This window comes from Lampetra planeri, chromosome 1 (assembly GCF_965212315.1).
Source record: "Lampetra planeri chromosome 1, kcLamPlan1.2.h2, whole genome shotgun sequence".
Lineage (NCBI taxonomy): Eukaryota > Metazoa > Chordata > Hyperoartia > Petromyzontiformes > Petromyzontidae > Lampetra > Lampetra planeri.
The window spans coordinates 25,365,942-25,438,030 of record NC_136107.1 but is presented as its reverse complement, the minus strand read 5'-3'; the positions used below and the strand labels follow the sequence as shown (position 1 = coordinate 25,438,030).

The following is a 72,089-nucleotide window of genomic DNA, read 5'->3' as shown; positions in this document are numbered from 1 at the left end:
TGATCGGCCTTTTCTCCGACTCATTGACGACCTCCTGGTCAGATGGGATGTCGTCTTACAAAAATTTTGTATAGTGGTGCCACTGTGTTTACGAGGGAAACTCATTTCCGACACGCACGTGCGGTTGATGCACTTGGGGGAGAAGAAAACCGCTTTGACTTTAAGTAATGATTTCCATTGGCCGGGGTTACAGAATGACGTTCATTTGTACGTTAAAGCTTGTCACGAGTGCGCACGGCGGAAGGCGCCAGCCCAGCCATATCGGGTATCATTGCAATCGATACGTGTTTCGCGGGTTAACAAAATTGTGGCCCTTGATATTTTGGGACCGTTCCCCGTTACCCCGCGGGGTCACAAATACTTGCTCGTGGGGGTCGAATACTTAACTCGGTGGCCTATGGCATGGCCGTTAGTGGACCAATCAGCGGGATCAATTGTGGAGGCCTTTCTGCAGGGTTATGTTTTCGATAAAGGGGCCCCGGAGCACCTGCTTACAGACCAGGAAAAAAATTTTCGTCCCGCCTTTTGAAAGAGGTGTGTGACGCATTGGGTACGAGAAAAATCCGGACATCCCCATACCACCCGCAAACCGACGGGATGGTTGAGCATCTTCATCGAACATTGACATCTATGTTGTGCCAGCAGGTTAATTCGGCTCAGACGGATTGGGATTTACATGTCCCGGCGGCTTTGGCCGCTTATAGATTGGCCCCACACGCTTCTACAGGATATTCGCCCTTTTATCTGATGTATGGGCGTGAACCAGAAGCCCCGGCCTTGGTCAGGCTGGGTGTGAAATCTAAGAGCAAGTCGCCAGTGGTGGCTGTCCCCATGCGCAAGTGATTGGATCGGTTGAACGAGGCCAGGGAGGCCTCGCTGCGGAATATTGAACGAAGGCAGGCAGCTAATGAGCGTCTGCATGGGGGGCAGCCTCTACGGGAACCATGGCAAGTGGGGGACAAGGCTTGGTTACATTGTCCGATGGTGCCGGTGGGCACGTCACCAAAGTCCCACCGGCCCTGGCAGGGGCCCGTTGAGATTGTGGAAGTTCGTCGGGATCAAAGTGTAAGGATTCGCTACGGTCGACGGTTGTGGCACATTCACCCGTCACGGTTGAAAAGATATGTTGTGCCATATGATGCGTCATCTCTAATCCCGGAACGGCCTGTATTGGATGTGTCCGACGAGTGTCCTGGGGGGCGATGGGAAGATGCACCTCAGCGGTTTACCCCCCGTGTGCCTGCAGGAACACCATCTTTGAGGCGACGGACACGCCGGGACGCACAAGGCCGTGGGTGGCTCTCGTCGAGAGATGGACAGGGGGATGGAGATGGACGCACGGTTCGGGCAGCATGCTGCCCTGTGGTCACGGACGGGGATGCCCTAGCCCCTGTTCCATTGAGTCGGGGTGACGGACCGGCCGCGGGAACACGTTCACGACGATTAACTTTTACTTAAATTTCTGGGACTCGGGGTTGTATATATATTGTGCATCTGTTGAACTTTTCGTGTACTGTGGGTTTCGCGTGTCGCGTTGTTTTAGCCTTGAGTATAGCGTGCCACGCATCCCCCACCTCTGTTGCTATGCAAGCAAGCACAGTACAGTGGGGTGATGTGAGGTAATGGTTGTTGTTGTGGCTTTAGGCGAAGTGGGTCGTTAAGGGTTGAAACAGGTGTCAGGGTAGCCGGGAGGACACAGACCAGTGATTGGCTGGAAAGGTAATTGGGCATTAGCTGGCGTCGCTCCAGCGGCGAAAACAAGGCCACGTGACACGGGGGGCCAGGGGGCGAGCGATAAGCGGGGGGTAGAGATAATTAGGGAGATTAATTGATGTGGGGATATAAGCCAGAGCGCAACGGAGAGAAGGGAGTCCTGTACGAGTCGGCGTCGTGGATGGAGCTGCAGCAACGGTGCCCGGGGAGTCGCAGAGCAAGTGATAGTAGAGTAAAGCGTAGAGAGACAGTGTTAGTAGAGTAAAGCACGGAGAGACAGTGGTAGCGAGAACGCAGTGAGCAACCAGGGTAGCCATGCATCGGAAGGATGCAGGTAGGAGAAACCGTAGAGACGACAAGCGTAGCGATAGTGAGGTAGAGAGACGCGAAGCGACGCGGAGCGGAGTGAGGGCACGGAGAGACGCGGAGCGGTGGCGCAGCAGAGAGACGCGGAGCGGAGCGAGGCCGCGCCGAGACGCGGAGCGGTGGCGCGGCGAAGGTGGACTCTAAGAGGAAAATAAAGAGGAGAGAAAGACAACCCTTGTACGAGTCCTACACATTTGTTAAGGAACATGTCCTGTTCCATATGGAATATGTAGCCGAATTTGCGTGATAAGTCTGTTTTACATCTTTCCCCCTTAAGCCCCATAGATCCCGTACCTTCGACGAGTATGGTTGATTACGTTCGGTGTGAAAGAAGTTCATACATAAATCAGTGGCATCATTCTTGCCAATGTAAATGATTATTCCATGTAGAATATTTTTACAACAAATATGTTTATTCTACCCCGAAAGGTCTACTGAAATACATTTTTATTTCTTAACTCCTGTGGGGGTGTTCTCTTAGACATGATAAAGCATGATGTGTAATGTTTAAATTGCATTCAAGTAAGTTTGCATTCACAAACAAGGGTAGATTCGAGTAGTGGGAAATACATTTTGTTTTTAGATGCAGAGTGAGAAAGTTTTTAACTGGATGCTAAGTCAAAGTATTACAAAAAGGGAATAAGATACTCTTGCATCAGGTTTCTGTTCTGAATTTGTACTAATAACTATAATTCAAAATTCCGCATTTAAGGCTCACAATTCACAAGTGCTGCCTGTAGAAGTATATTTAATCTTAAATATGTTGCCCCTATAAATATAGAGGAATATGTATTTGAAGAAATATACATCTAGAATGTATTTGTTTTTATATAAATCTACGTGTTATTTGACGACTTCATTTGATCTATCCTAATCAACACATTTTGTACTCAATGCGTTGTTCATGTTTCCCTTACAAATGTGAATAGTTTTTTAAAAGTAATGGAGCATGAAAGGCATGTGTTAGTAATGTTAATCTCTAGACCAAATTCCAATTTTTATTTACGCAAAACCCCCACTTCAGGGAATTCCCTTAATTTGTGGGTGAAAAGACAACAATGACGCAAACTCCTTAATCCCACTGCAGACCATCACAGAGACTTTTCTGAATTACTACGTTTCATTTATGCTACATTTAAATATGTATGTTGAACTTTTTTGGCACCGTACATAGTCAACCGTGTTAATTGGAGGTGCAGGGGAAGGACAATAAACTAAACACAAAAAGCAGTTTCAAAGAGATATGTTTCCAATCTTGATTTAAGAGTGCATAGCTCCAGTGACTTCCGAATATCGGAATAAGAGCGTTCCAGACGGTCGCAGAAGAACATCCAAATGTTCCCTTGCTAGTAATTCCCTGAAATGTTAAGGGCCCTCACTGTTTGTTAGCACACACATATCAATGGTGGATCCTACCAAGCTGATGTAGACATCAGATACTAATGGCCAAGCATTCATTACTGCTCTTAAATTCTCAAAAATTGCATAGGTACACTGTTATCCTCTTGTAATCACAATGTTTGTGAAGTATTCACCTATAAATCAATATAAATAGTATCCTCCCATTATCTTCACAATGTATAATTTCTGTAATAGTATAAACATGTTTTAACGTTACCTAGCACGTTTTACAATACCAGATTGTGTTCTTCTGTTAAAAATACGATATCATAACTTGCCCTTTTGAGCCTTAATAATGGTGGCTTCTAAAATTTCCTCAATGTCCCAAATTATGATTTATGGTTTAAAATTTCTCTTGACTTACACTTTAAAATTGCCATTGTTATTTATTTGAAGGTGCAATTCGTATCAGAGGGGAATCCCCTAAAAGTAAATACACCACCGCAATCTTATGAACAATCAAGTTTAAATGAGACTTTGTAAACAGCTACTGCTGAGAATTACCCGTGGAACAAAGAACTAAACCCCCGTAGTAATGAGCACACATCATTATTAGATCATCAGACCATCACACTTTCCACCAGATTATGGCTGGCACTGCTTATTGATTGGTTGGCACACTTTCAGAGTCCACCTACTGAGACCTCAGCACGTGGTTGCGACTTATGGAAAGAACGCTTTGCTGCTGGCCCGCTATCGTTGCCGTTGTTGGCAAGCGTACACTGGGTTGCCCCACACATTGGAGCTGTCGGGGGGCGGGCTGGTGGGTTCCGTAAATAGAATGGGCAAGTCACATGGAGGCTGCCCGCCGCCACTTCCTCTTGTTGGGAAATGCCAGGGAGCGGGCAGCCCGATGGATTGAGGGGAAAAGTTGACAAACGCAGTCCGCCCCCTTCTTCCACATTAAGCGGGCCCTACAGGAGTTCCCGCAACACTGGAAAATCTGTATCAAGGAATTCTGTAAATAGCAGTGGCAGTAAAGCTCATTATTTAGGAGCTGTTGCTTTGACATTTATTAAGTACTTGTATTGCATATAACTGTGTCCCTTTGAAGATCAGCCTTGAGAGTGGTTTCATAATCATACATGGATGTATCCAATGAGGCCTAAAAGGCAGCTCTTGAATTACGTTTTTAAATAAGTGTGTGTTCATATGATACGCTATATGTCTTTAAAATACGGGTTTTTACTTGTTTGCCTAAGCGTGTATAATACATTCTTTAAAACGTTACATGCGAAGATGTTTCAATATATAAATTTACTTTGTTCTAGTCATCTAACCGATGTGGGTGTGACTTGAGTAAAGATTGTAAAGTGAATGAGGAATGACCCTGGTACTCATGAAGCAATTTTTTATTCTCCAGTTTCTGCCTCGATATGGCAGACATATCACGTGATCAAAGATGGGGGTAACCTTGCCCAACTGCACATGAGAAGAACAGTGAGCTGTTATTTTTCTCCTCTGCGGGTATACAGGCAAGTGAAATGTATTGATGAATTAAACTGAAATATTTTGAAAATGATATTATTCATAAAAATGGGTAAATTGGCAGTTGTCAGGAAATCACCATCTTTGTAGTTAGGGGCCGTCCATAAATGACGTCACGCGATTTTGGAAGATTTTGACCCCACCCCCCCTCGTCACACGGCGTCACAAAAAGTCAGACCCCCCCCTCAAATATGACGTCACAAAGCTCTGCCCCCCCCCCCCCAAATAAAACATGCTTCAAATCGCTTTAAACTATTGTCATTGTAGTGTGTATTTAATGTGGCGCTGTACTGATGTTGTAGGAGAAAACATTTATTAAAAAGTATATCAAATTAAGTAGAACGTGTTTATATTTATTTAAAGTTGCGCATTTTGATGTGACGTCACATTTTTCACCCCCCCCCCCCCTCCTCGTCACACATCGTCGCAAATGTCTGACCCCCCCCCCCTAGATGCGTGATGTCATTTATGGATGGCCCCTTATGGCATACGTGGTAGTGCAGTTGATGCTTCAACTCCAACCAGCATCACTCGTGTTCAGAGGTTCATTTGGATGATAGGCAAGTGTGAATTTTGCACATGTTAATGGTTGCAGAAGTATTTCTGGATGTAAACATAAATAAATAGGAATGTTATTTAATAAATTTGTATTCGTCCGATTAAGATGTGATGGCAATGCGTTTTGTCCTAAAGCAGCCACACCACCCATCTGTAAATGTTACAATGATTTATGCGGTTATCGGCATGTTGCAGCTTCACGTTTTTAATCTTTTCAATTGTCTTTACACTCTAAGAGGGCAAAACTCGCCGATCTTTTAATGTGAAGTAGTGCTAGTGCGCCATATTTGATCACATGATACATCTGCCATCTATTGAGACAATCTCGACACAATATTGGGCATGATTACCAGGATTTATGCTTCATTCACTTTGGAAAGGTAATGTTAACGATGCAGCTCTGATTACTTGCTCACACCAATGCTGGTGGAAGGCCCTCCACTTGAGGGAACTCTGCAGACCCTCTATAGAGGATGTCACGTTGCATATCCACGGAGGGCTGACGGTTGGGGTGTATCACGTCGAGCTGGTGTTAGACCATTCAGAGACCTGGCTGTTAGGGACGTCAGATTTTATTTCTACCCGAGCTGACACCGACCACCCCAAGCAGAGAAGTTATAGCCTGGGAGCAGGCTACCACAAAGAACATCAAAACGAATAAGAATCAACACAAGATCACTCACACACATCCAATCACACCTAATGTCCCTATCGCTTTCCCGAGACTCACACAGAAGCATTGGGGGAAGGGGGGGTCATTCACCTCCCCTACACAACTCTGCTTCACAGAGTGCCCGTGTTCCTCCTCCGGGGTTTCCACACCTCGTCTACTAACCTCTCTTCAGACAGTGGGAGTTGTCCGTGGGCAGCCAAGCAGCAAAACTGGTAACCAGATGGCTACATACTTCATTCTTGGCCAGTGCCAGGCTGCAGCCAGCTTGGTTCCCCACTCCTGCCACTCCTGGCATGCTCTTGTGATCCCAAACGTCCCACCGGCCCTGGTTCAATCCCCAGGTCGGCCGCTAGAAACAGTGAAGATCCCCTGGTCCTCACTCGTGTTGCTGCTTTAGGCTGGGAGCTCGCCCAGCCACTTCTGCCGCCACCGCCGCCGCCGCCAAGGGATTAAATAAACATTCTCACTGTTTCAACTACTGGACATATGTGAAAAAGAGCTTCTTAGCTCATCGTATTTTTCCAGTATAAATAATGGTCACTGTCTTGCTGAACACTTTTATTTCACCCGGGTAAGAGAATAAATAGCATTTCATCCTTGGCAACCTGCGGTACTCGTAAATTAAAAAGTACAGGATTGTGAGAAATCTGGCATTTGAACATATTTTATAATGTAAAATATTGCTGTTATGCTACCTCAAATGTTAATGGAAAGTTGCACCCATCAGACAATTACATAACAAGCTGGAATTCAAAGGGAAAAAATACATATCCATGAATTGAAGGGTGTTTACATGCAATAATTCACATTTTGGGGCTCACACATACAGGTGTAGTATTTTGGAATCCTGTTCAAAAGCAATGGTCACACGTTTTAAGTAAATTAAAATAACTTCCAATATATTACGTATATCTGTATGGCACCTCAGGCATAGTATTATTTTATATGCTCTACAAATGGAAATATTGTTATGATCATAACATGAAAATTGATACGCACAAACTCCATACCACCTCCAAGGAGAACCATGGGGTGAGACAACCAACTTTATCTTGTCTTGCCAGTACCACTGGCTTCATCTTGATATGAGGCCACATTCCAGGAAAGACCTCCTATCACAGACAGGAACGGCCTCCATGGTCTGTGCCTCTTTCCTCCTCAGCACCGTGGGGGACACAGCATGTTACAAAATCTTCCGCTTGCCTCGACCAATGTGGACCCTAGGCCCACAGTGAAGCTAAGAAAGGAAGTGGCTGTCTCTTTCTCTCACTTTCTCACAAAAAGTGCTAATGCTTGCAATTGAATTTTGCTGTGGAAATGTGTTTTAACTGGCTGTGAGAAACCAATTTTGTTCATATTTTAATATAATTGTAAGATTTCATTAATGAGCAAAATATATCTAAAGTGGCCTTAAAATACAGTGCTGAATGTGATACAAGGCCTGTTGACATGAACATCTAATTTTTGAAAACGCGATTTGCTCAAATGACGTTAGCACAAAATATACCCTTTTCTCCAAAAGTTAGGTCTTTTTTTAATAGTCTGAATTCAGATAATAAATAATTTTCTCAGATGACTTCTTTGACAATCTTATGTGCACGCCAATAAGCACAATATGATAATTATAATTGAGCCTGCTTGGGAGACATATGTGAAGGGCCCTCTTGGTATATTCACAATTTTGTCAGTAATATTTTCACTTATGGAATGTTATAAGCTTTTGGTAGAGCTATATCCTTTCCACACATGGAAAACCCCTGATAACAATGCTCTGCAGTCTTGTATTGTGAAGGATATACTGCACTTTAAAAATAAATAAATTTACAGACGTCCTTGACAACTGAAAATTCAATAATTTATATGTAATGTAGTAACTCGGCGGGAGACGACTTCACGGGTAACACACTCTTTATTTTATCAAACTTGGTTACAGGTGACTAACACCTACTTTGTATCTCGGGTGACAAACACCCACTTAGCTACTTGGCGACTAACGCCCACTGAGCTACTCGGATGACCAACATCCACTTAGTACTCGGGTGACAAACACCCACTTAGCTACTTGGCGACTAACGCCCACTGAGCTACTCGGATGACCAACATCCACTTAGCTACTCGGCGACTAACGCCACTGGGCTACTCGGATGACCAACATCCACTTAGTACTCGGGTGACAACCACCCACTTAGCTACTTGGCGACTAACGCCCACTGAGCTACTCGGATGACCAACATCCACTTAGCTACTCGGCGACTAACGCCACTGAGCTACTCGGATGACCAACATCCACTTAGCTACTCGGCGACTAACGCCACTGAGCTACTCGGATGACCAACATCCACTTAGCTACTCGGCGGCTAAGTCTTCAGCTCCGTCTTCGGGTCTTCAACTGGGTAACTCTCCCCGAGTGCTCTCGCGCGTCCCCCTTTATACCCCACCTGCGGACGTCGCTGCGAGCCCCCACTTATTCGACCAATCGCCGGGCGCTGGCTACGATCCTCTTTTCCCACATCTCATCGTGCCTCACCACTCACGCCGCGCCGCCCCGTCATCTGTCACTCCCGGCGCGCGCGTCCATACCACGCCCACAACGCGTGCCCAACCCCGCACCCCGCGCCGCCCCGTGATCCATCACTGTCACAGTCGGCGCACGTCAATACCACCACTACATATAAACTGAATTGTAGAAATACACAGTGCTATATGTTCAACATCATCTTCATCAGCAGCAGGAGATGCAGCAACAACTCAATAGCCATAATTTTCATTGTCATTATCTTTGTTATTTTAGTAGCATAACTGTTTTCACTGTGAAACAAATGTAATCCTTGACCTCACTATCCTCAGTTGGTTTGGTCATGTCATCAACTATTATGATAAAACCTGCTTAGATAAATAATTGCCAATGCATTAACATTCATTCGTTGATAACCTCTTTGGGAAACAGAGCTTCTACTTTATGCACTGCCTTATAGATATTTTACTATTTTAAAGTCACCCAAAAATTCCCATTGACACATCACATGCAGTGTTCCATGATTTAATGTTTTCCACATCTGACATTCAATTTGGCTGGTCCCCTGAAAATTGTTATATTGAAATTGTATGTGTTAAACTGCATAAAAAAATGGGCTGAGTAAATTATTTGGCACAAATATAATATTGTTTTATCTATTGCAATTGCATGTACGTTTGGACAATGAAATTAGAACAACAACAGCATATGCTTGGGAATTATATCACAATAACTTGTCAAGACAACGCTACCTGATTCACGGTTTCCCCACAAACATATTGAAAATCAAACTTTCAGTTTCGTGGAAAGTTATTGTCAGGTGCTTGATAACTGTTAGACTCTCTCAGCCTGGTTTCATCAATCATGAAATGTCTATATATTTTCAAGAAATCAACAATGTGTAGATATATAACCTTCGTAACTGCAAATAGTATTGAATTAAAATAATAAACTCAAGGTCATTGTTGTCTATAAGGGAATAATCAGAACATTACATTTGTAGAGGAGAGAAATACGCGTTGCGCACAGTTAAGTGCGTGCAACTGAGGTCGAACAGATGTGTGTGTTGCAACATGAGGTTAGCACAGACAAACCGCCAGTAATTAAGGGAAGAAGCGGGTGCAACCGAGGTCAAACAGGTGCTACGCTGTGACCGGAGGTTGGCGCCTAGGAGACGGGAGATGGGGGGTGATGATAAGGGATTAATGGGACAACTGGCGCCGGCCTGGCCGCAGCTTAAGTGGAAGCACGTGAGGACTCTGGATGAGCAGGGGGATATAAGCGGGAGTATGTGTGAGCGAGGATTGTTGTTGCCGGGAACCAAGAGTGATGATATCTCGCCGCTGCCGCTCCAGCTATCAATGGGACCTCAACTCTCACGCAGTCGCCGGGCGGGTGTTGGTTGAACCCCCTGCCCGGGACAGACAGGTGAGCGGGTCTGAGGGAGCGTAGAGGTGAGGGCAGCGGTGGAGATGCGAAGACGCTGTGTAGAGTCGCTGAGTATGGAGCTGCTGTGTGTAGAGTCGCTGAGTGTGAAGACGCTGTGTGCAGAGTCGCTTAGTGTGAAGACGCTGGGTGCAGAGTCGCTGAGTGTAAAAACGGTGTGTGCGGAGTTGATGAGAGCAGAGCTGCTGAGTGCAGGATAAGTGAGTTGCAGAATAGATAAGAGTGGGGAGAAGTTAAATATATGTGACCATACAGATAGTTATAGGAGTGCCTATAACTGGCGCAAGAACAAAGTGTAAGCAGGTGACTTGTTACAACATGTCGGTGTGAGTACATTTTTAAGACACTACACATTTGTAATTGGCCAATTTTTATTTATTTGAATATTGTGTTCATTGCCACGAATGTCATATGAATAAGACTATGATCATTGATTTCTTCACGTGGCCATTTGATGTTGAGATATAGATGCTAAAAATACGAATTAACTATGCAAGAAAATATGACTAATTGGGCCTAAGTCAAGAACATAGCACTGTAATAATTATTGTGACACGTTGTGGTACATGCATGCATTCCACATTTGGTTTGTACAGCTTCCTTGTTTTTGTACTGTTCGCCTGAAGTGTCAGAGGCCAGGGGGTTTGCAGACCATCTGTTCTTTTCTATTCTTCCTCCTCGCCCCCTGGTGCCTCTTTACCACTCACCCCACCGCACTTCACAAATCGGGCCTCTGTCATTTGAGACGCATGTACTATTGTGGAAGGGTGAAAAACAAGCATCACGCCGCTGTAGAAGTGTGGCATATGTCAGGCGAACACAAATGAGCTATGTTCATGGAATTTCGAATTATTTCTAAAATATGTATGATCCCTGATTGTGAAATTATTTTAGTTGTTCTTCCCCCGCTCCTCCGAATTATCATGCTTGGCTACGTATGGTGCGAAAGAAGTTCAACATACATACAGATATCTAAAATAAATACATTTCTATGATTGTATTCCAGGTATGAACTTGACTATTTAAGATATTACATTTATTTTGGTTTCCTTCGCACTCTCCTGGAAATTATTGCACACTTTTACAAGAATAAATTGCAATCGCTCATGTATTATGCTAAATTAAAATAAATTATTTTACCAGGTAAGGGCCACTGAGCTATATATAGCTATTTTTCAGACTTGACCTGGCCACAAATGAAGTGCGTTTTCACGTGGAAATTTATAGCAGCCAAATACTCGAAACTCATGTTTCTAAATGTGGCGGGAAAAATCAGAGGATAGGGACAAAAATCCACTTGAGAACGTGCAAACTCCAAATATCCAGGCGTCAGGATCAGGATCGAACCGTCGACATCTTGTATACCAGGCGAGGCAGTTAACCATAATCTTCAGGGCTCAATGATTTGGACATTAACACAATTCATATTTTCCAAATACCCAACTATTTTAACATCAACCACAGTTCATCTGTTTGCCATTGACCATCAATAATGAAGTTACAAATTTTACTACCAAAAGAAAGAGTACTCCACTTGCCACTCCCATTTTATATATTTAAAAAACCCAGCACAATAGAAGAAAATAAAATGATATGGTCGTATGGTGATCGTGTCGTTCTTATAGCGCTAGGCTATCACAAAAAAGCTTTCTTTAACATATGTTTATAGCCTGCAGTGGTTTCACGGGTGATGTTCCTCCGTGGTTTTACCCAATTAAGTCCTTCGTGAATCATTTTCAAATGTCGCCCGTAACACCGGCACACATTTTTGAAATTATATTTTTGGTGAATTTGACTGCAGTATTAGCCGGGGTGGCCGCTTAACTCGAACCGTGAAGCAATCGGGATGGGACAATCGCATTTTTATTGCAATAAACATTTCTGTCATAAAACATAAATTACAAACGTGTCGAGGTACATTTATTGACGTTTCAACTGTCCGTTGAATGTTATATAATATATTATAGATTTTTAAATATATTATATATATTTTATTCTTAAACAAAATTCTTTCAGTTCTATATAACAATTTCCACATCTGGTAACAAAACAAAGAGCGTGTGACTTGCATATCATCAGAATGGTATTACAGGGTACGATGACGAGTATGTGTCCTCATAAGAAAAAATCCTGGTGATGAAAAGTTGCAGAGTTTGTCTGCTTAGCAAAAAATAGCATTTAAATTAAGCTTAACTATCATCTTACACCCAATCACAATCCTGCTAATTTCCATGCGCATATTCCATCTCACCAGCAACAAGTTGACAAGCAGGTTCTGACTTGATTTGGAGCTTTCGTGACTGCAGGAAATACTCTTTGGTTCTTTCGATAAAGTCACTTAGAAAGAAAAATAAATAATAGCATACAAGCAATCATTATCAGGTGCAACTTAAAGAGAAAACAAACCTAGTAAACATATAAATATAATGCAATACAACATAGAGAGTCGGCTAACATAACAGTCAATACCCTACCTGGTTGATTACGTTCTTCCAAAGATTGCTAAATTTGAGAGAGAGACAAAACACAGAATCTCTCAAATTTCACACTTAACTTATAATTTAGCAATCTTTTGAAGAATGTAATCAACCAGGCTATGCGTTAATTGTGTGTAGACTGACTCTGTGTTGCATTGCATTACATTTCCAAATTTTACTAAGTTTGTTTGATTAAGTGTGTTTTCTCTCTCAGCGTGTGTCCTTGTGGTGTCACTATATTATTTCCTGCAGTCACGAAAGCTCCAAATCTCTCATTGACATGCTAATTTCTCTATCACCCCTCTTTCTCTGCCCCCCTCTCTCTCTATTTAAGGCCTGCCCTACCTGGCTAACAAGCGCCATGACCTCGCCAACTTCGCCTGTGCTCAGGCGTAGATGGCGGTGTACAGAAAGAGGAAAAAGATGCTGGAAGGTGACACTGACGCCTGCTCTGTGCTTCCAGTGTTCAGGGGCCTGCTTAAGGCGCGGCTCCGGCTGGAGCACGCATACTACACACATGTCGGTGATGTGCACGTCTTCTTCGAACGGAAACACCCTCTGTACCAGCGTGGACGGCACCCTCATGTTCACCTTCTGGAGCGCTCGCTCGTCACCGTGGCGTACGCAATGACCACCACCACCACATGACTTTTCTTTTGTGTTGTGCGCGGTGCATTTATCGCCACAGCGCGTGGATTTATAGCATTTATTTGTTTGCTGGTGACTGTGTATTTCATATCGGAATCGCCTCCAGTGTTATTGCTGCTGGCGGAAATAAATGTTGTGTAAAAGTCAAAAGTCTATTCAAGGCCTCGACACAGAGGCGTTGTTTCTCTGTGTGCCTATGTGTGTGTCTCTCTCTGTGTGTCTCTGTGTGCTTTATTGACCTGGTCAAGGCCTATGATACCATCAGTAGGCCTGGGCTTTGGGTTGTTCTTCGTGCTTTCGGAGTCCCTGACCCTCATTAAGGACCTTCATGATGGTGAGCGGGCCCGGGTAAAACTACGCGGCCGGGAGTCAGAGCCTTTCCCTGTACACCTTGGGGTGCGACAGGGATGTCCTTTGGCTCCCACATTATTTTACATCTATTTTGACCACGTAGTTCGTGAAGCCTTCAATAGCTGTACCGGGGGAATTTCCATTTGGTACAGATATAATGGGAGGCTGATCGATGCCCGGGTGCGATCAAGGGATGGCTCCCTATTGGTCAACCACGTTATGTATGCCGATGATTTGGTAATAGCTGTTCATTTGGAGGAGGAGTTGGAGATGCTGCTGCTGAGACTGGTGCGTGCCACTAAGAGGTGGGGCCTTACCATCAGCCCCACCAAAACTAAGCACCTGCCTGGGTATTTTGTACCATCAGACACTCCACCCCCACAACTCCCAATCGGTGATGGGGCAGTAGTGGAGAGAGTGGAGAGTTTCCCATACCTGGGCAGTGTGCTTATGACCGGCTCCAGTTTAACAGCAGAGGTCTCACTCCGAATTAGTCGAGCGGCAATATTTTTTCATCGGTTGCGTAACGCTGTGTGGAAGCTACCAGGTCTGTCGCTCCGCACGAAGCTCCAGGTCTTCTCGGCCACAGTCATTCCCTCCCTTCTTTATGCTTGCGAAACGTGGACCCCCCTAATAGAGCATATTCGCCGGTTGAAAACATTTAGGCTGGCCTGCCTACGATCCACCCTGGGTTTAACCAGGCTGGATTGTGTGTGGAGCTCACAAATCCTTGAAAGATCTGGGCAAAGTCCCATCGGTGAGCTCCTCCGGCAGGCAAGGCTGCGTTGGCTGGGTCATGTAGCCCGCATGCCCAGCCACCGCATGCCTAAACAGCTTTTGTTCGGCCGGAACGGGGGGGATAAACGGGCGCGGCACGGGTTAAAGAAGAGATGGAGTGATGTGGTACAGGAGGACGTGAAGCTGAGTGGACCTGCCGATGACTGGTACCAGCGGTGTCAAGATCGGCCTCAGTGGAGGAGGCTCGTGAAGGACGCTACTGGGCAGTTGGAGGCAGTCGCCCTCCAACAACAACGGAGGGCGGAGGAGCGACGCTCACAACAACGAGCGGAGCGCCGGGTGGCTAAAGCACAGTAAGTTGGCACAGTAGGGGGCACAGGTGGTGCATCAGCCAGTCATCTCGGGCATCTCAGTCAGTCGACCCGTGGCACCTGGGTCTGCCCCGTGACCTCCTGCCAGCGGGCGTTCGACACTTCACGTGGCCTCAAGGTGCACATGGCCTGACACAAGCGTCGTGGTGACGTCACCGCCACTTAGTGGCGAATGGCGATTGTTGGTGTTGTCTCTGTGTTATCTCTCTCTGCTTATGTGTCTGTCTATGTGTCTCCGTGTCTGTGTTTTGTCTCTCTCTCAAATTTAGCAATCTTTGGAAGAACATAATAAACCAGGTAGGGGTATGCTATTATTTATTTTATTTTTCTTTCTACGTGACTTTACCGAAAGAACCAAAGAGTAAGTGGGTTCTGCTATGCAATAGAAGCTGACGATCCTGGAGCTGCCTTTGCTTTCATTCCCAACAACGGGCCACTTTAAAAGGATTTGTCCACGACAAATGTGTATTCTACAGTAATTCGATTGTTTTCGCAACACCTGCTAGTGACACCGCTACAATATGAAAACAATTACACCACGTGTTTTGTTTGATTTTTTTATGGTGTGGTAAATATGGTCCCAATCACCAATAGTGCGTTTGGTGATTACGCCATTCTAATAGCGCAAGGCTGCCTGGATGGAAGAGCTCTTTCACAGTCTGCGGTAGTATTTGCAGTTGGGGGGTGATGACTGTTACGTCTTCTCCAAAACCGAGCAATATACACTTTTACACTATACGCAGGAACAAACAAATTTTTTTATTAAATAATGTTGCCTTGTTGGGAATCAAATGACACACTCAAACGTTCTGTGAAAACCAGTGTTATCGCTGTTTCAACACAGTTAAACTGTTGATATGTTTAAAACTTTGGGCACGCTGTTGTGTATGCATAAGAATCTGTCTCCTTGCTTATTTACAAAATGCAACCGTCAAGGCCATGGTAAATATGTCACAGGGCTGCCTCGTACATTTGAGGCAGTCTAAGGCTTTTTCCAAGCCGAGCGAAAATTATAGATTAATATACTGTATTCAAGCTGCTTAATAACATTAATTTCAAACATTACAGTGTGTCAATCAGATATCTCACCTTAGTTAAATAGAGTTTCAGTTTATTTTATTTGTTAAAGTAAATGTTCAAGATCACATTTGAGTTTGAGTTTATTTGGTTTGTTACACGGATGATCCTATTTAGCCAGTTGCCCGGCTATTCTGCCAGGGAGACCCATGGTGTGCGAGCACAGCAGCAACAAAACAAAGTTACCATTCTTGGATTTTTAATAGAAAGGAGACCAGATGGCTCAATAGGACACTGTCTACAGGAAAGCCACCCATACGGATGCCTACCTAAAACCTGACTCCCACCACCATTAATCCCAGAAGAATTCCCTCATCAAAACTCTACACCATAGAGCTCGATGTATTTCCGACCGTCATCACCTAGCCAGTGAACTGGAACACGTACACCAAGCTCTCAAGATGAATGGATATTTAGACTACACAATCCGTAAAGCTATCACCCCAACCGTTGGGAAAGAACCATCTAAGGACCCAATCAAAACCATCGCCATACATAGCAGAGGTCACTCAAATATTTCCAAAAATCATGAGCAAACTCAAGATCCAGTTTCGATTTAACACAGTACATGAAATTCGTGAACTGATCCCATCTGTGAAGAATGTGATCCCTGACATGCAATACCCTGGCATCTACAAACTAAGCTGTGTCTGCGGCAGTAGCTACATTGGGGAAACTAAGAGACATGTCTCGGACCGTGTTCGTGAACATAAGGCAGATCTGAAACACGATAGGACCAATACCTTGGCCGTGGCTGATCATTGTTTTAATGCGGTGGACTCACGCGAAATTGATTTCTCTAAGACGAAGGTACTTTGCAAGCCCACTGGCTATCAACAATAATTCGTTCATGAACCCATCCATATATATAGACACAGACACAATTTAAACCAAGAAGATGGGTACAAACTGAGCAATCATTGGAAGGACGTTATCAACCAGTTTAAGTCATAATTGGTTATGACGTTCCCATCCTACCACCTTCTGATGTTGGTCGTGCTTTACGCCCATTTCAAACTTGCACTTTCATAGTCACTTCGCACGCCGACCCCTTCGTTGTGGCTCTGCGATCTTCCATTAACATGCTAATTTCTCTTTAACACGCTAATTTTCACCTGGCAGCCCTTTGATTGGTGGAAAACCAACCACCGTCTGGTTGGCTGTCCACCACTTACATTATCATTGGCTGCTGACATTTGGGCTACGCCCATTTAAAACCCTTATAAACAGTTTGCCTTTTTCCTAAAGACGACCGCTTGTGTTGCGATCGAAACGTCACAGTTTTTGGTTATTTTTGTTATTTTCTTTGAACCTATCTACATGACTTTACCGAAAGATCCAAGAATATGAATTCCTGCAGTCACGAAAGCTTTAAGTCAAGATTTAAAGACTAAAACATCAATCTTGTAGAGAACGAGTAGAGGGGTCTTTGAGGAATTCTAGATTTGAAGCTTTCGTGACTGCAAGGAATCATATTCTTAGGTCTTTTCGGTAAAGTCACGTAGGTAAAACATCAAAATTAATGAAAATAAAATAAAATAAAACAAAAATCACGACGTTTCGGAGGCAACACAAGTCTCCGTCATCAGGTGGGACCGTCACAGCCGAATTAGCTGCATCAAGTGAGGCAATGATTCAAGATGTAATCCCTTATAAGCAAGTTGAAGGGGGGAGGAGAGGGGGGGGGAGCTCATCAGAATGTGGTAGCCAATGAATGGAACGTATTGGGAGGGAGGGGGGCGGGGCTCAAAGACAGCACGGAGTGCTAAGTACAACGCATCGGGAGGGGGAGGGGGGGGCCAAAAAAATGGACGACGGCTTGGACGCGGTTGCTGCTGCACACGCCAACACAATGGACAGAGAGGGGGAGGGGAGGTCTGATACACATGATAGACAAAATAACGAAAATGCCCATGTTTATACCAATGCTGGCTGAACAATGAAGAGAGTACTGTTAAAAAATAACTGGGGATGTTAACACTCGGTAAAGTAAAGTAAAATAGTGCCTGTCAGATAAGATGGTCCAAAAAAGTGTAATTAAGTCTTTTTTGCGTGGTTGATAACATCTTTCCAATGATTACTAAGTTTGTACCCATCATCACGGTTGAAATTATGTCTGTGTTTGTATATTTGTATGGCTTCGTGTATTTTTTTGAGGAATATTTCACAACTGACAAATTAGGTATTTAGCAGTCATAAATGAAACAACAGTGAATTAAAAATACTGTGCAAATACAACATGACTGCAAGAGGTGCCAGAAATCGTTCGGTACAGTTCCAAGTGATTATCAATATCTTGTCTAACAGTGACGTAAACACACGCAGCAAAAATAAAGACAGTCAAAATATGTGGGAGCTAGAGATGTCATTCGAAAAGTTAGCTACATGTGCTAGTAAGCTCTGCGTTTTGGTTTAATATGGGATATGAGCAGTAAGGGTATTCCAGAAGCGCAGAGCAGTGACATGGTAAATACTTTTTACGAAACAAGGTTTTGGCAAATTCATTTTTTTAGTAGGAATAACGAGGCACTTTTGGAGGTTACGGCAGGAAGTTGTAGGAACTAAATGGTCCTTTAGATAATTGGAAGATTTGTTTAAGATCACTTTTATGATGAAGACAGCCCAACTGGTGGTCTCTTCAGATATTCGTGGGGGGGGGGGCAGATTTGAGTGAATGTCCAGAGTGCAATGTTCAGGTTTCAATGATGACTTCTACAGGGGGCGTCAAGGGTCAAACGGAGAGTGGGAGTGGTGTCATGGGATGATACGTTTTAAGGTAGATTTAGAAGCTACATTAGAAGACTAAGTTAACACAGTTTAATATTTTGTGTTAATTTATTACACAGAATAAAAAAATACTTGCCAATGTGCATGACAATTCATGAAGTGTAAATATAAAATGATTACTTTTGAATGGTATTGCAATGAACTTGAGAGGATTATGATACAATTCTCACCTGTAAATATGTATAATTGACCAATAATACAAAATGAAATGGATAGAGCTTCACGTGTTAACACATGTGTAGGACTTGAGATAACACACGCCACGTGTTTGGTTGCGATGCGAACATGCAGCGGACAGTGGGGGCAACCGGGGACACGGACAGTAGGCGCACCCATAAAGTTGTTGTTGCGCCAATTAAGGGGTGAGGTCATTAAGAGACGCCACAGGTGTTAAGGGTAACTGAGGACGCAGGCCGGTGATTGGTCGAGAGGGTGAGTGGTCGAGACAGGCGCCGGGGTGTCTACGATAACAACATCACATGAGGCTGGCAGGGGATGACATAATTAATTGGGGCTAATTGGTTTGGGGATAAAGGCAGAGAGCGTATGGAGATACGGAGTCATTGTGAGTGTTGGAGTCGCAGTTGGAGCTGGCGTTGGAGTTGGTGCCTGGGACAAGAGTGTAGCAGTGGACAAGAGTGTATAGTATAGGGTAACAGTGGGCAAGAGTGTATAGTATAAGGTAGCAGTGGACCAAGAGAATACAGTATACGGTAGCAGTGGAGAGAGAGTACGGACGTAGTAGCAAGGATGGAGCGAGTAGAGCGTAAGAGCAGCGGAGTAACGGACCTTGGTTTTAGAGAGAGAGAGCGAGCGAAACGGCGAAGCGGCGAAGCGGAGCGAGCGAACGGAGGGACATTGAGTGGGGTTGATGAGGAATTGTACATTGAAGAGTATGGAGGAACATTGAACTATGCTGTCGGAGATGTGAACTATAAGCGAAATAAAAGGAACGAGAAAGACAAAGAAGTTGTCGCGTCAGTAAGAGTCCTACACATGTAATATAAAGTGTTGAATTAAACCTGCTCTAGCTTCTAATTACGTTCATAATAAAGGTTTTTGGGTTAGATCGCGTTATTTATAAATTACGTGTTGCTATATTGTATTTACCTTTAGGGACCTGTCATTATGAATGATCAAAAACACATTCACTTTAAAATAAACACCTCAATGAAAAAATGTTGTCACCGGTTTCATCATGGAATGCTTAATCATGCAAAACCAGTGACTGCGAATAACGGTGTTGCATGGTGCATACAAACATACCGTGTAAATGAAGTTAATAATATAAAATGGGAGGTTAATATTAAAGCTATAATATTGTGCTCATGAGTTATCATTATATTGTGATGAAGCCATTTTTGGTCTTCGATTTCCATATAAGGTAAGCCAATAGCGCATTAAACTTAATAATTTGATAAGTTGTAACTGTTAATACAAACGTCATATATAAAACAGTTAGATTAATGTTGTATCTATATATACAATACACATTTTAATAAAAGTATGACGTGATTTATTTCATGTTCGTATACAAAAAATGAAATGTATGAAAATATTGAAGACATCATTGCAATCAATGGGAGCATGAGAACAACAAAAAGGTCGATGATTGGAAATTACCTCTTGGGAGGAAAGTTGGAACTTTAACTCACAATACAATCTTAAAATTGGAGAGATTTTCATACAGATCTCTTGCAATACAATGCACGTAGTTCAAGAATCAGACTGCCTCTCAGATGAAGAGGACGTTGCAGATACCATACAAGAAGTGAACTCTGCCCCTTGCAGTGTGAAAAAGGGGCAAAGTTCCCAGACCAGATTTTACTATGGATATGATCAAGGAGCCTCAACCAACTGCTGGAACAATACGAACGTGTGGGTTCGTGAAATGTTTGAACGGAGAGATATACCGCAGTCACCGCTTGATGCCTCAATAAACCCGTTATTAAAAATGCCGTGATAAAACCGACTTGAAGACTAACTAACGTATTATCCTCCTATTCGTGTGAATACATGCTTTCTAAAAGATTAGCGGGAACAGTATAACAACAAGCTTCATTTGAAGCTTTCGTGACTGCAGGAATCCATACTCTTTGGTTCTTTAGGTAAAGTCACGTAGGTAGCAAAATAAAAATAACAATTGAGGCCAGCAAACCATGGACGCAAGTACATACAGTACATACTCTAAATCGGATTCAACTATTTATATTAATACTGTAATGTGCCTAACATTGGAGACTTCATCAATGCAACCCAATTATTTTATTGCATAATCTCCCTATATATAAAAGGCAAAGTTGTGATTATGTGTCTGTTCAAAATGTTTAGCGTACTTCCCGACATGCAACAAACTTGAAATTTGCCATGTGGGTACTTTCCAGACTGTACACCATGCAAACATTTTAAAAAGACACTTAATTTTTTTTGGGGGGGGAGCTCAATAATGCATATATTTTTTGCACGGCAAGTGAGCTGTGACGTCAAATCTGCCACGTGACCCGCGCATGTGGAAGCGTAACGCATTGTAGTGTAATGGTTAGCGCGCTGCGCTGTGAACCCGGCGACCAGAGTTCGATTCCTGCTCACGGCCACCACCGGTGACGATAATTTGAACCAGTCCTGGGCCTCCCCTAGGTCGACTCAGCCTCAAACGAGTAACTGGTGTGGTGTGTGAACATCGCCGATGGGGAGACAAAGGCGGCCGGGTGTGGTAAATCCAAATCCCGGGCGAAGCCGGGGTAGTACAGCTAGTAAGTGTATATGTGTAAAATGATGTGAATACTCTTGTCACGGTTGAGGAATTTATTTCAAAGTATTTTTTGGGAATATAATTTCAAAATTAAAAAAGCTTCGTTGATTTTGGGAAAAAATGTTTTTCAGTAGTTGTATAATGTATAGGATCATGCACATCTTGTTTCCAATGGAAAACATATTGCAGTAACCTGTGAGTTGGAAACATGTTATTGCACTTACAGACTGTACCTACATCAACATGTCCAGTTAGCATAATTATTTTAAGTAACCTTATAATATGACACGTAATTACAAAATACCGCACAACAAAGAACTTGTTAGACACATGTTCCAAAATAATTCAATTGTAAACATTTATTTCATTCAATTCATATAGCAACAATAATGGGCTCCGAGACAAGTGTTTCCCAAACTGCACGTTGATCAATAAATGTGTCTTAAACGCGAGTGTGTACACAGGCTCCCAGGCATCAGATGCACAGCGATAACTCGCCGCCACCACAGCCAGCAGCAGAAAGCTACGGAAGCAGCAACTTCCTTTAACAAACCCCCCTTAATTTCCTTTTGGAGCATGAATCAAACACCCTTAAAGGACAAGTAAAAATCTGCGTGTATATTTTTTTTGTTCCCCATTCAGTGTGTATACAACGGCCTCTCGTATCAAATCTTGTTAAATGCAGATATTTCTGCAGCTTCCGATCGACGGGCTCAAATATTCACGGAGTGAAATCCTATGCAATCTTGCTGCATATAACAGCGAGACGATGTGAACTCCAGACCTTTTCAAACAATGTAGAGCCTATAACTAGTTTGTAGGTCATCCCATTGAGGCTACTTCAACATTCACTTGTGGAAATGTGAATTTGAAAGCACAGGGCACTGATACTTTACCACCATTTGTCGGAGCAGAGGATTCTGAAGCAAACATTGCTCTCACACAGTTGATGCACATATTGCTAGAGAACTGCTTTATTCCTGCTTATCTTGATAGTGGTCACCCTTTCACATGAACCATTATGGCAAATCTCCTTCACAGATTACATGTATTCTTAAATATGTTGCTAAAGTTCATTTAAACAGGAAGCCTGCATTTAGTTCATAGAACAGTTTTTTTACAATATATTTCGGGTAAAACCCCGGAAGTTACGTGAATGTTTTTATGTTTCACATGATTATTATTGATCCTTTAAACATAAACTATTATACGTATTCCATTCCTGTGAAAATTAACGTTAAGAGCGTTATTTCTATTTTCAGCTGCTGCGTTTAATGGCAAATTGACGAATAATAAACTGTTTATAACCTTTTGCATAAAATGGTGGCTTTAAAAGGAAAACTGTCATGAGCACGATTAAAACTTACTGTGCAAAATCCCCTCAATACTATAATGAAATCAGACAATGTAAATGTAAGTCTTGAATTTGTTTCTAAATGCATCAGCCATGAGTTTAGTGTGGCATACAAAATTAGATAAATGTTGCACACAATCCTAGAAAATATAATTTTTTGATCCTGTCAAAATATTGAAGTCAACAACCTCCATACCACGTAATGCACCTCAGAGGTAATAAAGTGTTTTTCATGGTCTGATGAAACGTTGTTAATTTTATCTCCTGCTCTAAGAACTGATATATCCAATGTTGCAAGTGTGTTTTATCTAGATATCAATGGTGGTGTGGTATTTTTAATTTACTTTTCATTAATAATTATTTTCCTATGAATCGTTCCTGTATCTGTAATATCGGCATACCAACGCAACAAACTGCATATGTGGAACCCTGAAAACGTTATGCAAACATACACTTTTAATTTCCTAGCTTTGAACTGCCTAAAGCGTTACTTTACAGACATTGGTTAGGTACAGTGGAAGAAAGTGTGAACGGTGGTTACTGTTTTGGTTTGGCATTTGAAGTTATTGAGAAATTGAGGGCTTGGTCTTGGCTATGGTTAAGGGGCAGCTTGTGCTTTATATCAAACTCAGTCATGAATACCGGATGTGCTGCATACAATACACGAAACCACATTTTAGACCACCTTGTAAGAGGCAGCAACACGTTAAAAACGACAGAATAATTTTGATACAGAAGTATACATTTCATATGCATTGGCTACAATCTTAGGTTTCACAATAATAATTGTACCAGGGAATTAATGGATGGTCTTTTAGTGATGGCAATGAGAGTTCGCTCATAAAAGAGAAAACAACACATTTGTAAAATTTGGTTATAATTAGGCAAGTCAAAAACTTTAGTAAAAATGTTAGCCCCTAATAACATATCAATACTGAATATGGATATGATGAATAAAGCCAATGTGCATATTCCACGGCTTTATGAAAATACACCTCAGTTTTCATGCTTTATATGTCAACCTGATTCTCATTCTAACTCATAAGTATTTTTATACACACACCAGAATGCCAGTCTTGATAAATGGTCATCACAAGAGGTTTTCAAAACATTAGTTTCACTGTATACATATATAAATACGTACATCCATGTACCTCACTATATATAGTAGTATCATTACTAGAATATGGATTCCTGCAGTCACGAAAACTTCAAATCAAGATAGTATCATTACTGTATTGTATATATACATATAAATTCGAACAGTTCTGAGCAAGTTATTTAGCAAAAAGTCCACTGGTGAGGCAAACTTTATTCCTGTGTTGTCAGCCATAACCAGTTTAAATTATATAAAAGAAAATGCATGCAACATTGCCATCGATAATGGAACACATTTATATTCTTTGGTTCTTTCGGGAAAGCCACGTCGATAGAACAAATAATACAAATAATAGCAAATAATATTTCTTATTCTATTTGCTCTATCTACGGGGCTTTACCAAAAGACCCAAAGAATATGAATTCCTGCAGTCACGAAAGCTTTAAGTCAAGATGGAACACATTTACAAAAGTGATAATACAACCGAACAATGAGGACCAAAATATCACATCTGAGTTCCATGTTCTAACATGAAAAGTATGGAAACAATACAAAGTCATGCAATAACATATTAATGCTCAAACAAAAGCAGTTTCAGAAACCTTTAAAAAAAACAGGCTGTGAATTATAAATGGATCAATGATGGCTCTCTTACTGTTAGGTATCCAGAAAGAAAACTAAATAACTGTCCATTAAATGTAACTCCTATGAATTAATATAATAGTTTAATATGTACACTGAATAAAATTCCTGTTTTAAAATTATGATTACGTGCTATTTTACATTGACAGTTATGTTTATGTGACAAGCAGTGTTATGATCAAATTTGCATGAAAGAGCCGCATACAATATGTTTAACATTACTTTAAAAGGTATGTTTTACCTCAATCCTCATTACGTACAGAAGAAGATGGGTGTCAAAGATATGATGCAAAATGATCCATAACCACTGTGAAAAGAGTCTTGCGTTGCAACAACCATTGGTTTAATACAAAGGTAATGTACACATTTCCCTACTCATTCACCAGCTGGCTACATAGACACACACCTCAAAGGTGGGAAGCACTGCAGGCATGCACATACAGTATAACCATTCTTGTGCAAAATAATTTGTGCATTGAAAAAAAACCCTTTTTCTTCTTCTATAAAACAGAATGCTCCCCTCGCACAATGTGAGAAGAAAACTCATAGCGGTCCTGGCTGTGATAGCCACACATATTACACTCAAATGGGTCTCGAAAGCCGTGACATCCCATGTGAATTGTGTACATGACGTGGTCTAGGAAAAGCACACGGCAGTGCTGACACTTGTAGGCCCGGATTTTCTCCCCGTCACTGTTGACTACGCTGAATGTGTCTTGATCTGCCAGCCCATTTAGCACCCTTCCATCATCCAGGGGCTTTCCGTCCTCACTGCCCTTCTCATCGTCCATTGCCTCCTTGAAGTCTGTTTTGCTGGCTTCCTCCGCGCCCCTCTCACGCGATGCCAACGAGTAGTCTGTCGGGTGTCCTGTCGAGTTGTGTTCCTCTGGAATGCTCTCGGCGTCTGCGCTGTCCTCCAAGCTGTGGCTCGGCGAAGTGGCACGGTCTGGCGCCGGACGTTTTTCCCTGACCTGGAGGCTAGGTGGGCGACCTGCACCCGCATAGCTGTTGAGAGCTCTATCGTTGGCGGGGTTCATGTCTGCTGTGGGAAGTGTGTAGAAGTTGGGGTAGACCCCACCGACAGCATGGGGCAGGTCTGACACCGCACCCATCGGAGGCTGCACAAAGGGGCGCAGGGTCTTGGCGCCGAGGTAGGAAATGGCGTTGTTGATGGCTTGGTCCATGACGCGCGTTTGTATCAGCAGCGAGTCCTTGTCAAAGGCGGCGCTCATGTCGTACTGCAGGTGTGGCATCGAAAGAGGAAGCTGTCTGTCACCTGAAGGTTGGGTCGCAGGTATAGAGAATAATGAGCAAGAGGTTCTTGTGGTTCTCTCTGAGACAATCTAAGGCTCGTAGCAGAGGCATTGTACATGTGAGGATTCATAGGGGACACAATGCTTTGCCCAGTGCATTCTGTGCACAGTCAAATTAAATGTCGAACTGTCACACCCTGAATTTTATAATTCTACATTTGTTGTAACGTGCAATATAAACCCATTAAAAATGGTTACACGATGAACGTGAGTGAATAAGCAGGCTTGTCACTATATAGTCATGTCAGCAATACAGCCACTAACACTGGGGTTTCAGCAACATGTGTTTGAAGTGTGCTTTTTGATGCTCGGCAAATTAGGAAATAGCACTAACGTATCATCACGCACAATAAAATGCAACTAAATCATCGATATAAAAACAGTGGTAAAGCACTTACAAATACATTTGTTTCAGCTCCTGTGGCTATCATGCAAAAATAACAAATTGCGCTATATATTGCATATAATTTCCACTACAGCGGCACGAACAAGATGATTCTTACCGATAAATTTCTGTGGCACGCTGCTCTTTCTCTTGGCAACATTGTACGCCAGCTGGTTTAACAGCACTGACCTGTCCAGGTTCTTATCAGTTGTATACACAGGCTCTTTGATTTCTCCACCGCCTGAGAGAGCTACATGAAAGAAAAAAAAATTAGTATACAGGCATAGCTACATACAATACTGGAGGCATACTTTTCAGCTTAAAAATACTTTCATGTTTAAAATAGATAAGCAGACAATATGTCTCCTTCATATATGTCTCTCCACGTAATATTTTGTATGCAACACGTGAACCCTCCAGCCTTCTGGCAGGGCATAATTTCAACAGCATTGATTCAGTATAAGCAAACTCTGTTTTTTTATATTCACGGGTCTCACCAGTCAGGCTTTCCTCAATCAATATTGGCGAATTGTCAGATGTTATAGGCAAGATATGGGTCCTAGTTGGACACAACATTTTATAATACATAAAACACAATCATCATCTTTGTAAATATGCATAACAAAATAAATAACAACTGTCATTCACTAAGTGGTGATGACATCATCACGATGCGTATGCTATGCTTGGTGCACTTTGAGGTCATGTAAAGTGTTGACCCACTGGCAGGAGGTCATTGAACAGACCCAGGTGTCGTGGGTTAACTGACTGAGATGACTTTCAGATGCACCAACTGTGCTCTCCACTGTGCCAACTTTCTGGGTTTTAGCCACCTGGCGCTCTGCTCATTGTTATGAGCGCCGCTCATCTGCCCTCCGTTGTTACTGTAGGGCGACTGCCTCCGACTCCCCAATAGCATTATTCACGAATCTCTTTCACAGAGGCCAATCTCGACACTGCTAGTACTATTTATCGGCAAGTCCAACCAGCTCCACATCAGCCAATCTCTTCACTAGCCAGTGCCACGCCTGTTTAGCCCCATCTATCTGGCCTACCAGAGGCTGCGTGGGCATGTGGTGGCTGGGCATGGGGACTACATGACTCAGCCAATACAGCCTTGCTTGCCGGAGGAGCTTAGTAATGGGACTGTGTCCAGATCTTTCAAGGATCTGTGAGTTCCTCACACAATACAGTTTGGTTAAACCCAGGATGGATCATATGTAGGCTAGGCTGGATGTTTCAAACCAGCGCATAGATGGGAGAGCATAACTATGGTTGAGAACTCCGGAGCTTCGTATAGAGTGATAGACCATGTAGTTTCTACACAGCGTTACAGTCGGTGATGTAAATATAATGCCGCTCGACTGATTCAGAGTGAGACATTGGTTGCCAAATATATAAGTAGACAATGTTTCCTTCGTATATATCTGTCTCTCCAAGCAAGGCCGTAGCCAAGGAGTCAACATTGGGGGGGACCAATTCTTCCAGGGGGTCTGGGGGTCCTCCCCCCCAAAAAAAAAAAATCAAAATTTGAAAACTAATTTCCTGCCATTTCCTGCCTAAAATATAAAAAAATTCACTAACACATAGGATAGACTTTTAATTTATGTTTTACAATAATGTCTAATAGTGTATTGTATTACATTGCTCTGTTTTTTTCTTTTTTACATTTTCTTGTTTCATTGTATGTAATGGCAGAGATTAGGGATTAATAAAGTACAACCATAACCACAATCATATAAAAATAAAATCTATACTCTTTGGCAGACTGTTTGCCTCAGCAGCAGACCATGCTTTCCCACCTGATGATGGACGCTTGTGTTGCGCCCGAAACGTCGTGATTTATTTTATTTTATACCTACGTGACATTACCGAAAGAACCAAAGTGTATGGATTCCTGCAGTCACGAAAGCTTCAAATCAAGATAAAAAATTAATATATTTTATAGCAATATATTGGGGAGGACATTTTGAGCATATTTGAATATTGGGGGGGATGTGTCCCCCCAATATATATTATAATTACGGCCTTGTCTCCAAGTAAAACATATTATTTTTAATGAGTGCATAAATTCAGCAGCAATTACTCTGTCTACAGCTGAGATCCAGAAAGCCATGTTAGAACCACGGCACAAATGCTGCATGACACAACCAGACTACCGGCTTCCATCATTCACGAAATAAATGGGCAGTGCTTAACTAAATCCACACAAACCACAGAAGACGGGAAGGTGCGGATACCTAATGGACAAGTAGAATATTAAAGACTATCTCCTGTGTGCGACTCCAGCTGCGAACTCCAAACCACAGACCATGTAACTTTTCACTGCCCAAAACATAAACTTAAATGCAGTATCCTGTGTCTGAAATTAACGAACTCTCCAGCAAAGCAACTGAATGGCTAAATCACTTCTAACTGAATCTCTAAAAGTAGATCTTCATAGGCCATACTACAGAAGACAGTAGCTCTAGAGAAGCTCCTCTAGTAGGCACCTGCCTATTTGTCCACCACGCTGGGCAGACGCGGGAAGGGATGGGAGTACCCACACTTTACCCCACCACACGTGACCTGTTGATCGACCAACTATGATTGTACCCTGTTGTTCTGCTGTGTGGACAGAGGTGAGGGGTAAGGTTAAATAAATATGGCCATTGGTTCATCCTCCACGGGGGGGAGATTGAATCGAGTCGGCACACTGTGCGTTGCAAGTTAAGTGCGCTGGCCACGATACCATGGCAGCATGTTAAAGGTAGAATGTCTTAAGACACATTCTAGATGTAATTCTCTGCTTTTATCACAGCAGCTTTTGGCTGTGGAATTTCATGCTGGATTTAACGTGATATGACCTGAAATTACAAGGCACATGTAATGTACACAAAAGATTACTGCTCATGTGCATAATGGCACTCACTTACTTATTTTCACGTGCATTTATCTCATTACATATATATATCAATTATAGGGTTTAATCCATATTAATGTATTGCCAAAAGTATGCAATAACAGTTTTACAGTCGCCTCTGGATACAGCTAAGGACTTTAATTATTCTTCATTGTATTCATAGTTACATTTTACATCAAATTTCCATATTATATATGACTTGCAGATACAGTGAAAGGTACAACATATTGTCACATGGAAAAATAATTTATAATCAGCAATTTTACAAAGATATGCAGTGTTTCATAAATGAACTCAGATTTACATATGAACTGTTTGCAGCCACCAAGCTTCCGATGTGCAGCATCGCGTCAAAATTCTTGAATTGACAGTAGCTCCACGCAGCAAGCAACAATGTGTGAAATGTTGGGTTCAGTCATTCTCGTGGCCATTAGTTTGCAGGATTCAGGGGCGCAGGATGCAGGTGTGTGTATAGTCCACCAATTACTATGAAATAGAGTGCGTGTAATAATTAATTAGCCTTATTTTATTTTAGTGAGAGTCCAATCAGATGGATTATCTTCTCAATATAAAAAAGCAGGGTCATCATATTTGAAGCAGAGTATAAATGATTATGCAAGTTTTATAATTCAGGTTGATTTAGGCTACGGGCACTAGCACACAATGGCGCACTATTGAAAATAATGTTTAACACGTAGGCTTTCGCGACCAATATCATCCATGATAGAGGTTTTTAAATTAAAAAACCCTCTAATATGGATGAAAATAATGTCATAAAGAATTTACGGTCAGTTAAATAAAAATAACCGTCATATAATGTTTAATTTAAAAAATTACAGCTTAATTTTTTTTCTTCTGTATTATGGTAAGTATATATTTGGTTTTATACTGGAAAATATTTAGAGGGGTTAAAAGTGAAATTGTATTTGGCCAACATATGGTATACAATGTGATGTGTTTTAATTACGAATTTTAATATAATAAAAACACTTTAAACGGTTAAAAAAGCTGACACTGTTTTCTGTTTGCAGGGTCTTTATTGTGAGTATGTATGTTGAATTTCTTTCGCACTGTATGTAGCAAACTATGCCATTTTGAGATGCGGGGGAAGGACAACAAACTTAACACAAAAAGCAGTTCCAAAAAAATGAGTTTTCAATCTCGATTTAAAAGTGCATAGCTCTAGTAGCTTCCTAATATCGGAAGATAAGAACATTCCAGATGGGTGCAGAAGCATATCTGAAAGCGCGCGATGCAGTGACCGTCTTTGTTCGATGGCTAGACAAAAGCTGTTGCGTGGTGATTTATACTCCTTGACGAGATCACCAAGGTATTGGGGTTTAATTGTGACAATCGCAGGCATGCGTCACTAAGTTAGCGCCTGTTTTGTTTTTACTGCTTTGCTGTCTCTTTAAAAATTAAGAGGTGGATGTATAGAAAAAACTCAGATTTTCAGATAACCATCTTTATAAACATTAACTTTAATAGTAAGGGGATGTCTTCTGCTCAGGATTTGGTATACAGGCTTTATTTAAAGAAGGACTCAAGAATACATGTGAACATCTATTTTATCAGAAAACCTGCAGGTGCCTGGACACTCACAAACACACCGTGTCCATGTGTGATATTTAATTATTTTTCCACTATTCTTTTCGATCGCATTATGTAGAGGAAGACAGCTATTTTTTAAAATATATTTAAGCTTTATTGTGAGGACAATGCATTGTGCTTACTGACACAGTCTCATCGTAAATAACAATACTTTACAGTAAAACTAAGTACTTCAGTAGCACTATAATTCGCATCTGAGCCAGTCATGGACCTCCACCAGATTAATAATCTAAAATGGGTGGCTTACATCGCATGTGAACACTAGTAATTGTGAGAAAAGATGGCTGGGAAATCGTATAACTTGCCTATCCCTCCACACAGATCCGCGTGTCACAACAGGAGCTTACTAACTGAATTGTCTTCAAGAGTGTAACGATGAAAACAACAAAGTGGATCTTTGTTTAAATGTGTGTATATATATAGGTAGTAGTGGTGAATGTTTTGCCCAGATTAGCAGGAACAAGGTGCATATAAAATGAGAGAACATCACCCCAATTCTTCAATCCCTCGACTGGCTTCTACACTAATATCATATAGAGTTCCAGATAGCACTCACTGTCATAGACTTGCCCCTTGCCTACCTCTCCCCTCTCATCTCACTCTACTCCTCTACACATTCTCTCTGCTCCCGCAGTCAAGGCTTTCTGTTGGAGCCTCAGTCAACCTTCACTCAGTGGGATGTTGCCCATTCCTTCTCTGCCATTCTCACCATCTGAAACTCCCTTCCCCAGTCATCCGTGACACCAACTCCCTGCCCCTATTCAAAACCTTTAGTTTTCGTCTGCCTATTTCTCTCTGTGAGATATATATGTATGCCCAATGTTATTTGGAGTATCTTTAAATGTAGTTGCATTCAGAAGATATGTACAATACATGCATATTGTAAGAAAGGTATGCTGTTTTTTCACATTAACAAACAGCCATTAAGGCGAGATATCTAAGTGAATTAATAGTGAGAAAAGTCCTCTACTTGGGGGAGATTTGTGACTCAGGCTATGAGTATATATTTACCAGGGCACTGTATTGTGTCATGGTGTGTGGTATTACTCTGTGTGTGCATAGAATAGTGCTTTGGTACAATTTCACGTGGTGCATGTGTATTTTGCATCAGACTGTGTGGGTGTATATGTAGGTGTATTCATGAAAGATTCCCATTGTCTGAAATGACATTGGTATTTTCAGTCGGTAATTTCCGACAAAGTACAGTTTGTGAAATGCTGAAGAGCATGGTTAATGTTTTAGAGGCACATTAATGTTTATTAAATTTTATTGCATATTTTAAACAAGCTTCTGTCAAGCTTTTATTGTCAGCATATAGTATAAAGTAGTGCCAGCCAAAGCTTAAGATTGCATGCTCATGACCTAGAGCAAATGGTAAGATTAGGATTTATCGGATATATTAACAAGAGCATTAACTAATTATACATCGTTTAAACTCTGTTACCAATAGTTAGTGAATTACATGCAGATAGTAAAATCAACAATGTGACTAATTATATACAAACACAGCATCGAAGAAAGATAATCATAAAGGGGACTAATTAAAAAATGTTGTATTCACTGCTTAATAGTGAAGAGTGGATTGATGGATATTAAGATGATGAATAATACACATTCACCTAAACAACACATGTACGCAATGTTTTGCACATGTTCATAATGCAACAGTCCTCGTTTTTAATCTGTAAATAATGACAAAACACATCATAACAAAAATAAACAGGAAATATATTAGTCTCTCTGTCTCACTGCTATCAGTCGGTCATGTTTTCTCAAATTTATTTTGATAGTGACCTCAGACCTTAGACAAGAGGACCACAATGCAGTTCTTCAGGAACTGATAATGGATTTTACACAATGCACAAAAGCTGAGTGCATATTGAACACAAGTTTCCGTGTATGTTTAAGCTGGGTGCTAGTTTCTATTGCAATGCAGGTGCATGAATGACACATCATTTAGTTATCCATAGGTTTTATTTTATCCATGACCCTTGCAACCACCATGTCCAGTCAATGACCCTGCACAGTTCCCTGTCAGTAATTAGCAATTATTGGGGGGGGGGGGGGTCACCTTCTCTACCGTGTCTACCATGGCAATTACAACCGAGAGAAGGATGTGGCTCTTCTTCCTTTCGTGCAAATGAATGTGTGTCGTGTATACATCCGCGTACGAGCGTGACAGCCCATGCCTGGGAAGTGGCCGGCCTGCAGGCCCTGTAGGTACGAGTGGCAGCGCTCCTTGTGCTCCTCCAGTGAGCTCCTCTGCTTGTAGCTCCGCCCACAGTAGCAGCACTTGTGTGGCTTCCCCACTGTGGGATGCACACGTACGGCATACACAATCGATAAATAACCTTTGGGGGTTTTTTTCTGGGCAGTTTAACCAGTAAACACTCATCTCTCTATTACCTTTGAATGCAAGGTCCGGTAAAGGTGCAACCCTGTGCTTACTTGCTCACGCCCCTGTTGGTGACAGAGCCTCGACCTCAAAGAGCTCCAAAGAGCCCGTCTTGAAGCTATTTTGGCCTTTTCTTCCAAGCTGGCCAGACGTCTTGGAAGTAGTAAGAGTACTGTATCCTCACCTTACTCCACCACATGCGACCTGCAGATGGACTGTGATGTACTTATTTATACTTCTGGATTGACAGAGGCATTTTATAAACTTGCCCAGTGTTTCATCTGCCACGATGACAGATTGAACAGGCAAACTCTGGATTGCACCAGCAACCTCTCAATTGCAAGTCCAGGCTGCTAACCATTACTACATTACAATGTACCCTTTGCAAACAACACGCCCCTGGACAAATGGTATTCAGTGAAGAATATAAGTTTCTCTACAACTGAAACTATTCCAGAATGCAACAGGATAGTAATGCAACACTGTAGGGCAGCATGAGAAATAAATGCGTGTCGCAAGAATTCGTACATAGTGGAAACTTCATTGTCCAAATTAACAAGAAAATTCGAAACCTTCATATTTTTAGATGTGTGCGATTTAATTATTAATAAAGTCTGACCTAAATAACACCGAACTGTTGTAACTAAATTTGGAGGAGTGCTATCTTAATTGGGTAACAAAAGTACTGCATATGTTTACTGTGTATTGCGAGGTTCCCTATATTCAGTTAGAATCTATCTCATATATATATAAAATAAAATCACATTCAATGCAACATTTTGAGACGTTGATATACGTATGTAAAACACAATGTTATTTATACACCTTTGAGAGTTTCAAATCTTTAGTGCTCTCAATATAAATTTAGTGTTAGAAATTTTCAAAGGGTCTCACAAAAGTGGGCCATGGTCATATTAGTCCATCCATGTCGACACAGTGCAACGTGACATTCACATGCTCAATTCTGCAAACTTAGCATTCTTAGAGTCAGTTAAAATGCTTGAGACTTAAATGTCAAATAAACCTTCCAAACTGCACAAGGAATATGGACATGTGACACACATGCCACAAATGACACGGTTAACAAGCACAAGCTTTTTTTTTTAAAGATCGTTCGCGGTGGATTTGGAGAACAGGAGGGCAGACGTTCAATTCTATTGGTACACAGTACCGTTAAATAGTCCTGAAATTTAGCCGATGCTATGATTACTGTGATACGTCATCATCATCATCAGACATGTTCTATCCACTGCTGGGAAGGGAGAGAAAAAAACGTGGATGTGTTCTTAACTTATTTTTTGCAGGGTGGGGGGGGGGTCTCATCATAGTGAAGGGATATTTTTGTTTATTTTACTGATTGTGATCTTGAACTACAAGACCGATGTGCTAAAGCGTGAATAGTTGGAGTGCGACATATGTCTACGTATATTACCCCATCAGATGAACATTTCTGGTGAAATAGTAATAAAAAAGCATGTTCTCTGTAAGTAGATGAAACAATACATATGCAAAACATTTGTTTGTATTTCCAATGATCGTCCACTGAACATATGATATTTCTCGCAGGACAGACTTTATATTTTATTTCACGCTATTCTGTAGGACCTAAACATTTGAACATTACAAATGTTAATGTTGTTCCATTCTAGTCATTCAACGGTGTCAAATCAGCTGCTCGTACTCATATTGTTGTTAGTGTTGGAAAAGAGTCATAGTTTTGTTGAATAAGCAATTGTATATTTAAAAAAAAACTAACTTGATTTTTGGGGAGTAGTGTGCTTTTTAAAGAGGCATTGAAAGCATAATATAATTAAGGGTTGTCTAAAAAAAAACCACATTGCATATTTATGAAACCCAATCAATTCCTTCTTCTCGTGATAACAAATAATATAGCAACATTATTCCATTGTCCAATTTTAAGTGCGCACAATTGTGCTTCCAAGTATAATCACTCAAATATAATTATTTTAACGCATTTCGACATGTGGAATATTGCTGTAGCACAAGGTTTACAGGTAAAACTCGGTGATAAAGTGAACATTGTGAAAATGCACACAAGGAGAAAAGATAAAGGTACAGCCCTGCAATTGCTTGTTTACACCACGACTAGTGGAAGGGCATCCACTAAAGAGAGCTCTTATATGGTGTTTGGCCGACTCAACCATGCTGGCCATACATCTTGCAAAAAAAGTGGGTGTACCCATTCTTTCCCCCACCGTACGTGACTTTCCAATTGACTGTGGTGAATCCATTTTTCTCCTGCTTGGTGGGCAGTAGCGATGATTTAAGATAACTTGCCCATTGTTTCAACTGCTGCGCCCAGAGATCAAACCGTTGACCTCTGCATTGCACGTCCAGTGTGTTAACTGTTACACCACGGCAGAATCCCTGGCAAATGTTCCCAGTGGAGGTACAAAGTCCTTGCATGTGACTATACAATGCATGGTATATTAAAATAACTCATAAGAAATAAGCCAATTATAAGTCTTCCAGCAGATATGTTTCAGAGGGATATATCATATACATTTGTTTTTTTGTATTTGCTGAAACATTTTATATTTGTTCTTTGAGCTTTGGTAGAGGACTGCAATGGTTTATGCATGTAGATTTAACATGTTCTTGTTATCAGGTGGCATGGTTTAATGGTTTTCTGCAGTAGTCCTGAGCAGATGTCGTGGTATGTGAACCATAACACCAATACAAATTGCCTCAATGGTAAGTGTGCGAAACAGTAGCCTACACACGGTATATATGCATATATTATATCTAAGCAGTGTTAAATATATGCTTGAGCACATATATCACTTTTTTTACTTTAAATATAACAGTTTATTGGAACTGCAAACTTGTTTAAAGATAGGGGGGGGGGGAAATAAAACTTGATCTATTAAGTGTGATAGCATAGAACATTTAATTATTTTCGCGTTATATTGATAGTGACATGCAAAGAAGAAATATTATTTGTTTATTATCAATGATTGCTCTGTCTATAAGCCTATACCAATTACATTTATATATTGATTCTGGTAGTGACATCCACAAAGATAAAATCACGTAATTAAAATGATTTAAAACAAAGATTCCCCGGCCTATACCACGATGAGCCAATTAACCAAATATAAATTAAGGTAATTGAACACAGTGCAATAACACACAAAGTGGAACTTACATTTGAGATTTACTTCATTTTCTTTCATTCTCATTGTTTTTCATTCTTTTTTTTTAAATACAATTTAAAAAAATGTGCACTCTTCCACTTATTTGTTGAAGATAACTATATTTTTTGTACATTAAAATTAGTATTTGGAAAAGGCCATATTTAAAGGCACAAATAAATAAATAAACAAGACTTGCGATCTTCTTACACTCCCTATTGAGCACCCAGCTCGCCACTAAGAAAAGCGCGCGCGCACACACACACGCACACACCCTTAACAGCATAGGAGAAAGAAGGGTGCGTACACACACGCACAATTAACAGCACAAGAAAAATAAAGATGCTCACAAACACACACCCTTAACATCACCAGAGAAAGAAGGGTGCGCGCAAACCCATACACACACCCTTAATAGCAACGAAGAAGGGAAAACACAAGCATGGTTCTACAATTAGAGGTGATCGGAGCCAATGAAGAGGTCCATGGATTGTACCATAGCCGAGTATTGTGGGGTTACCCAAACAACCCTGAAGATACCGACTAAAAACTTAGTAGAACTTTCTGAAACTTTAAAAACATATTTGGGTAAAATATGCAACCTACCACACTCATCAAATCCAGTATTGCAAGCTCCAGTGTTCTTCATTTTAAGGTTCCATCCTGACATGCATGACATTATTTTGTTGTTTTCGTAACTTTTGTTTATATTCTAATTGTTTTATTACAGGAGCTTTACTTTCAATTTAACTTGACAATAACCGGTGGAGTGGTCTCACAGTGGTTAGCTCACTGTGCTATTAACCTGGTGACCTGAGTAAAATTTGCAGATGTGGCCAACATCAGTGGTCAGTGACAACCTGAGTGTAAAGTCCTTCATCGAGCAGTGGATTGGCTTAAGGCTTGAAATAATTTTGATTATTTTGATTATTAAAAAAAAAATCAATTACTATATTATTATCAAGGTGGTGATGCAAGGCACTGCACTATGTGTACATAAACTTAGAGTTTGATTCCCTTATATGGCTAACATGAGTGGTTATTGATGTCTGAACCGATCTTGCGTCTCACCCTTCGACAACCCACATTAACCAGTGTGGCGAGGTATGGTTAAATACATTCCATGAATCATGGTATGGGGTGGCCTTTATCCAGAAGTGGCTTCATAAATTGCTCTAAATTATTTGTGGTTAGGATAATTCCTGTTTATAACCATCACTAAAACATTAACTTGGTTAAAATCATGTACATTTGTTATCACAAGTGGTCATATAACAGTGCTGTATGTGTTTCTTTTCAAAATCTTAATCTGCCCCCTAACTTTGAATCCCATTAAATTGTTAAGTAACTCATTATACTCTACCGTCTCATTAATTATATCTGTTTCTGTATCTTGTCCTCAGTATTCCCCACCATGAATGCGATATTCCCTCTCATTCCCATTTAATAAGAACCCGCCGAGACCTTTCTTACGTGATAAATGGCTCCTGCATTGACTACAATTACGAGCAGAGGACTCCTAAACCCCCAATTCCGTTTTTCCCCTGCAAAATATATAATCACGAACGGCGATTTAGCCGCTTATATTTAACTCCTGCATACTAGAAGTAGCGAGTAACGTTGTCCTCAGTCGTACATGCATGTGTATGCTTGGCTGTGTGGGGATCGGGAACTAACCCAACGACCCAAGTTCAATACCCGCTCACGGACAACACCAGTGACGATTATTTGAACCAGTTCTGGGCCTCCCCTAAGGTGATGCAGCCTCAAATGAGTACCCTGGTGTGGTGTATAAACATCGCCACTATGGAGACAAAGCCTGCCAGGCGTGTTACTGGCCACCCACCCCCTCATGTGCCTTGTTGGGCCTTCATAGATGCTCGCTGACAGCACTTGCTCCAACAATCTGATAAAGGCTATATTGGGGGTATTTGTCTTTGTATGCTTGGGTGTGCATATATGTATGTTGAACTTGTTTTGCACTGTACATAGCCCACCGTGCGAATTGGAGGTGTTGGAATGGTTGCCATTGATGGCGTGTATGACATTTTTTAGTTGTATCTTTGTGTGTCATAGGACAATAGGGCTTTGATTAAAATTTTGGAATAGGTTTATTTTTTTCTCATGTTTGGTGAAAACACGTCAATGTGTGTCACTATGTGAATCTGGGCCATAGTTTTTACAATTATAATTATTTATAATCAAAAGCCACATGTTTGTGCTGTTTGGTGTCAATTGCAGGCCTCCTGGTTTTGGTATTTGCCTTTTAGTCCATTTAGAATCGTACAATATAATGGAAATGCATACAAAGCTGCATTTAATTCAGTTTAACACGTAGGCTTTCATGACCAATATCATCCATAATTGTTTTTTTTTGGGTTAGATCGCGTAAATATATAAATGTGTCGTTAAAACCCGCCACCACCCGACACAGCCAACTAGTAAGGGTTGTCACGTAAACAGAACATACCAATTCGTCACTAGTACAGCACACCGGTGTGTCGAGTGGTGGCGGATTTTAACGACACATTAATATATTTACGCGATCTAACCCAAACAAAATTATATTATGGATGCATTTAATTAAATTACAAATACTAAGCAATATTGATGCCAGCAAGCCATACAACAAATACCAATTGGTGATTATTAGAGCAGCGAAAGCTTCTGTGTCCATTCTGAAAACTAACTTAAAAAAATGTATATTTAACACATATATATAACTTGGAGCACTATGTTTGATACATATCTAGATTTTTTTTTATTAAGTGCCCAAATGATCTGCTGCAGATCATACATAGGTGAGGAATAAATACTATAAAATAACCTTCAGAACAACATGAGAAGACATGTGTTTTTTCTGAATACATGACCGCATTTATATTTTTAATGGCGGCAATATTATGAAATATAAATGTATAATGTAATGACATATACAGTATAATCAATGTACATATCACTGAAGAGGAATGTAAATTAAAGATATCTGTTAGAGACACAACGGGAAAAAAATGCAACGGTGTACACATACAAATGACATATGAATCAGAACAAGACATTGGAACAAAACCTAAAAAGTCTCTAAAAAAACATGAAGAAGCACATGCCTGGAACTACACTGAGACAGGAATATGAGCACATGGATTAGAGAACATATGCAAGTTTAAGACATGAAGTTGACTTTGAAGTGGATCTGCGTGTGATACGTTGCTAAAAAGGATGACGGCCGGTGTTCGAGACGGACAACAGAGTTGCAGTCAAGTGAGGGGATATGTCTGAGAGCACGTCCGGACAGAGGGATGATATCAACTCGTGTGCAGGAACTAGACTATTCTAAAAGCAGGACCATAATAGATAATGACGTCTTGGGGTGGCCTTCATCCAAAAGTAAATAGAACATGGCTGATGATGAGTGCTGAATATAAACACATAATGATATATATTTGAGTACAGAAAAATAAAAAGACTGGCACTATTACACTCACTTCCATTGACAAATGCATGATTACAAACACACAGTGAGTAGTAGGGGGTTCCTGGGAGCAATGGTACCAGTGTTTGGGCATGGCTTCCATGTGCCTGCCCTTGGCTACCCTTCTACCGACGGTCACTGTGAGCGAGCACAGCTGAGATTTTGTCTGGCAATCTTCACGAAACAGTGGTGCGCCACTGCAAACGTTGTCAATGTGATAACTGAATATAATAGGTTCAACTAACATTATGCCCGTTCACATATCCACCAGACCTGTTCAGAGATTTAATATATTAACATTATAATTATACCAATAGACACACACACAAAATACCAGGATTTATAGAATCAGGAGGAGGTGTCGAATATTATACCAATTGTAAATTGAATGCAAAATTGACAAAGTTCAATAAAATGAGCCTTTAGGCTCGTCCTTTATTTCCTCCCAATTAGCTAAATATTTAGTAATTGTCTTACAGGGTTGCCTAAGACTCATATGTCATGCAAGCTTCTAACAGCGAACAGGAGCGATCATCTTTCGTGCACGAGACACGTTGGCGCTGTCGTTGGGTCCAGCGCCGTGCGCCCTGTGCTCCCGCTGGTGGTTCTGGGGGTTGGGTGGTGGTGTGTATGTGTGCGGCGCGCGTGCCTGAGTGGGTGCGGAGGTGACCGGTGAGGGCGTCCCTCCGCCGGCATGCGTAGCTGCACAGGTGGCACTTGTAAGGCTTCTCTCCCGTGTGCAGCTTGACGTGGCGTAGTAGGTTGCCCTTTTGGGTGAACGACGCTCCGCACTGGTTGCAGTGAAAAGGCCGCTCGCCTGGAGCCGCGGGAAAAACAAAGCGGTGGCGTGCATATGTAACGCAGTGGAAAGCAATGCTTTCGGATTGGCGAACCGAACAGAGCCTCTTTTATTTATACACCACTTAGTCTTTCTCAAGCAAAAAAAACGGCATCATTGCAATAACTGCATATTGCACTTCAGTCTTGCGTCCTTCATTTTACCTCGATAAATGGTGAACGTTTAATTGATTCACAGGAGTTTACAACGCACAAGATATTATTACGCTTACGTTTGTACATTTAGGATATAACGTAATATTACATGAGGAAAATTCCACCAGCTTAATACGTAAGTATGTGTGTAAATTTACTTCATATTTCACGTACATATTTCTCCTTTGTTACAAAGTATAACTTTTCCGTAAATACAGTATATCCGCAGTATCTTCGAGCTATGCACTTTGCGTGAGTTGTCATTTGCAGTGTGTACCATACTTACAGGATAAAATAACCGCTTGGATTTTCCAACGTATTTAGCTTGCAATTTTGACTAATGTAAGACATTATTAGCATTTAATCTACAAGTCAAGCACACGTTTATTTGTTTAATCAGGTGAGAAGTCAAAAGATCAGGATAGTCTCATTTGCAAGAAAGGCCTGGGTCACCAAAATAACTTAAGCAATGAAGCGATTAGAAATCAGAGCAAAAAACAACCACGTCACATGATAAATAGACAATATTGCACTCAAATAAATTAACGTTAAACAATCAATTCCCTGTAGTTTAAGTTGGCTCGGCCAGATGTATTATTCAAATCTTACTGTAGTTTAAATTGGCTCTATCGGTAGTTGCTGGTACATAAACCTTTCAAAAACAAAGGCGTTTGTATCATCTGAATGGAATCATTACATATGCCGGCTTCCTTAAAGTTGCTCTCCCCTGTTTTGGCGCAGGGCGGAATCAAAGTGCTCCTGCAGCCATGTCAATTATGTCTTTAAATTAAGAGATCTGTGGCCAGAATGTCACACAATTACGTCCTACAACAGCGTTTGCACCCCATGTGCACATGCGCAAGAGAACGTGCCATTCACGTGCAACAGAGAGCTACATCGCTCAAATTATTCATAACAAATGGTATGTTTCGTGTTCCAGTATTATAGGTTTAGAAAGTACATTTAACATTGATGAAATAACCACTATTTAAGCTATAGTGTTATGTTTACATACATTTTTACATACATTGGTTAAGCTAGAAAAGCCATTGTATGCAAACCATTATTGTAGACTTAGCTTACAACCTTGACAAATATCAATGACTGTGTAGACAAAATGGAATGCTGTGTTTCCATCGTGGTAATATACATAAGTGTCGTGTAGTCTATAGGGTAGTAGAGGGGTATACAACACTTAAGCAGCAACACACTGAAAAATTATTGAACATTACACCGCCACACCACGTGCCATATTGAGGATCATTATGATACATCACCGACTACAATTTATCATTAATTAATCTTGGGAGCCAGCGCCGTTGCGGGTGACTTACCTGTGTGGCTGCGTTTGTGCACCATGAGGACGTTGGGTCCGATGCAGACCATGCCGCAGATGTCGCACTTCAGCTTCCCATTGGGCAGTCGGATCCCCCCAGAGCAGGACATCTCCTCGTCTCTGGCGCGATCGTCCATCTCTGTCGGCGTGCCGAGTGGGCTTCCATTGCGAGCCATCGGCACGGTGGGGAACTCCTCGAAGGGGCTCTCGTCATCACCGATGCCCACGGAGCCGAGCAAGCCGGAGCAGTCGGCTGGCTGCGCGCCGCCACCATCGCCCTCCGCCTTGACGGGGCTGGCTGCGGCAGACAGAGCGCAAACACATGAGCCCTCCTCTCTCACCTTTGTTTCCATAAACTTTGTTGCGTGGTTTACATTTTCTTTGGAATGAGAGGTGCGTGTGCTTAAGACCAGGGACCCAAAAAACCTTTATCAATAATATTAGTTTCAAAAGCCTACGTGTTAAACATCGTTACGTGCATATTAGTTCCTGCCGATGTGGCTGAGGTTTGATGTTAAAGTTATCGTTTGGGCATTACGGTGAAAATCAATATTTCACACAAGTTGTGAAAATGTTATTTTCTAGTTAATACGTAGCACTGGTTTGAATCTAATTGGCTTCATTGAGTGATAGTGATGCAAACTCAAAGCAGAAATGTTGTTGCGAAAGTAAGGTTTGCACCAGAATATATCACTGTGAGAATAAGGACAAAATATTTAGTTACATACGAAAACCAATCTTCACAATCGGTGTGTTGTTTGTGGGTGTATGTGAATAATCTTAGTTTGATATTGCACGTCCCATTAAAATTTTTAATATCATAATTTTTTAAAAATTATAAACTAGGTATTGTTCCAAAAAGTGCACAAAATGTCTGTATTTATTGCGTATATAATAACACTTACGAATACTGATGCCAAGTTTAGTCATTCCTCATTACACTTGTAATAAAAAAAATATACAGTGAAAGAAATAATATTTACATCAATGAGGCTTTTTCATTTTTATAGAAGCGTTAACAAGATAGTGTGCCAATAGAACTGTTGAATTGTATTCCAATGCACACTGCAACATTAGTTTTTAATTATAATTTTAACTTATCTTGGAATCTCTGAAGAATATGATTTTATCACCCTGCCAGGAATGAATCGTACAAGTTATTCACACTAATTGTGTAGAAGGTATTAGATATCATACATATGCAAGTGATAATTGTGTACACGATAGAATACTCAACTATAATTGTATGTACTATAACTATGATGAAGGTATATTTTATGGTTCTTTCGGAAAAGTCACGTAGATAGGAAAAAAAAATGAAACATATTAAAATATCATGACGTTCCGATCACAACACAAGAGGTCGTCATCAGGAGCAGGGCTCCTTCCTCACGGTTGGGGTGATGGCCATCTGAAGATCCAATCAAAACCATCACCTTACCTTACATAGCAGGGACAACCAAAAATATTTTTAAAATCTTGAACAATCACAATATCTAGGTCCGATTTAACACAGTGCATAAAATTCATGACCTGATCCCATCTGTGAAGAACAAGATTCCTGACATGCAATATCACGGCGTCTACAAACTAAGCTGTATCTTCGGCAGCAGTTGCATTGGGTGAAACTAAACGACATGTCTCAGACCGTGTTCGTGAACATAAGGCAGACCTGAAACACGGCAGGACCAATTCTTCTGCCATGGCTGATCATTACTTTAATGCGGCTGGCTCACGTGAAATTGATTTCTCTAAGACGATGGTACTTTGCCAGCCGACTGGCTATCAACAAAGATTCGTTCACGACGCCATCCATATATACAGACACAGACACAATTTCAACCGAGACGACGGTTTTAAACTCAGCAATCATTGGAAAGCCCTGTTCCTGATGACGACCGCTTGTGTTGCGATCGAAACGTCGTGATATTTAATTATTTTTTATTAACTTAAATTTTATTATTTTATTTTCCTATCTACGTGACTTTACCGAAATGATCATAGAATATGAATTCCTACAGTCACGAAAGTTTTAAGTAAAAAATATGATGAAGGTATGTTTTACTAGAAGCATATGTAAGGTTTATATATATTAAATTATATTTAAGATTACATTTTGAAGAGCCGAAAATCACATATTAACGTTGTATTTTGGTATTTTACACCTTCTCTCCTCCAATTAATGAGCTCACAGTCACGGAGAAATTAACAATTGTAAAGCATTAAAATAATGCCAGCGCTTCCATGGGTCAAGCACTCTAAACACCAGTTAATCACTCTCTAGTACAATAACATTTCATTCAACTGATAACAACTGACAGCTCAAATGTTAAAATCAATTCAAGCTACCCTTTTTCCATTTTGCCTGGAAATAAATGTATACATTTAGAACACTCAACACAATTGCACATATAGATATTTAATGAACATTGAAACGAGGTGTTTAGAGAGGATAATAATCACTTTTATAACGTTGGTTTTTTTCATAGTCTATACACACACGTACATACAAAACGTTGAAAATACTGAGTTCAACTGCGAACGGCTATGCACACTTCGGAGCAAAGGATCCCGATGACATTGGGTGTGACGGGCAATGTACAAGAGTGTAAAATGTGATTGAACCAGTTTTGCACCTTCACATAGGTCTTACCTTCGGATGTACTGTAAAATTCCTTAAATTACTGCATATCATATTTCAATGTAGTGAGCTAATGATCAAACTGGCTTGTTTGCTTCTGTCATGTTCCACTGAGCTGGGCAGATACATCTAGAAAATGTGGCGGACGAGGCCAATTTTAAGTTCTGATACAATACTGTAATGATGTTTTGTTAAATTGTTTTTTAGACCACTGTAAAGCACCCACACCCCGACATTCCAGTGCTGTGCTCTGCAGTAAATGAAAATTCACAAGGGTAACTTTTTTAACATTATAACTTACCAGCAAAGAACATACAGAATGCCTAACACAATTGAAGTGTAATTGTTACCTTTTCAAAAACCGAAAGCACCTCAACGCCACTTGTTAACGCTGCCTTATGCTGAAACAGAACATGTTGGAAGGTAATAGTTTTCGGGTGGCCCTTCTTAAGCGCAATAGAATGACCCTTGCCAGTAATGTTTAATCTGTTATGTACTTTGTTACAAGGCAGTCTACATGATGATAGTCATGATGTGGGTTTCGTTTGTTTTGTGTGCACTAATGGTAATGCAGATTTGTTTTTTTACATTCTCCTTTTACAGTGGCTTATGCAACGAGGTAAACAATATACAACACTAAAACATATCACACTCACTCAGTGTTAGGCTATATTAATCATGCGGCCGTCTGGAACACTCTTCCTTCTGATATTAGGAAACCACTGGAGCTATGCACTTTTCAATCTAGATTGAAAACTAATTTCTTTTGAACTGCTTGTTGTATTTCGTTTGTTGTTCCCCCCCCGCACCTCTGATTAGCACCGTTGGCTACGTATGGTGTGAAAGAACCTCAACAGACATACATTTTCAACAAAAATTGCAGTTGTAATTTGTGCATAGATTTAATGCAGTCCAGTACTATGTTTTCAAAATGTGTTCACTGCCTCATATTTACTGTACTATATATATAATTTACACTAAAAAGAAAACAAACTGCAACAATGTCTTAAATGATGGCATATATGTTGTCACGAGTGACACTAACGTTAACATTTTCTGGTAAATTTACATAAAAATCGAGTCCATTCAAATTGACATGAAGTCTTAGTATGATACAGAAAACATATCAGGCAAGTAGTGCTGCGGGACATTTCACATTCCCACATAACTCAATATTGGGGCAGCCTTCTAAGGTCACTCATAGCAACACGTAAAAAAATACCTTCAAACATATTTGTGATGCACTCAGTTTACGAAGCTATCTTTTTTTCATACAAATGCAAACCAAAAATTTATGCTGTTAAGGAATCTGAAAGATATTTACATATCTATTTATATGAATAAAAACCTTTACCTATATGTCTCAAAAACCTTTTGGATACTTCTCGACAAGGTAGAAAGCTGACATTTGGTAATTAGGTAGCTTTAATGACACAAATATGAAAAACCGAGTTACATTTAAAGGCCCCAAAACCTCGATTTTAAGTGCCCCATAAACATGTTTGTGCGTGTCATTCAGAAACCGTTCATAGTATAAGAGTCGTGTTTTCGTTTGGTAGAGCGTTAAATAGCATATAAAATTAAAACAAGAACCATTTTTCTATCTATTGTTTTTGAGATATTTAGAATTCGAGTGATTTTGAACGAAATAATATGCACTTTATGATGTTCAAATCTGAATAATACGAAAATGGTAAAAAAAGGAGCTTCCCCTCTTAAGAGTATTTAGTTCATACATTTTTGTTCTTTTAATTAAAAAAGAACATAATCTTTAGATCGAACAGTTTCATGAGTCCGTCTTTAAATATAAGAAGTTGAATCAAGTCGTCAACAATTTTATTTTTTTGGATTAGTTGTTAGTGTATGATCGTAGATACAAATTTGAAAAAAATCATATCAGGTTAATTATTTTATTTATGGAAAACCTTTACCTGGCGAAGAAAGACTTTATGAACTAGTAGGACTATAATATGCTGGATCCGAGTACAACAATGTAAAAAAACAGGTAATTTCAGACAATGCCACAGTCAAATTATTTGAATTGTAACAGATGCTCCCAGGAGGTTGACACTCTCAAAATATGTTTTTTTACAAGCATCCAAAGTCCTACATTTGAATCTAATTAGTGTTTTATAAGTGCAGAAATTATGTTTGGTCTGTCAATGTAATTTAAATGAACGATAACAGAGACACTTAACCTTACACATAGTGTGACATATTTAGTCCCTTTGAATGTTTTTTTCCACGAATTTTAACACCATTAATTTCATGCAATGTGTGTTATGGTCATTAGCCTCACTTTGATATTCTAAGAAAAACTAGTTTTTATTGAGATAAACAGTGGATGGTAAAAACATAACTGTTCATAACTTTTTCAAAATAAGTGCACTTCCAAATTCTGAATAGAACTTGGAAGTAACAAATAACAGCACATTTACAATCCTATGAAATAAGATAGCATTATTCTACAACATATTGTAATGCCATTATTACGACGACATGCATATCTCGCAAAATGGCGAGACATTAACGTACGGTATTTGTTTTTCATAATTGCTCAATTTCCCTCCAAATGCTACCGTTTGCAAACCGCCAATAGCCAGCGTCTGAATATCCCACGAAAAAAGCTTCCCACACAGTAAGCTCGCGCACACACACACACTTTTGCCACGACATTTACCAAGAAGAGTCGGTGACTCACGTGGGACTCCCTGAAACGTACCGGTTACAGCTGCCCCGGGGGCTGCCCCCCTCACCCAAGCGATTGGGCACAGAGCCTCTTGGCGGCAGTGCCGGCGTGCGTCAGACCACATGGCAGGCGGCTACTACGTGGAGGCTTGAGCCTTCTTAATACAAATGTTTATGAGTTTCAGTCCTGAAGAGCTATATTATTTACTGATATTACCTACTACTACTACTACCACCGTTGCTGCTGCACTACTACTATGCAGACTTTGGGAAAGTAATCGTGAGAGTTTTTAATATTGTTTCCTGAAGCATGTACTTGATTGTGACAGCGCTATGAGGAAACATAACAAACACAACTTATATTTTCCGATCGTCAACACAAGTTAAAAGGTAAAAAAAAGATGTTAGCATTAATGTATTTCGGAGCATCATTAAGGTGTGCAGAAAATATTAAAGTTATCATACAAAACACCAATATAAAAACATCTTAAGTAAAGATAAATGATTTCCGTAATGGTATGAGCCTTTGCCATATCAATACTGTACTTACAAAAACCACCAAGTATTTATATTATTTCTTATAACCAATGCTATGATGACAGTTCAGTACTAATGTAAAACATGATGAATTGTACTTTTCCTGAGCGTAATTATTTCAAACGTGTACCGTATGTTTTGACATAGGTCAAAACGACCTGAAAAAACATCAAAAATGCTATTTGACATACTGCGTTCCTTTAATATACGTTCAGAGATCTTTCTCACTTCACTCATGTTACTGCCATGGGACACTTAAACGTCCCATTATGACCATTTCTTAGAACCATACACCATATCCCACTCCATTCATAGAGACATGCAATATTTGTACAGTCTCATCCGAACATATAACTATGAATTTAACTTAATTTGTTACCTTCGTTCGACATAAATTCAAATGTAGATTTTTCACTTTAAAATAAATCTTTCTTTTGACTTTAATGCACTTCAACATATGAAAAGAAAACAGCTCAGCAGTTGATACCTGTTAGTGTTATGCAGCATGGCAGTTTCAACATACCTTCTCAAAATCTGGATGTCAAATGAAACTTGTCAAGTTGGTCAAATTCAAGCCTTTTAAGATGACACGTGAAATAGATCGCACACATTTTCTTGCGGTCTAGCGATGCCTAAATCATGTTTTCATTTTACACTTTAGCTAGCCCTTAGGAGAAGTACATTGAATTATACTCCAATCTGAGGCTGTGTTGGCACTGAGTAACAAATCACTCATATCTAAAGCTCTAAACTCACCTGAGTTGCGCATATGGTCAAGGGAGCCCTCTGCGTCCATCTCCATCCAGGGTTCTGCAAGAAATCCCCAGGTAAACAGCATCACTCTTAGGCGTGGGGGCCAGACTGCGTGGGGCAGCGGGCTGGCTGGGATCTCTATCTGCACGGAACCACTGTGTGCGTCTCTTGCATGTTCCTAACACACCACCCGCCTGCCATTGAGCTGACAGCCAAGCATTCACAGGAAGCGCGCAGTCATTTCCAGAAATTTAATTACCGCCACGGGTATGCAAAGTTTAAAACGCTTTGTAAAAATCTTGCCGCCATAATGACCGCGCGAAGGCAAACAAAGGGCGAGAAAAATTAAATGGAAAATTAAATGGCCCCGGGGTCGCCGTGTAAAATTAAAATTATGCCATTTCGCTCGCTCCTTAATCTGCAGTTATGTAGCGTGTAATTTCCAGAACAAGCAGGCGAGAGGCGAGGAGTCAGCCGCCTGCCAGTTGTACAATCAGCGGGGCCCGAATGAAGCTAGGCGCAACAGAGGGCCCATCGCCGCAATTTACATCGTTCACCATTAACTCCTGTCATTGTCTGCCAGCAGGAATGTCAGAGATACAGCCCGGCAGAACGAGGCTTCAGAAAAAAAGCAATTTATTACATATGCAACTCGCCCCAGCATTAAACCCTGCCTGCCGAACCGCATTTGCACTTTGGACCTGGCTGCAAAAATCTTGTAGCTCATAATCGGGCAACAGTAATGGGGATTTTTTTTTATATTTAAACTAAATTTAGTTTTTATCATTTGCAACATGTTGAAGACCTTATAATATTCAGATACTGATTCAACTTCACCCACTGTCACAGCTTGGCAAGCAAGTTTTAACCACACTGTAGAAGCAATGTATGTTTAGGCACATTGCGATACTATTAAAATATTCTGTTACACATTTTTTTAATAACACCATGGTGTGCAGCATTGAGTTATTTTAAACTTTTTTCACGACTTTAATCTGTATTTTTTACCAAAAATACAAATGGCCAATTGGCCATTTGTAAAATATATATTAAAAATATTTTTTTGTTATATTAGTTTGGGAGTCGTGGATTAGTGGCTAGTGCCCTACACTATGAACCCAGTTCACCTCGGCTCCATTTCAAACAAAAATAAAATTGGAAGTGAGTGTTGTCTCAACCGGTCCCCAATGTTCACCAACCTGCACTGATCAGTTGGGTGCAGTATGGCCAAACAACCCCATGACTGACAAGGACATGGGGGAGGCTTTCATCTAGCAGTGGATTGACACGAAGGACGATACATTCTGAAAAATATTGTGTAAGTATTGAAGTGTATGGCGCTTTCATGTGCTTCCTTTCAGTCATTATCAGCTACGCCTAAAACAGTGAAACAATAGTTAAATATAGCACTATGTTATTTCACCATAGTTTATCAAGTGGGTGCAATTAGTAAAAAGGTAGGTTACATTTCCCTACAGTACTCGTGAGTGTCAAATGACGGTGCTTCGTAATTTCTGAATTAATGGACAATGCGGTTTTTTTTACTTCTTGCTTTCACTTCTTTAGCCATGGAAATAACGAGACTAATACTCGTGTTGATGTAGGCACCTAATCGAGCCACTTTCCACGTGCAAATGTTTTTCAAAAAGGTCAAACGAGAAAATTAAATGCGCATATTTTAGGAGAGAGAGAGAGAGAGAAAGAAAATACATGTAGCTACCTTTTGAAATTTAATTAACTCACATTTGACGGGGGGGGCGGGAGGAAAAAGTCTATGTATGTACAACAAAGACACTGCTCTAATCCCTTTTTTGCCACGAAAAAAATTCGTGCATTTGCGTTCCATTTGCCGTACAACCCCGGAAGCAAGTAACCCGACCATTGTTTTCCTATTTTGCTCCCCCGTGTCTTATTTGCATTAATTTATACTCATCGACGCATCTCAGTTGCATAATAAACCACCTTGCTATCTACACTACCACGGTTTCTTTGGAGGCGGGGGGGGGTGATGCGATTTAGTTGTCCCACAGCCCCCTTGCATTTCATGTAATCTCTATTGACGGGGCACTCACTCACAAAAGCTACAGCACCATCAAAGAAAACAAATTATCACACTCTGCCACTGGGGACGTGGGTTTGAAGAGCTTAACAAAATATTCGCGAGAAAACAATGCGTTTTTGCTAAACATCAGCAATTACTCGCGTAAACGTATGCACAGTGCAACTAGCCCCCAAATCACACATTATTACATTAAATTGCAATTCGTAATTATTCAGCGTTTTCTAAGCGTTGACCATTTGTCAAGTTAAGTTTGGCCCATGCTCTCGAGGTATTTGGGGATTGTAATCCTGTATAATACGGCGAGAAGAGCCGGAGACACCTTAAACGCAGCACATTATTTATCCAAACCATCACGATTGTTTTCCGATAACGCAACCTCACTTACCCACAAGAATACCGCATATAGAAGTAACGCAAACCACACGGACACGTATATTTCATCGATCACAATTGTTTAGCTATTTGGGAAGACAAACAAAGTCGAGGTTATTTTTGTTCGCTCCCAAGTGATGGGGGAGAGCGGCGGGGGGGGGTCGATATGCAGAGCAGCACCGCCGCGGCCAATTTGCACTGCCCCCCCCCCCCCTTGAGGTGCACTGCGAAGCCAGGTAGCGTATACACGGCTCCATTCATTTTCTAAAGTTAACGACGGCAATATGATTACACCAAGAACACATACTGTATTATAAATTACGGTTTGCGGAGCATCGGCTGCACAATTGACGTTGTAATAAACACGGAGTTGCTCATTGAACGAGGTTTGTAAGTGCTTTGGGAGAAGCGTATAGGAGGGAATGTGCACTGATTCGCAGTGAAAGCGTTTCTCGTAACATTTTGTGCAGCTTTGGAAAACACGTGCGCCTTTTTATGTTACTGCGGCTTTAGCGGAACACATTTTGACAATTCCTTTCCAATTTTCAGCACTGCGCTGGCGTATATACGGCAGTACACATGTTGCAGTCCAGCCTACACAAGTTGTCATATGGTACGGTACTGTGTATGCTCTACAATAATTGTACCCTTAGTAAATATACAATATGACCGCTACCACTGTTAGAGTACATTGCACTTATTTGTGCATTTAAACGTGGACAGAATGTGATACACAGTGCATTGAAGGATAATGTAAAACAACTTTATATTCGCATATTTGACATTTCTACCTAACTTCCAAATATACGGTGTATTGCATATATGTGCGTACGGTATTTGCGCATACCGTACATCTTATACGGAGCTGCCCATTTGCACACACCGCAGAGCAGTATTGTGCGCGTTACACTAACCAGTACGTGTACATTTGTACACTACGCATGCACGAGCACACTTCGTGATTTGGGCCAGGAATCTCAAGGCAGGATCCTCTTCGCTAAAAGTCTTTAACACAAAAAAATATTCAACGAGTACGCACCGCGTCAACTACAACAACAGCGTGAAGGAATGGTCTGCTTTTGAGGACTCCACATCAACAGCGTTACACCATACAATGCCGTATGACCCCCCTCCTCCCCCCGCTACGTCGCAATCGCTGGGAGCTGTAGCGCCGGCCCTTGTCTACCTGTGCTGCACCACCACTCTCCGGCGCTCACCTGTACGCGTTTGGGGGGAGGGGGGCGAAGGGCGTTCGGAGTGAGGGACTAGGCGATGCCTTCTTAGTGTAGAACACCTGCGACTTTGGGGAGGAGGGGGCGGTCAGAGGTGGGGACAGGTGGAGGGCTAAATAGACGGCAGGTGTCACGGGGACCCCGGTTAGTCCACCTGCATTGCCACGAAACCACTCCCCCATCGGTGCAGCGCTCGACGCCGGGAAGACGTTGTCATCTTAACTCTCTGCGGTCCTTAGACGCTTGGCCAATGTTCACGTGTTCAGTCGCATCCGTGCCGCGCCTCGCCCCACGCTTAGCAAGTACATTGTAACTAATGCCTTTACGACAATACACAGGACAGGCCACGCGCGCAGACGGAGCGGTGGTGAGTGTGTGTTGTACTCACAAGGAGAGTTTGTTACAACAGCGTGTGCCGAGAGGTCGCGGTGGATCTCCCGGAGTGGCTGGCAGGCCGCGTCTCGACTACATGTTTGGCACGCATGGCCTGACAGCAGCAGCCATAGCAGCAGGAGCAGCAGCAGCTGCTGCAGGCGGAGTTTGCGAGCGGAGCGACCGATCCCTGATCCCAGGAGTAGCGACTCAGCCCCTAGGGCAGCCCCCGGCGCCCGCAGGGCGCCCCCAACCCCCCAGCCACGTGGGGCGGGACGATTTCGAATTCCCCCTTCCACGGGGTTTGCCCTTTTAGAGGAAACCACACGGAAAAAAATGTTAAACAATCGCTATCGAAACTATGTTTGCCGTTATGACGCATGCATGGACAGGGTGTCGTGTTGCGAACAGTAAACTGCAGTTTTGTTTTATATATATTTGTTCTTAATATCGATCCGGAATTCTCAATGAAAGGAGTGAGAAAGATTGGTTTGTTGAAGCTACTACACGAAACTTACTGTAAGATCTCCGGACCGTTTCAGCGACTCGGGTCACTCATTTTTACTGAAACATAATTGTACTAAGACTGGCACTGGATTTTAACTGAAATGTTAAATTAAGCTAACGTTTCGGGCAAGTACAATTTGATTTGATGTCAAAAGATGTGGGATGAGGACCTTGATTGGTCGTTAGCACTGGTTTCGTTTTAGTTGTAAGTCCAAAATCGTGCTATAATTGTGTGTTGCCTCTTTCGTAACGAGTCGCCTTTTCGGTCAAATATTGATCGTTTTATAAACGTTTTCTAAAACTGTTACTCATATTCTCCACAACGGCTCAATTGAGCATTATTGTAGGAGTGTCTATTATCTGTAAAGTGTTGGGCTAGCTTTATGGAGTAAGGCTATTTAGTAGCCGTATGTTTCCAAGGACTGCACGTTAATGCATGGTTACTTTAATCACTGTGCCTTTTACCCCCAGTAACAGCTCATAAGGTATGTTTTACTTCGAATAAAGTTCAAGGTGTACCGAAAAGGCAGCTGACCTGCACTTGTTCTCTAATTGATGTCTTGACTTCTGCGCCCTCTACTGGACTTGTCCACCCTAAACTAAAAACTAAACTTTTTATTTTATTTTACCAGGTAAGGCCAACTGACATATAAAGCTCTTTTCAGAAGCGACCTGGCCACAAATGATAGCCCAATGAAGTGGCTTATCATGTGGCAATATATTGCAGCCAAATACGCTAAACGCACGTTGATTCGAAATTGGAGGGAAAAACAGCAGCCTTCAGGGTCGGGATCGAACCCACGACTAATCTGTATACCAAGAGAGGTAGCTCACATCTTGCCACCGCGGTGCCTGAACAACGACTAAACCTGACTCCTTTGCGTTGCTGCATTGGCACTCGACCGTGACCCATCTTAAATGTACCCATGGTGATACTGCGGCATTCGTGTATGCATTTCAGCATAACATCACATCCCAGTATAGCACAATAAAGGCTGGGTTTGTTATACTGTACTAATGTACATACTGAGCGCCATGGGCAATCAACTGCTGTATGATGGTCTTAATCCCACGCCGTGTCGATCAGGGCTTCACAGCGCTGGTGAGTGCGGGTTGCCGGGTGAATAGCACCAGTGCGTTAATCACTGTGCCACCGCTCCTCCTCGGGGCTTGATGTAATGAGGCTTAACTACCGTGTGCATTCATTGTTACCGTCATGTACCCCGCACTCGGCCTTGTGTTCCCACGTGGATGTGGGGGTTTTTAAGAGGAGGAGTTGGTGGTGATGTATTTGTGTTTTCCAGCCCCGGGTGTTGCAGACTACGAGATTTACCCATGAGATGCTCTTTAACTGGCGGCGAGTAGCTGCCACGGGCAGTGTGTCACCACTTGGAACGCTTTCAAAGGAGTGACTTCCTGGGGTAACCCAGTGTATCAATTTTAAATAAACTTACGGGAAATATATGGTATGGCATTTCTTAACATCTATATATATAATAATAAAAACAGCAAATATCAAGCCATAGAAATGCCCCGTATTTGCATAACAATTGACGTCGCATATCTGGTAAAGTAGATCCCTCCTTCTTCCACTTAAATAATCAATTAGACCTCAACACATTCGTCAATAGCACTGCCACAAAAAGGATATACGTCGGTCGGCATGGTATTCTCGAGGTTAAAAGGAAGTAAGACCCCCCCCCCACCGTGTGTCTCGTGTCAAGTCACAAATCTGGTCACACACACAATGGATTGTTATTAGACGCCCACCCGACATTTCAAACTTATGGCGGGACCCCGGGGTCCCATAAGCCCCCGCGGCTCTCGTATAAACATATAATGTAAACAAAAACTTTGCTCTTTTTCACCAATGGGTTTGAAGGATGGTGACAAGGGTTGTCTTGTTAAACTATGCCTTTATAACTGAAAACTACTTACCTGCAGTACCTCTATTTAAATACACTATCGAAAAAAATCTTAACACTCCTCTGTCAATCATCGTGTTTCTCAGTGTGGATCTGTGAACACACTTTGTAAACAGTACATGAAATAGTACACGTTTTCAATGCGCTGTTCATATTGTAACAAGCGTTTATACCAATGTTACTCTACAGAGTAGTGGGTCGCAGCTCCTCTTATCCGCATTGATACGAGAGGTATGTGGGGACTATGGCTTAACCGCAAAAAAAAACCTATCTGCACAGATGCATACGGACAAGAGAAGTATTATCAAAAAGGAGGAATTAACGGTGTAACGCATCTCGTGTGATAAATATCTGTAGGTAATAGGATTGTCATCGATTGAGCCTGGCTGCAGACATTCGTAGGTCACAAATAATAATGAAGATAAGAGAGTAGTTTCACCAGAGGTGTGGACTCGAGTCATGTGACTTGGACTCGAGTCAGACTCGAGTCATGAATTTGATGACTTGCGACTCGACTTGGACTTGCATAACAATGACTTTGTCCCACCTATGAGATGTGGACACGAGTCATGTGACTTGGACTCGAGTCAGACTCGAGTCATGAATTTGATGACTTGCGACTCGACTTGGACTTGCATAACAATGACTTTGTCCCACCTCTGAGTTTCACTGTATTATTTATACCGTTATGACACATAAAGGACTTAAGTCGTGTAGGCAGTTTGAGCAGCTTTGGATAAGACTTATGACCCTGCCCATACCCGAGCATGGAGAGCATTCGCTTGTTCAGCTCTTCTGCGCATTCGTCCTCGCTGCGCTTGGACGACACGACAACAGAATGATCTGCGCCAGGTGGGTCGCGGCGTTTATGTGCGCGGTGGGACGGAGTCGGCAAATTAATTAATTAATTACGATTTTGACTTCCGTTTATTCGGGACACCAGGGTCCCGCCATGAGGTTAATTTTCTGTAAAATACAGGGGGCGGGGAAAGGGGGTATAGTGTATCTTATAATCAAAATAATACTGTAATTGGCAACTTGTGAGGAAATGGTCCTTCATTGCACCACTGCTATGAATTCGCCCAAAAAGTGCCTGTTATTATTACATATGCAGTCATGTTTTATTTTTCCTCTGAAGGCAAAGTTATTGATGAATGTGTTGCGTTTTTTTTATTTTGTGCTTATGCACCACTGCTTACCGAGAACTATCACGTTTGGTTTTTAAATATCAGTGTTGGACAAAAAGGATTTACCCGTTTTGTAACAGGTTTACATTCGTTGTTGTTATTATTAAAGCACTCCGTTCATCATAGGAACCCCTTTATTATATGTAGCACATTTTAGTTAGGGCACATGGTTAATCCAACAGTGGGAATTTAATCAATGAATAGGGCTGCAATCTGTAATCTGCTTTTGTAGACTTTATAAAACATTAACTGCTTATGTAGGACTGTTTCGTCTACAGTGTCTGCCAGCTGGATCTTCAAGTACAAAACAATAGTTATTTTCTGCAGTTACTGATTTACACTGTTGGTAAATGAAATATTCATACAACCATAATGTAAAATATAAAATAAAAGTGAAAAGTGACAAACAAGCAAGTTTGGGATTACATTGAGGCAGAAAGAGTAACACATGGGTTAGATAATATATTTGGGTTAATGACATAGTTCAAACTGATAGGAAAATTGGGCTTGGGCAGGACATGTAACTAGAAAGGGTTATGGGCAATGGTCAAGAATAATAATAGCGTGGCAGACAAGGAATTTAATATGTCCAAGAGTACGTCCACTGAGGAAATGGAGCGATGAAATTAGTTTATATGCAGATGGTAGGTGGATTTTTACATTATGGATTGTTACATCCTGAAAGGTGGAGATGGATTGGCCATGCGGATGATGATGATGAATTATAATTAAGGTCTTTGCACCCAGGCACACCTAGAGTATGGATTTTGAAGCTGCCGATTCATTTTGACTTTTGTAAGCACGCATGGCATGACACTGACACACATGCACAGTAATGTTTAGTTTCCATTGGCCAATTAGTTGTTCCCCTAAGCTACTGTAACATTAATTTTCCTTGTGCCCTACAGTATAATACTTTGTAAATTGAGGGTAGATCGCCACTTATTGTGTGAGTCATATATGTTGCTGAATTCCAAATTTGTGCATTGCAAAGCTATGCAAGCATTCGCACCTCAGATTAGCGTGGTTAAGGATACGTACGGTGCAGAAGAAGTTTAACATACATACATTTAAACATAGTACTGTACCACTATGAAAAAGGCTTTACCCTTTATGGCAAAATACAGGTGTTAAGATATTAAAACTACCAAATAGACACATATTACAAGGCATCAAATCTGTGGTAAAGCATGCAAATATATATGCTTCAATAATGTATATATTTGTCCTTGAAACTGATTGTTTCAATGCCTACACCAGAGACAGCCTCCTCTATGGCTTTGTCTCATTGGTGTTGTAGAGCAAAGGCCGTCAAAAGGTGAACAGCACAAGGACGATGCAAACGCCGAAGCATTAATAGCGCGGGCTGAGCAGTTATATCTATGAAAGAATAAAGCTTTTTTAAAACATCTTAATACTGTAAAAAGCGTCCCATATATATAGCACCATCACTTAGATCCAGCAACTATTTGATTAACACAATTCCATCAATTCTACTACGAATAGAGTATAATCCTATGGAAAAACCTCCTGCAGTCACACGGCCTGAATGCCAGTTAATACAACAGATGGAAACAGCAATAATGGAAACCACAAAACAGTTATAACATAATTATTGAGCATATAAAACCAACTAAGATCACATATGGGTGCATCGTGTGATCACTGATGTTTCACTAAAGATAAACCTGGGTTCTGGGAATTCGGCCACCTTATAGCACGATCACATGCAACAATGGTATGTGTCTTGGTCACGTCGATTTTTGTAATCTAATGAAACACGTCATCTTTTTATGAGGCTTTATTAAACTTAATTGCAGTATGAGAATACACTTTCTTATAACAGTCTGCATTTTCAAATCATCAAAACGTTCAGTTGTGATATGCATCCATTCCCTCCTCTGCAGCAACTGATCTAATGTGTAATATGGTGGAACTGTCCTCAGAACCGGATAGATGCTAATATGTTCCAATCTTTACTTCAATTTCGACACCCATATGACTGAGCAAAAATTTAACACATACCCACCTTAACATATAACGTAGTGCCCTGCTTTACAAGTTATTTGTGCTCAATAACAATTCCTGTTCATTTTCGTGAAGTGTGAACTGCACCTCAACGTTTTTAGGAAAAATATATTTGTATATATAATATTTAGCAGCAATTGCAGAGTACATGCCACATAACGATAGCAATTAATCAATGTATTCACCTTGTCAGGGAAGATAACGTAAAATGAGAATGCTCTGTTGGACGTATGGGTATACAATAATGTATTAAGTACACATTGGCACACTCTTTGTAGTTTAATTGTGAAGGCTCATAAAGATCAAGGATTGAGACGTAGCTTAAAATATCAACACATTAATCAACTCAATCTGTTAAAATTTCATCAGCTTTATAAATTATACTAATCAGACACCAGTCAAAATTATGGGCTCGTTGCAAAAGTATCTTTAATCGCATATAGGCTTTTGTTTAACGAACAATTAGCATGCCCTAAAATAGGTTTATTGCAGTGAGGTTATACGGAAATATATATTTTTTAGTTTAATTAAAGCGAATAATTAAAGCATTAGTTTTAAAGCTGATTTAACACTGGCTGCTCACTTGGTTATGAAGGGAAGGTGTGGCATTTTAAGACATTGAGAACAAAATATTTCATGATTTTATGTGAACCTTTTACAGGTCAAAAGAGAATCAGTTTGCCATTTTGGCTTTCGCGACCAATATCATCCATAATACAGTTTTTTTGGCTAGATCGTGTAAATTTGTGTCGTTAAAGCTGTCACCACCTGACACAGCCAATTAGTAAGTTTCGACACATAAACAGAACATGCCAATTAATTACTAGTGTAATGACAAGGTGACACTTGCTGGCCTGTAAAGGTAATTACGGTTATAGCTGCATTACATAATGCCTTATTATGAAGGGGCATATCTGCGGTAAGGGTCAAGGGCGGAGTCAGTCGAGAAGCTCCGAGAACCAGCCCGAAGGGTCTAGAAGGTTCTAGAAAGGGGGCGTGGCCAGAGGTGGAGCTTGGCCACTCCAGGCAGATATAAGGAGCACCGAACCAGAGCTTCGGGGCTGTAAGTGTGGGGTCTGGGTCCTGGTTGCGTCGCTGCCGCTGTCATCTCTTTATCTTCGACCACGTGGCTGTTCTTCTTCAAGACCAGCTCCGTCGCCGCCGCTAAGCTCGTCAACCAGCCAGCGTAGCGCAGGAATAGAGATGGGCTGTGTGTTTGGACAGCCTAGGTGTAGCCTCTTTACGAAGTGTATCGCTCTGTGTGTTCTTAATAAATAAGACGCCTTCTACTAGACGTGTGTTGGAAGTCGCTCACTACACTAGTACAGCACACCGGTGTGTTGGAGAGCAAATCCACAACATTTACAATTGAGTACGATGTTTCACCAGTAATTACAACTCGCATCATCACAGGGTTTTAGTGTGCCTGAAGCTGTTGCTTCAAAAAACGAGAATGTTACGTCTAGATTTTAAGCTTTCGTGACTGCAGGAATCCATACTTTTTGGTTCTTTCGGTAAAGTCACGTAGGTATAAATATAAAATAAATCACTAACCAAAGAGTATAGAATGTTATGTATTGTGGGTTTTAATAAGCTACAGTGTGATTTGAACCAACGTTTAATTAATAAGTCAGTGTGTAACTCTGTTTAGTGGAAGTTGTGTTTGCTTTGCGAGCCGTGTGCAGTGCCTCAAAACATTTTTATACTTACCACTTACTACATTTTAAGTAAAAAAGTAAAATTTTGAAGACATTGAGGCAACTGCAATACAGTGCTCAAGTTACTGTGTTTCAGATATTTGATGACAAAAATGCACGCTTTTATTTGAGAACCGCTGTCTTCTTCTATAATCGCTGATATTGGGCATAAATTCGCATGGGTATAGAGGGACGTGTAAGCCTGGCAGAGGACTCCAACTGTACACTGATTATATTTCTCATTTTGAAATGTAATTCAAGGGAAGTTGCAAGACAAAAAAACGTCGACATAATGTTTTTGAATGAGTAAATACAACAACGTAATGCTCTCTCCGAAATTCAGTGAATAGACCACAAGCCCAAAAAAACTGTAATACAGTAAATTACATCAAATATATGATTGCATTTTTTGGCTTGCTAGATCATTTTTGGATCGGGACGACACCAATGATAACCTTATTGACCTTATTCAACGAATTAATCTACCTTAAAACTTCCCAATCCATGACACTACTCCCACTCTGCGTTTGGCCGTTGACGCTCCCTATGGGAGTCATCACTGCAACTTGAACATTGCAACCTGGACATTCACTCAAATCTGTCCCCCCCCCCCACCGATATCTGGAGAGACCATTACTGGCCTGTATTCATCCAAAAGGTCCTCTTTAACAAATATGCCAATTCTCTAACTCCCTCCCATCAGCTCAGAAGTGCCTTCATATTCCTACCAAAAAAAATGTATTTGCTAAAAACTTTGTTTGGTAACAAAATATTTCCGAGTGTACTCCTCTACGTTTCTGGAATACCATTGCTGCTCATCTTCAGATTTGTCCCCCTTTCTTCACTCTCCCCTCTTTAGTTTCTTATTAGACCAAAACAGAGCTTACGTGCACATGTACCTAACTTTCTAATGGAACCTCTTGCTCTCATGTTATATTTGCACAGTGTTTTTGTAATTGCGTTGTGTTTCATTCATGCCCGTTCAATACCTTATTTGTTAGTTGTGAAATATTACTTCTCCCCAAAATTGATGTTTCAGTCTTTGTTTTGTTGTTGCTGTGCTCACTCACCACGGATTTCCCTTGCAGAGTAGCCGGGGAAATGGCTGAATGAGACCATCCGTGTAACAAATCAAATACACTAAAACTCAATGTGATCTTGAACATTTAGTCTCAATAAGATGGGATGCTTTGTTAAGGCCCTTAGCATTCCTACCGGGCGGCAGTAGAATTTTAACTGTCAAGTTCTTGCAAAGTAACCGGTAAGTGTGCTCACTATCAAGCTATCCAGCTGCACTATGCATATATAGTCGTGCTACATTCTATAAAAAAGGAAACATTAAAAAAATTGGTATGACTATATTCCTATTTCTACATATGTTAAATATAAATAAATAACATCTGGTAATGCGTTCTTCTGACCACCTACATCAGAAAGGTTAAACATTCATTTGCGACTTTAGTGAAGACCCATGCAGCCAGAAGCGTGTAGGCAGGCGGTATAAATATAGAGAGGTTATTACATTCTTAACGGGATTAGCAAACAGCATGTAAATGGGCTCCTGTCAATATCTGATATGACGCTAGCTGGCACTTACAGTGCTTTTTAAATAAACGCCACCCCGCATTAATGAAGAAACCCACACGAAAGAAGAAAAAAATATAATGTAGAATAATAGTATAACATGCATTATAGATTGTGTTCCTGGGGGTATTTTGGAATAGTTGAAAATGTTTTATTTTCCATCTCCAATTTCATTTTTACGTGTGGTAAAAGAATCCAAATATAGTGTTTAGTTGCATTTGAAATAGCGTTATGAATTATACATGTGAAAAAGCAAATGCAATTAATTATACTCATTTAGTCTAATCCAGCTATGATGATCTCACAATTGTTAATATACTATACATCGTGTGCTGAGGTAGGGAGAAGAGAATATTCCTGATTTCACAGTGAAAATCAAACATTCCAAAGCCATTGACATATAAGGCAAACGTAGATTGCAAGACTATGGTAATAAAATACAAATCAGAAGAGGAGTTGTGCAGGAAGATATTCCCTCTCCAAGATTTATTTTACAGGAATATTTAAAGATAACTGCCAAATATTTGTTTGGAGAAATAAAGGCTTAAAAGTAGATATAAGTTTTGCGCAGCCTATATTCTGATTCAAAATATATTTTTGGGTTAGGCCAAGTAATGATCTGACCAAATCTGTGTTGTTATGAACCCTCCCCCACCTGGCAGAGCTAAAACAATTTAATTGCCATGTGTTCAGACGTTTAATGTGTCACTTGTTTCAGCTCACCAGTAAGTTGAAGAACAATCCTCACAACCAAATATAGAAATTATATATGTCTAGTTTGAAACTACATGAAACTTTACCAGGACAAGATCCAAGAAGTCTGAAGAGTAATTCGGGAACTCAGAATGGATTCTGACTTCTTGGATTGTTATTCTGACTAATATTAGTCAATTATGTATTAAATTACTTTGAACAAATACAGTGTTTTCATCAGGTGATGTGTTTTTTTACAGATACCTTTATTCATCTATTGATGTGTGCATTGTATTAAATTATATATATATATATATAACGTCTAAGTTGTTACGTATGTGCCCCGACATTTAGCATATTACGGCAATTAGGAGTTAAACTTCAGCATACCAATTTTCCAAGTAATAATTGGTCCAGCTTATTTCTGATAAGAATGGTACATTTTCTATATCACTTGGTTTTAATGAAAATGGAATTTAAAAGGTTGCATTATCACAATAATCTATTTCAGGTACATTCACTAATGTGTGCGTTGTACGTGATATGAAATTGCCAAATGTATGCATTCAGCAATGATGCCAAATCCATTTTTGCAATGACCATTTCTTTCTGCTTGAAATCAAATTGAATAAGCAAGCACATTACATACTTTGCAGAGTTAATAAATTAACCTAGCATTGTGATCATGTGCAGAAATTGGGATGGTAGACGGTCTATCTCTCGATGTTCTGTAACTATGTACAATCAAATATTATATGGGTCTTTCGGTAAAGCCACGTAGATAGATCAAATAATAAAAAATAAAAAGAATAACAATATCACGACGTTTCGATTGCAACACAAGCAATCGTTATCAGGTGAGAAATATCGCAGGAGAGCTGCTAAGAATATATGGTGGGAGTGCTGCTAAGGTAAGGAGTTATAAAGGTTTGGGACGGGTGTCGCCCAAGGGTCAGTGGGAGGTGCTAGAGATTAAATTTGCATGTAAATGTAAGATCGGGTAAATCTTGACAAACGAAGCTGTGGGGATGGCCATTGTATTGTGAGAGATTAGCATGTCAATGTAAGAGATTTGCATGTAAATGTAAGCTCGGAGAGAGCTCGGCAAGAGCATAGCCACATGGAGGTGGACAAGGATGGTAAGCCGCCGTTTAATAATATAGCTAACGGTGGCTGTGTTAGTGAATGTGACTCAGAGAGTCGAAAATAACTGCTAACATAGGTAGGTAGGGAGGGAACATCACAGCCTGTTATGACCTAAACTGGTTAATAACGTCCTTCCAAGGATTGCTCAGTTTGTACCCATCTTCTCGGTTGAAATTGTGTCTGTGTTTATATATCTGGAAGGCTTCATGAACGAATCTTTGCTGATAGCCAGTGGGCTTGCAGAGTACCATCGTCTTGGCAAAATCAATTTAATGTGTGCCCACAGCGTTAAAACAATGATCAGCCACGGCTGAGGTATTGGTCCTACCGTCTTTCACATCTTCCTTGTGTTCACGAACACGGTCCGAGACATGTCGCTTAGTTTCCCCAATGTAACAGCTGTCGCAGACACAGCTTAGTTTGTAGACACCGGGGTATTGCATGTCAGGGATCACATCCTTCACAGATGGGATCAAATCACGAATTTTATGTACTGTGTTGAATCGTACCTGGATCTTGTATTTGCCCATTATTTTGAGTCATTTCCTATATTCAATATTGTTTTCCTTAATAATAATAGCAAACATCATGCCAATTATATAACCAAGGCACACATTTCTTTTTCAGGAAGGATCGGCATTCGAATGTTTGGTCATTTCCACAAATAAGTGTTGGAAAACACCAAACCAAAGGACTTGGAGAAACACAAAGTGTAACACTAAGCACTGCCACTGGTTACCTCTCAGTGTATTTTTGGCCCCTAATAAACATGTAAAATCTGATTCCTGATCAAAAGGAATGTTCTAAGCCGCTATACCAGGTAAATTCAGCTTTTGTATAATTGTTCTCGACCTCAATGTATTTTGTGGTTCGCCTCACTCACAATGCACTATCCGTTACTATGATAGTTGATGCATTGTATACATTGGTGATAAGCACTATTCAATTGGCTCTCTGAGGCATTTCTATCTTGTTATTACAGTTAGTCTAAAACAAGCTACGTGTTGTTAAATATATTTTAGTTTCCTGTAATGAGCTTTCACTCAGTGTACCTCATTCTTCTCTGCTGCCGCTGTCATCTGGAACATCCTACCCCATCATCGCTGCTATCGACTACACTCTGTTCCTGTTCAAGTCCAGGATGGAGACTTTATATTGTTCCTCTGCATATAACGTACTGCTTCTATAAATTAAATATGCCTCCTGCTTTTGCACAGCGTCTTGAGATGCAACCACATTCAAACACTAGGAAATGTGTATAACCTGCATGCTATTGAAAATGCTAAATAATACTTGTTGGAGTAGGTTACTACACGAGCAAATATAGCATTACAGAAAATAAAGCGTTCAGTAAAGTATTACAATTGTATATACACCCTTCCTCTCACATTTTTACAAAGTTTTTCCTGTCCTATGACAGACATTTCTAATGTCTGTTTTTTTCTTCATAATCATCTTCTTTAATTACTAGTACCAGAATATCCTTGATCCTCAATTTTGTGTTTGGGCTTCAACTTGTTGGGTATTTTTGTTTTCTTCAATTGGCCCGCCATAATTACAGAGCCAAGTTCCACAGAACAAGTAGTTCTCATCACTTTCCCCTAGGAAGCCACCTTGTGCAATAACATTGCTCAATTACCTTTGTGCAATTCTTTCAGTAGAGCCTCATTTAGTTCCGTTATCATTCCAAAACATGTCGAGTATCATTCTCAAACAAGTCTGTTTGAACGAGTACATTCCACTTGAGTCTACCTTTGTCACCCACTCATTGTTCACACTTGGCAGCCACACGTAAAAATACGCAAAGCTGCCACTTTCATCTCAGTGTGACTATTCACGCATCATTCTTTATAAATATTGTCTATCTTTGGCATGTGATTTTGTAATATTGCCATCCGTTTATTGATGACTCGAAAGCTGTCAGTATTTTCATTCCTGCTTTTTGCCAGAGAAAATTAAACGAATCTATTTTATTTGAACTTAGAAAGCTCTATTTCAAAAGTGACCTGGCCACACATAATAGATCTATTTCAGAAGCGACCTGGCCATATCTAATATGTAAGAATTTATAGTCGGAGCCAAATAATCTAAGCACATGTTTCTAAGAGTGGAAGGAAAAATCGGAGGACCCGGAGAAAAAAATCCACTCAGCCATGGGGAGAGAGAACACGCACCCTTTGCATATGTATGCATTTTGAAGTTCTTTCACACCGTATGTAGCCAAGCGCACTATTTCTATGTGTGGGAAATATATAGACATTGTTCGGGTCGTAATGAAGCCCGCGACAACTTGCATCCCAGGCGAGGGAGACGACATCTCTCCACCGTGGTGCCCAAAACGGATTTATCTGAGCACATTTAACTGTCCGTCTTTTAATGAAAAATGTAACAATGTCATCTGATTATTTTGTTTGCTTATCCATGGCAAAACAAGACTCAGTATAATTAAAGCATTCGTTTTACATGAAGATTATGTTAAATGTAAGTGTGTTCATTGCTTGGGTTCGATAACCTTAAGTGTTGTTGGTGAATAAGATTACGTTTAACTGCTTGGAAGTTAGACACACTTTGCGGTCATAATTTGTGCCCAAGTATTTTTTGTTAGAATCTTTTTTTTATAGACACGAAATGATCACTGCAACACCTAGAAAGCACTTACATTCAAGTGAAAATACATGTCGCAGAAATATTCTAGTGCAAATGACAAGACCTCGTACTACCCTGTATATTCAAGTTGTGGTTTGAGTTGTTGGCACATGTGATATGCCATGTCAAGATAGATTTGATCACTACGATGCCAATTTTGTAACTTTTAAAATACACGATAATAAAGTGTTACTCATTGCAATTTGAACTGTACAGGGTCTACATAGGGCTGTGCTTATACTCAAAGAAATGTAACTAAAATCTCAAAACTGGACTCTTGTCATTTAGCATTTATTATCGTGTTAAATAGGCATAATAATATGCTCTGTTGACAATCAATGCATGTTACATTGTGAGGAAAATATCTACGTAACACGATTGTCATGAAAAAAAATTGTTACCAGACATAGATATGTCGGGTTTAGTCATTGTCTATATTCAATATTTATTTCCTTAATAATAGTAAAAAAATCATGCCAATTATATAACCAAGACACACATTTCTTTTTCCGTTAGGACCCGCATTCGGATGTTTGATAATTTCTACAAACAATTGTTTGAAAACACCAAACCAAATTACTCGGAGAAACACAAAGTGTAACACTCAGCACTGCCATCTACTGGTTACCTTTCAGTGTCTTTTTGGACCCCTATTAACACGTAATATCTGATTCCTGATCAAAAGGAATATTTAAGCCCCAATACCAGGTAAATCCAGCTTTTGTATATTTTTTTGTCTTCCTCGACGTTTCTTTTGTGGTTCGCTTAACTCTCAATGCAACATCCGTTACTATGCTAGTTAATGCATTGTATAAAGTGGTGATAAACATTGTTAATTTGGCTCTGATGTATTTATTACGTCTTTTTCTATTAGAGTTAGTCTAAAATGAGCTACGGGTTGTTAAATATATTGGGGTTTCCTGTAATTAGCTTTGATATCTCTTTGACTCTGTTAAAGTGCAACTTGAATCGCATAAGCCCCTTTGACTGCTTCCTGTATTGAACATGTGGAGGACAGAGACTTATCTGACACTATAGAGTGTATTAATCAGAATCAAGTCAATTGTGTTCCTTTTTCGACTTCTAATTATTTTTGTAGAATCCTTTTTTTGTGTTCTGGCTGCTAACATAAACATGCCTTCATCATGCTCATTCCTCATTCAAATGCCACACTTATCAATCATCACTGTAAGAGTAAACAATTAACAAAGTAACCATTAGTTAATCAATCAATGGTTTAATTAATGCATTATTTAATAAATTGTTAACCACCACAACAGTAATGTACAGTTATGTGATTGTAAACGTAACGGTAACCAAGCAAAATATCTGTACGTTAACCCAAAATTCCATTGACTGCGAATGTAGAGTGAGATAATTAATTCAGCCGTTTATGGTGATTCGCAGCTTATTATCTTCATTAAATATGATAACTATCAGGTGAAGTGCTAGCTGTAACCACTTTATACCATGCCCACATTCTGCCTAAGCATAAATGAGAATCCTCTCCCCCCCTGCAAAACTCTACACATATGTTACAATCACAATTCGTGCACACAAGATTGAAATATTATCCTTGAAAGAACGTTCGCTTGGTTTTCTTCTGCAAGGGTTCATGTGGGTTCCATTTCTGGCCACGTGACGAAAATCTTTGTGTCTGGAAGTGAAATATTATACTTACGGTGATGACTGGTTCAAAGGTCAAATATTAAGCATTAAACGTAGAGTAAGAATTAGGATAAGAATTGGACACTAGTGACAAGGCGTCTGCTTTACCCTTTATAAGCCAATCTCTTTTCGTGCACCCCCACATTTCTCTCCAGTCCAGTCAGTCCTACTTAAGATTTAAAATGTAACTTGTGGAAATATTTTAATTGATCCTTATTAATGGCACTGTTAACGTAAAATTTATGAAGCAATATCATCACCATCTATCCACTGTTGAATGAAAGCCTCCGATTATACAACCCATCTTGCTTCTGAGCATGAGCTGATTTCGTCCATCTATCTAGTTATTAAGTTTTCCGAAAGGACTCTAATCTGATGTCACTTTCCTGTTTGATTGTTTTGATCCTGGTCTGCCTTTAAGCATCAGATATGCATTCTCTGTTGTATTTTTATTGTATTCCTCCCAAAAAATTACATGTCAAAATTTAAAACAATAATATCCAGTATTCATACAAATATTCTCTTCGATTTGGTTATGCCATTCACTTATTATTTTAGATATGTATAGTGTGATGGGTACCATCGGCATAATATGTTTAAAATAAAAAAATTGAAGTGCACGTATACAGTACATTAATATATTGAAGTACAGTATACAGGTTGTATGTCGTTATCTTTTTAATATTAATATAGTATAATTCTCACCTCTATTAACTTTAAACACTAATTCACAATTGTTATCTTACATGTATGGCACAATTCTGCGCTAAATATGAGTCGGCCTGCCTTTAATTTTTGCAATTAAAGATCATTAATATGTCTTAAATATGCCTGGTTAAGGAATGATTTTAAAAAATGTGTGAATGGTTGAAATTAATTTTAACTCCCGTGACAATGAAATTGCTCATTTATGTAACGTATAAATGAACCCAATTATACACTGTGTAACACATTTTTTTGTTCCTGGGTAGTAAGTGTTATTTCCTAATTGCTTATGCCTCAGAAGTACAGAAAATTGCTGTTTTTCCCACAAACTTTGCTTTTGTGACCAGGACAGTGATATTTTGAAATGTACCTATTTTCAATGAGAAAACGGGCAAATTTGTGTCTTTTCGTTCACATAAAGTCAGAAAAAAAGAACATATGAATCAAAATTAACACGTATTTATACTAAAGTAATACAAAAATGACTACAAAAGATTTAGAAGTGAGTAGATGGAAACGTCACAGCCAGTTATGACTTAAACTGGTTGATGACGTCCTTCCAACGATAACCGTGTTCGTGAGCATAAGGCAGATTTGAAACCCGAGAGGACCAACACTTCAGCCGTGGCTGATCATTGTTTGAATGCAGTTGGCTCACACGAAATTGATTTCTCTGAGACGAAGGTACTTTGCAAGCCCACTGGCTTTCAACAAAGATTCGTTCATGAGGCCATCCATACAGTGATGGAAAAAAGTATTTGATCCCCTGCTGATTTTGTACGTTTGCCCACTGACAAAGAAATGATCAGTCTATACTTTTAATGGTAGGTTTATTTGAACAGTGAGAGACAGAATAACAACAATAAAAATCCAGAAAAACGCATGTGAAAAATGTTATAAATTGATTTGCATTTTAATGAGGGAAATACGTATTTCACCCCCTCTCAATCAGAAAGATTTCTGGCTCCAGGTGTCTTTTATACAGGTAACGAGCTGAGATTAGGAGCACACTCTTAAAGGGAGTGCACCAAAGAGCTCTCCAAGGATGTCAGGGACAATATTGTAGACCTACACAAGGCTGGAATGGGCTACAAGACCATCGCCAAGCAGCTTGGTGAGGAGGTGACAACAGTTGGTGCGATTATTCGCAAATGGAAGAAACACAAAAGAACTGTCAATCTCCCTCGGCCTGGGGCTCCATGCAAGATCTCACCTCGTGGAGTTGCAATGATCATGAGAACGGTGAGGAATCAGCCCAGAACTACACGGGAGAATCTTGTCAATGATCTCAAGGCAGCTGGGACCATAGACACCAAGAAAACAGTTGGTAACATGCTACGCCGTGAAGGACTGAAATCCTGCAGCGCCCGCAAGGTCCCCCTGCTCAAGAAAGCACATATACATGACCGTCTGAAGTTTGCCAATGAACATCTGAATGATTCAGAGGACAACTGGGTGAAAGTGTTGTGGTCAGGTGAGACCAAAATTGAGCTCTTTGGCATCAACTCAACTCGCCATGTTTGGCGGAGGAGGAATGCTGCCTATGACCCCAATAACACCATCCCCACCGTCAAACATGGAGGTGGAAACATTATGCTTTGGGGGTGTTTTTCTGCTAAGGGGACAGGACAACTTCACCGTATCAAAGGGACGATGGACGGGGCCATGTACCGTCAAATCTTGGGTGAGAACCTCCTTCCCTCAGCCAGGGCATTGAAAATGGGTCGTGGATGGGTATTCCAGCATGACAATGACCCAAAACACACGGCCAAGGCAACAAAGGAGTGGCTCAAGAAGAAGCACATTAAGGTCCTGGAGTGGCCTAGCCAGTCTCCAGACCTTAATCCCATAGAAAATCTGTGGAGGGAGCTGAAGGTTCGAGTTGCCAAACGTCAGCCTCGAAATCTTAATGACTTGGAGAAGATCTGCAAAGAGGAGTGGGACAAATCCCTCCTGAGATGTGTGCAAACCTGGTGGCCAACTAGAAGAAACGTCTGACCTTTGTGATTGCCAACAAGGGTTTTGCCACAAAGTACTAAGTCATGTTTTGCAGAGGGGTCAAATACTTAATTCCCTCATTAAAATGCAAATAAATTTATAACATTTTTGACATGCGTTTTTCTGGATTTTGTTGTTGTTATTCTGTCTCTCACTGTTCAAATAAACCTACCATTAAAATTATAGACTGATCATTTCTTTGTCAGTGGGCAAACGTACAAAATCAGCAGGGGATCAAATACTTTTTTCCCTCACTGTATATGCAGACACAGACACAATTTAAACTGAGAGGATGGGTAAAAACTCAGAAATAACATCATCAACCAGTTCAAGTCATAACTGGCTGTGATGTTTCCATTTTGGTACCTTCCGATGTTAGTTTTATTTTACTAAAGATGGGACAAGCAATTCCAGTCCCAGCGGTGTCGCCCCTGCATTGGGCATACTACAAGTTGGTAATTTCTCCACAGCTCATGCGTCTATACTTTTCTTGCTCTCTGATCTTGAGCCCTGTCCACTTCGTTCTGATACCAGGATTCTTGGGCTACGCCCATTTTAAACCTTTAGAACAGCTTGACTTTAGCGGCTTCCCCCCACCCCCTTTTTCCACCTGACGACGATCGCTCGTGTTGCGATCGAAACATCGTAGTTTTTTGTTTATTTTCATTATTTGTTTAACCTATTTACGTGACTTGACTGAAAGACCCAAATAATATGAATTCCTGCAGTCACGAAAGCTTCAAGAAGAGAGCCATGAAGTTTGCTATCCCAATAATTTGGCGGGAACCCACTGACAACTCAAGAAACTGCTATTTCTGCATGGGTGGACCCTTCTCAACGTTGGACTGGCAAGAATGCACCTGCTATTACGTATCCGGACCTTCCTTCATCTATCACCCCAGTGCCACACTGCCATGAGCTCCCCGTACCCACTCCTCCTGAGAGAGAGCAGCCGTCTTTGAAGAGAGCAGCAAGTCAGAGAGCGAGGAAGACATTGTAGATCCAGATGACAATTTCAGAGGTGGAGCTGAGGAGATAAACCCATACTACCCCAACCAAAAAGACCTCAATGACTTGATCAGAGATTTTGGTCTCAAAAAGTCCAATGCCGAGCTTTTGACGTCTAGGCTCAAGCAAGAGAACTTGTTGGATGAAAGTGTGCAAGTCGCAGCTCAGAGGAAGCGTCACCAACCTTTTTGCAGCTTCTTCACCCATCAAGATGGGCTTCTGCCACAATGTGACCAGTCTGATCAAGGCAATCGGAATCGCCTGTAACCAGAATGAGTGGCGCCTCTTCATTGACAGCTCATCCAGGAGTCTCATGGGAACAAGTACCCGTCTCTTCCCCTATCTCACTCGGTTAAACCTCAAAGAGGATTACAACAGCATCAAAACCTTGCTGGATGCCTTGAAGTATGATGAGTACAGCTGGGAGGTCATCGGATAATTCAAAATGGTGGCATTCCTGATGGGTCTCCAAAGCGGTTTTACCAAGTTTCCCTGTTATCTTTGCCTTTGGGACAGCAGGGACACCAAGGCGCACTACCGCAGGCAGGACTGGCCACAGCTGACCGACTTCTCTGTGGTGAGCAACAACGTCAAGTGGGTGCCACTGGTGCACCCCCGGAAG

The 72,089-nt window shown here is 40.7% G+C and overlaps 1 protein-coding gene across 1 annotated transcript; it reads right to left on the bottom strand.

Moving 5' to 3' along the window:
* Nucleotides 1-21,703: 21,703 nt before the first annotated feature.
* On the bottom strand, nucleotides 21,704-49,576 carry LOC144720620 (zinc finger protein Helios-like). The gene is made up of 6 exons (XM_078597493.1): nucleotides 48,641-49,576; nucleotides 42,017-42,316; nucleotides 40,339-40,506; nucleotides 32,857-32,976; nucleotides 26,273-26,404; nucleotides 21,704-25,732 (listed from the first exon to the last, which is right to left on the bottom strand). Exons 1-6 carry the CDS (start codon nucleotides 48,720-48,722, stop codon nucleotides 24,957-24,959), a joined length of 1,578 nt encoding a protein of 525 aa, XP_078453619.1. The 5' UTR covers nucleotides 48,723-49,576; the 3' UTR covers nucleotides 21,704-24,956.
* Nucleotides 49,577-72,089: the final 22,513 nt, after the last annotated feature.

Coding starts and splice junctions, on each gene's coding strand:
- LOC144720620 (XM_078597493.1), bottom strand. CDS start 48,722: ATGCTGTTTACCTGGGGATTTCTTGCAGAACCCTGGATGGAGATGGAC. Junction 42,317..48,640: donor TGACCATATGCGCAACTCAG/GTGAGTTTAGAG, acceptor TGTCTGCCGCAG/CCAGCCCCGTCAAGGCGGAG. Junction 26,405..32,856: donor GCAGGCCGGCCACTTCCCAG/GCATGGGCTGTC, acceptor TCTTTCATGTAG/CTCTCTCAGGCGGTGGAGAA.